Raw genomic sequence first — 60,948 nt, 5'->3', positions numbered from 1 at the left:
ATAACCAAAGTCCTAGCTTCCGGAAACCAGACATTTGTACACAACGCTGGCAATCTGATCGCTTGGTTTGTCTGTACCCTGACACATGGATTCTTATAATCGAAAAGTTATATGGATAGTAAAAATCCACATTTATTACCTGGCCTTTGGATGGTCCTGACGATAGCTCTAAGACTTCTTCATCTGTCTCCTCTTCCGATTTTCTGCTTCATGTAAGATCCTGAGCACAAAACAGTGTGTTCTTTCCCCTTTTGATCTTCACCCATAGATAGTGTACAAGCCTCTTTCCTATCTTCTCCTGTTCTTTATTTGATTCTAGTTTGTTGTATTACAAAGATTGTACCAAGTTTTCTTTTATTGAAAAACAGGAAAATTCAAGCAAAAGGGTTTTTTATTTTTTACTTTTGCCTCAAAAACTCTTCTACTTCTAGCCTTCCTCAAAGCTTTATATGATGTACATAAAAAACCTCATCCTCTTTCTGCAAGAGAAGAGAAAATGAGCTATCATACACTCCCTGCCTGGCAAGACAGAAACCCCCTCCTCCCTTCAATTTTTTTCATATAGTTTAAATTCTAGACAGACAGAAACAACAGAGAAACTGAGGCTAAAAGGGCCTTCTATAAGTCCTCTAGTCCAACCTTTTGCTCAAAGCAGAGCAAAGTTCAGGTCAGATCGCTCAGGATCTTTTCCAATCAAGTTTTGAATATCTCCACAGATGGAGATGACAATGAAGAATTTTTCACTCTTTTCAATATCATTATCTTGCATATGATTTCACACAATGTCACAATTGGTTTTGAATATATATTCTATGTATGTTATATGTTTTGACTTCCTACTGAAGTCGACAGTGACTGAGAGAGCACCTGAAGTTTTTAGTTTTCTAGCTGTCTAAAAACTGCTCTAATTATATAAACTTGTTATGAGGAAGGGCAGGGAGAGAAAGTCCTGACAGGGCTGACATCTAGCCTTGGTTTATGATGAACACTTATCTTATCAACCTACTGTTAATAAACTCACTAAAACAATAAAGATCAAGATTTAATTTTAACTTGCTTTACTGGCCTGCTTTAGCAATGGCTAAAGGTGATAGCTTGGAAAAATATTAATCAGAGTCAGCTATTTAAAGTCAGACCAGTTTTTTGGCAGTTTCTGCAGGAAAATTCATCTACCAACCATCAACCATGAAGATTCTTAGCTACCTCCTGGTTTACCGAAGGTTCCTGCTCATTGTCCTCACTCCACTACTTTTACTTCCACTCCCACTTATCATCAAAACCAAAGTAAGTGACCTGCTTTGAGATGTAATTATTTTGCACCTGTATGTAAAGACTGAGATTCCCAGATCTTTTCAGATTCATAGAATTATAGATAGTTTCTGTTGGAAGGGATCTTGAATAAATTCATTATGTTTTCATTTTGATTTTTTTTTTTGGTCAAAGCATTTTGGCATAGAATTGTAGAGAAGACAGATTCAATGTAAAATTCTGTACTGGATGCATGAAGCTCTGAGTCACATATTTGTTTTCTTGTTCAGAAATGTTTTTCCCATTTAACATCATCTAGATTACAATGAAAATCCTGTCCTTGCTATTACCTTTTGGACACTTTTAAACAGCTCTGTATGATTGACAATGAAGATGAACTGTCAGGAAGAGAGCTGCATTTACTTTTTTGTTTCATGAAGGATTTTAAGTTTCATAGGAAATGACTGAAGTCAATGACCTGATAAATTTCCTCTGGTTCCTAAATAGAGAAAAGTCTATGGCAGGATATCTTAGTTTTATTTTCCTTGGAATAAATTCTTCAGGCATTCACTAATTCTTGTGACAACTCCAAGCTGATGAAACAGCTATCTGAAGATGTTGTTAATGATTCTATTTGGTATAGCTCTGATGTCAGTAGAATGAAATGGAATTCTCCTGTGATGCATTATCACGTGCATTATACATATCACGTGTGACAATACATGAAAGTTAATTTCAGAAATGCTTGCATCACAGGTAGTGTTTACAGAGCAACATGCTTCACACTCACATCACAGTTTCAATATTTCAGTTTCCTTTTCAAGAGGAAACTCACAGGAAATTCTTAATGTGGTAGGACTTAAATGAGATGAACATTTGCTAGGTGAATTTTGACACTTTCAAATTGTTTAATACATAGCAAAAACTTCTTTCCAAAAATAAATGATAGCTATAGCTGACTGACCTAGATTTAACATTGTTGTTCTAACAGCCAAAGGTTCCAAGAGCCACATCATTCAGCTTTCCCTTTCCCAGTACAAATCATCTGTGCTGCTGTTGGGCAGTTTCATACCCTAACCAGTGGCACCAAAAGTTCCAAGCCATTTTCCTTAAAAGCATAAATATAAATCAAAAACACAAAAAAGAAGTTCCTAGAATTTTAGAAGAAACTAGACTCACTTCACCTCATTATATTTGGCTGTAGCTGCATTTTACAGGCAACATTGAAAAAGATTCTCCTGGCAAAAAAAAAACAAGAAAGAAAAAGAAAAAACTCTTGTTTTTCAGGAGTTTAAATAAAAGACAGTCATTAAAATTACAAGTCTTAAAAACAACAGCTGTGTTTCTTGTCAATCTTGCACAAAGCTTTTTTACATTAGATCATATTCTTGCCTTATTGATACTGATGACAAAACTTCATTGATTACAGGAGAGACAAAATTTGACTATGAGTTCTCCTAGAGGCTTAAAGGCTTGCTTGCATATAGAGAATGTTTGTGATTTATGGTAATTCATGGCCTGAGAATGCTCCAGAATGACCTATGTGATTAATTGTCCTTGAAGGATTAGGCAGCTGACTTTTTTCCTACCTTTCCTAAGTCGTAGAATTTAAATAATTTTACTATCTCTTAGAAAAAAAATTATTCAGAACTGTTTTATAGCCTATGTTTTATATCTTACCAGGATTGTCAATGGCACACAATAAGTACCCTAAATTCAGGTCCCTTGACTTACACTTTTTCCGGGTGTGGGGAATCTCTCTATTGACATAGCTGTGATTTTTTCCACTGGATGATCAACTCATACTTTTTGTTGGTGCCTTTTGTATTCTAGGAAGCAGAATGTGCATACACGTTGTTTGTAGTTGCCATCTTTTGGCTCACGGAAGCTTTGCCACTGGCTGTTTCAGCTTTGATCCCTGCCTTTATGTTCCCATTGTTTGGTATAATGGGATCCAAGCAGGTAAATATTTTTTTCTCTCTTTTATGTTGTGGATATCAAGGATCAAAACTTCAAATAAAGAAATGCATAATGTTGAAACCTGTCAGGCTAATCCATGGAGTGCCAATCACAGTAGTTCTGCCTCAAGATTTGCTTACATGCTTTGTCCTCAGGACTTGTTTGTATTTCTTTAACACTTTTTTCTATATTATGATTCAGAGGTTAGATGCCAGTCAATAGGAAAATGCTAGTTAGATATAAAATATCTTAATGTTACAGATGTGAGGTGTCACACTAATGACCCCATGCAAAATGCTGAGTGCAACCCCATGTGCAAAATACATCTTCATGTCAAAGTGATGACACCATACTCTATGTTTAAAGTTGTTACTGTATTTGTTGAACAGATGACAAAAGTAATAAAAGCAACATTTCATTGGTGATTTAGTCCATATGTGAGATGTGACTGATAATTTTAGGTTGTTCTATCGTAAGCCCTATTTTTTATTTTGTTTTAACAATATGCGCTTTCGTGCATTTACTCTTGCAACGTTTGGTTAAATGAAATTAACAGTTCCAATGAACTTAACAGTTTACTTTTAAGCCAAAATTTTTTCTCGATATTTATTTCAGTATATAATCATACTGTATTTTTTTTCCATTAAATTGATAATACCAAGTACTAACAGAAATTAATAATTTAGTTTAAAAAAAAAGGTTGGGTTTTATTTTTTTGGTTGGTTGGCTTTTTTGTTTTTTTTTTTTTTTATTTCAGGTGGCATCTTCTTATTTTAAAGACTTTCATCTGCTGCTGATTGGAGTAATTTGTTTGGCAACGTCAATAGAAAAGTGGAATTTGCACAAAAGAGTGGCTTTAAGAATGGTGATGCTGGTGGGTGTCAAGCCTGCATGGTATGTGCTAAACAATTGTCTTGAAGGACAAAAATACTTGTGGAAATCTACGTATTCCAGAAATAAATGCCTAGTGCTTTTTCAATAGTAGAAATCCAGCCTTTCTTTTCTACTCAAAGTAGATATTTGACTTGATATGACTGATTTGCAGGTGACACTTCATTATTTTGCTGAGCTCCTAATTGAAAGTTCCCCTACAGTGATTCTGTTCATAATAAGGATCCTTCTGGACAAAAAGAATGGTTAATTTGTGAATAATATAGGGGTCCTGTTTCTTGATGGTGTTTGGAACATTCATACCCAATGAATTCAACATAAAATCTGTTTTATGCTGATTATTAATTCTTATTTCAATAGTGTTTTCAAAATTCTGAACATTCCCAAAAATACAAGAAGACCTCAAATACACAGTGAGGAAAAAAAATCATAAAACTAAACATGTGGTGGGGAAGGAAAAACACATTAAGCACAATGTCTTTACTTATGTTTTTTTTCCTTTGTCTACATATGAAAAAAATATCAAAGGAGAAGAACTTCCCCAGCTGGATGAGGTGATGAGGGAAATGAAACCACACTCTCTGCTTACTCACTATCATCATATATCTTATGAAGTGAAAACTCTTTGCTTGCTTTACAAACTTGCAGAAAAGGTTTAGGCCCAGAAATGCACCTGTCAGCACATCAGTAAGGCTGCAGATAAGATTTGTAGAGCAAGTTTGGCTTCCCAGAATACATCATGCTCATGACTCCTTGCCAGGAAACAGACAATGACAGGAAGCAAGTAGCCAGAAAGTCAGAAAACCCAGGTCTAAAAAATGAGATGGTCTAACTAATAGCACCTCATGGAAATGCTGGATTATTTCTATTCCTCAGTGATTTGTCTGACCTAATTATAAATATCACACGTATTTTGTTTAGGTTCTGTATGTTTTGATAGCTGGTAGCTTTCTGTTTAGACAAAATGTTCCTTACAATCCTGTTCTACTGCCTTCCATTATCTTTGGCCGTATTCTTGAGCTATGTAGATTTAGTTGTTTCAACTTCTATTTGGTTGATCACTCCTAAATTCTCACCTTTTGGCCAAAATCTTGAAAGGGAAAACACAAGTGGATGGTGTGCCATGCTAAGCTGAACATTGCTGGGGAACTTGCTGTGGGCAATCCAACCTTCAGCCAGCTGCTGAGGAGACCTAGAGTAACTCCTGAGATTAGCTCAGTTGGTTAGAGCATGGTGCTAATAATGCCACGGCCATGGGTTTGATCCCTGTATGGGCCATTCATTGAGTTGGACTTGATGATCCTTGTGGGTCCCTTCCAACTCAGAATATGCTGTGAAACTCCACAGACAGTGTTGTAACCCTGAGGAAGCAGTATCCTTCCTAACTAGCTCATCACATTTCCTGATCATGACAAAGGGATGATAAGATTATGATGAGACGATTGGTGAAGGAGAGGATCTACCCATCTCTCAGCATCTGCTGCTCATTAGCAGTGCCCACGGCAGTGATGGTGCTGTTCTCTGCACCAGCTGTCCTCTGCTGCTCACAGCAGTCCCCAACCAGCCTGTGTACATTGGAGACTCATCCCAGAGATACCACTGGAGGAGGTTTCTGCATTAGAGGTCATGAGGGGGTGCAGCAGTGAAAGTAGAATAGCAGGAGACTTCTGGATTTTTCATTATGTATTCTTCTGAAGAAACAAACATATATCAGACATAGTGTGGCCAGCAGGACCAGGGCAGTGATTGTACCCCTGTACTCAGCACTGGTGAGGCCAAACCTCAAATCCTGTGTTCAGTTTTGGACCCCTCACTGCAAGACAGACATTGGGATGCCAGAGCATGTCCAGAGAAGGACAACAAAGCTGGTGAAGGAGTTGAAGCACAAGTCTTATGAGGAATGGCTGAGGGGGCTGGGGTTGTTTAGCCTGGAGAAACAGAGGCTCAGAGGGGACTCTCTACAAGTACCTGAAAGGAGGTTGTAACCAGGTGGGGGTCAATTTCTTCTCCCAGGTAAAAAGTGATAGGACGAGAAGACATGGCCTCAAGTTGGACCATGGGAGGTTTAGATTAGATAATAGGAAAAATTTCTTCTGTGAAAGGTTGGTCAGGCATTGGAACAGGATGCCCAGGGAAGTGGTTGAGTCACCATCCCTGGGGACAATTAAAAACTGTGTAGATGTGGCACTTAAGAACATAGTTTAGTGATGGACATGGCAGTGTTGGGTTTAGGGCTGGACTTTATGGTCTTAAGGGTCTATTACAACCTAAATGATTCTATGACTCTGTAAAGACCTCCTGTCATTTGACCACGCAGTCTGGTCTGCAACTAGCAGAGAAAGATGAATATGTCTATGCAGCCTGCGAGGACTGGAATGGGTAATAAAACATTGATTGTGTACTACATAGCCAAGAGTGACTTTATAGTTCAATGTAAATGAAATTATCATCCAAGGTTCCATGCAAAATATTTTTTTAACAATACCACAGGGGAAATAATGCAGAAAAACTGAATGCAGGGGCTGAACAGGATAGAATATATTTTATTATTTTGTCATCACTTTCAGAGTTCCTCATTAGAGCCCACTACATTGTACAAAATGGTCACATAATCATCAATCCATCAAATGCTGGAAATTTATGATGAACGGTTTTGAAACATGTTAGTGAATTCCTTAATTTGCTTTGATTTTTAACCCCCCTGCAAGTTCTACTAAAATGGCATTTCTCTACAGCTTGAAAATTCATATTCAGTGTGCTTATCCTGACCAGTAATTTCTGCGTAAGAATTTGTCCTAAAAACACAATTCTTCTACAGCCTCTGTCTGAGGACCTAACCGAAAACTGCCTAAATTAGTGGGGTTTATTGATGACAATTTCTGTTAAATCCGGTCCACATCTTGCAGGTCTACAGATCATTTTATCATTATGCAATTAAAAGTGTACAGAGGAAAGACAAGGTGTCCCTGCTGAAAAAAAGTCAAGTTTGAAATGTTGTTGCTAATGTCTGAAATGAAAGGCTGTGAGAGACATTTTGAATGGTATTTTTACATGATAAAATAATGTTTTCACAATTTTTATATAATTTTTATATTGGCTTCATGTGCTAAGTAGACCTTCCATTTTTTTGTGGAGCTCTTGATCAAGGCTGGGCAAAGAGCTTTACAAATCGCACAGATGACTCCTGAGAAAATGCTGCACCACCACCATCGCTCTACTCAGTTGGTCTCTCACTGTGGTGATGCATGGCAGGTGTTTAATGGCAATGACAGCACCTTGGAACAGGAAGTCAAGAGGACTGTTCGCATTCACAACTCCAAGAAATGCAGTAAAATGACATTGTGGCCTGTATTCTAAATTTACAGCCCAACTTCACCAGATACGACATGGAATGTTTGATTTTTCAGTCATTGATATACTTCAGTGTATTGCATCAGTGCAATCAGGAATTGCACAGATGCAATTCCTATTTGTAGTAAACTTAGAAAAAGTTGTGCCAAGACCAGACTAAGGCATTCTAATGACCTTCCCTTTCCCTTTTAATATCAAAGAAGATGTTTATTGAAGCCCCAATAATTCCTGTGCCTGGCTTGGTGTTCTGATTAAGAACTAAGTACCATTTACTGAATTGTTAATATTTCTTCCCATAACAACTGGACTGGTATCTAGAGGACTTACAGCCTAAGAGATAACTCCAGGGGTTTGACCTGGATTGTATAATACAAGATTAATAGCATTAGCAGTATAGCCATTTTAACTCTCATTTGAATTCATGATGTGTACAGTGTTCTTTCTTCAAAGATGGCTCAAATATAATTCTGTAAATAAACATTATTGCTTCTACTTCAATTGACAACATATTTGAACCTTTAACACTAAAATATGGCAATTTCAGTGTCTTTGATCAATTCTAATTCATAAACTTCCTCAAAAATCAATTACAGGCTTTAAATTTTTTGTGTTTCAAGCTTTCTGTTGAAAAAGTTTTCCATTTATATTAAATAGACTGGTGATAGGAGATGTTACGGTAGCAGTCACAGACTCGTCTCTCCTATTCCAGGCTTATGCTGGGTTTCATGGTTAGCTGTGCTTTCTTGTCGATGTGGCTCAGCAACACCTCTGCTGCTGCCATGGTGATGCCAATTGTAGAGGCTGTAGCTCAGCAGATCATCAGAGCCGAAGCAGAAGCTGATGCACTGGAGATGTCTTGCTCTAATGGCTCCGTCAACCCAGCCCTGGAGCTGGACGGTAGGCACACGCTGCAGCTTCAGTCCTTGCCCGCCCTCACTCAGCAGTAAAAAACACATGAAATACAATTAAATGGCTGGAGAAGTACTATCGTCATTACATGCTTCATTGTGACACTTCTCTTGGAATACCATGTGTGAGCTCTCTCATGTCCACAAAGATTGATTAAAACTGTACAGGTGCAGAAGATGGCAGTTTCATGAGAGGAGGAGAGAAGGGGAGAGGCTGGCTTATCAGTCTAGTAAAATGTCTGAAATATTACTGCAGGCTATAGATACACTGAGCATTAAATGTTAGCGGAGAAAAGAGCTCTTTAAGGTCTAGGGTAATGTTAGGAGAACAAATGAATCTGAACTGGTTTCCTACACAGTTCGATTATAAGTTAGAAAGATTTCTCCTCATTAAAAGACTCAGATTCTGGGAATAGGGGTCATGAAGGAATAGCGAACAACGCAACTGTTTCTCAGACCAGCACTTACAAATGTATTCATGGAACAATGTGAAGTGATTGCATGGAATGGAACATGCTGATGGAGCCTTTCCAGTTTTGCTCCTTTAAATGCTTATTTGTCTTTGCATCACTGTCTTACAGAACACATAGGAGAATGTGAAAACACTGAGTGGAAAGAAAAGCAAATTAATGGGTAATTGTTATTAATTTACTAAATTCTGCTCTAAGAATTCTTCTAAATAGAATATTTGTTTATTACAATACATGCCTTTGTTTTCCAGATATAACAACAATGTCGCTAGTACTGTGTGCACAGTTGAAAAGGAAAACGAAAGAGGAAACGAACAGGTACTTAAAGTGTCTTTTTATTACACAGTGTAACTTAGTTTTAACCTAAATCTCACTTCTATGCAACACCTAACATGGCACAGGTAGCAATGAATCTAGTTTCAAGTGAATAAGATATGTGTGTAGTCACACATATACACACAGTTTGCTTATCATCATCATCATTATCATCATCCAGCGTACTTGTAACAAATGTGAATAGAGCCTTCCTAAATCTTCATTTGCGAAGCCTAGCCATGACACACAGTTTGCTTATATAATCATGTCATTAGTGGTTTTGTGCTCCCAGTGTATTTTACACAAGTTAAACCAACCTCACCAGAGTACAAAGTTGATATCTATGCTGCGTATATATATCAGTATATATAAAGGAAGTTCTTGTCTCAGTAAAGACTGAGACAGATCAGGAAAAGGACTTCAGAATTTGACTCTTCCCCCTTTTCCTTTGCATGAATAATTGCAGTACCATTATAACAACAAACCAAACCACACTGCTTACAGCTATATTGCCAGCAAATTGTCTTGCTCTTCTAAGGCATCCTTGAATCCTATTTTTGTGCCTCATGATGAGCCCTTCATATATATTAATTGGTGTATATACTTTCTAAGCAGAACCTACCACCTGCTGAAGCAGAGAGAAAAGGCAGAAAGGACAAATACAGTGGGATTCTCAAAGTGATGTGCCTATGTATTGCGTATTCTGCTACCCTTGGAGGGCTGACCACAATCACAGGAACATCGACTAATCTGATCTTTACTGAGCACTTCAATTCGTAAGAGACTATATTATTTATATTCATTTTAATCCAGACTTCTAACATTATTCTTGAGCTCTCAAATGGTTCCCCTAAAATGCATTAGAAACTTTACCCTTTGATTTGATATTACTTGATTCTATTGCTTTTTTAAATTATTTGTTAAAGAGAGAAAATGAAATTGCATGGTTGTATTTGCTTTACACAGAGAAAAGCTATAAATGATCTGCCAACACATGCAAGGAGATGATCATTCTTTGCTTAAGTAGTACTTTACTATTTGAGTAGCTGCATGGAAAAAGATGGGCTTGCCTGAGGAGGAAGGCGCTACTTGGTATGAATAAGACAGGTACTATTAGGTTGTAAAGAGCTGTTCATTTCTAAGTGAAGCAGGGGTTAAGTCTGGGTCTGCTTAGCAAAGACCATCAGGAGACTTACAAGAGGCTAAGCATTGTTGAAATGAGAAATTTAGGTCCATTAATAAATGAAAAAGAAAATAATTTCAAGCCAGTCTGAAACCTGCATTCAGTGGAACACCTTGTTTTGAGGTTTTCCAAAGCATTTTTTAATATTCCTTCTCATATTTAAGTAGAACTGCTTTGGAAAGAAAATGGCAGATTTAATTCCAAAGCTCTTGAAAAACCAGTAGTTCTTGTTGAATTTTTTTTTCTGCAAACTATTTATTGCCAGAAGTATGTATACTCTATTTTTGAAATAGAGTAAAATAAAGTACTATCCTTTGGTTACCCTCTGCTCACCGTTTTGTGTTGCACATAGCAAAATGGTAAAGACCAGTTATTGATTGCATCTGTTGTGTTTTCATTTTCCAGAGGGAATAGGTCTAGAGAATAAATAGTTCAGTGTGTGCTGTCCATCCTTGCCTCAGGCAAGACCTGTAGTAGATAATCCAACAGCAGGTAATCCAACCAGTATAATGTAATGGATCATTTTGAAAAATCATTTGAACTGATTGTTCTGTTTACCTGAGGAATATTTGGTCTGGAGATGAAGAATACCTAACTGTAATATTCAGATTAGCAGAAATACACAAATATTCAGCCCTGTACAAACCTACTGTGGAACCTAAACACAATAAATTAACATATTATAATGGCATTGAATTTTTAGCATAAAGTTTTTAACAGCTGGTTTTATTTCTAAATACGAAATTATCCCACGTTTCAAGAAAGATCATAAACACTTTAGCAAATGATGAAATGCTAATTGTTACAGTTATGTCAGATTTTTCCTATCTTGCAATTTTTAAATTCAAAAATTGATATGGCTAATCATGTAATACAAGGTACATAGCCCTGTAATCAATAAATAATGTAACAGCATAATGCTTTTAATTGTTCTAGTTTAATTGTCTCATCATTATACAGTTGCAATTTAGAGCATCACCTCAAGAAGATGACAGGACTTTTGGCTTTGTCCCTGTTAGCACTTTATTTGCAATATGTGTAAGCATCATAGTAAGTACAGATCAAACCTAAAATGTGCACAGTGCTTGAGAGAGCATTTATGATAAGCATTTACAGCTTCAAAAACCTATGTAACCATCAGAATTATTTTCCTTCTAGCAAGACATGAAATACAAAAGATTGGCTAATAATCAGAAATAGTCATTAGAGACTCTCTGGACATTTTTATTTCCATTCTACCTGACTTTTTTGCATCAAGGAGGAAGGCTGTTTAAGGAGGCTAGAATTTTCTCACTTTAGCATTAAAAGCTCACTCAGTAAAGTTGAAGGAGCTAAAAAGAAGAGTAATTTCTATTCACAAAGTAAATTGTAAAACAGGCTTTCATTATGCTGCCCTTTTGACTCTCTGGCATCTTTCACATTCAAGAGCAAAATAATTTAAATTGTAAATCAGTCTTTCATTACGCTGCCCTTTTGACTCTCTAGTATCTTTCACACTCGAGCAAAATAATTTCTTTCAGAAAACCGGAGCCCCTTTCTCCTTTTTTTATAAAATCACAAGGCAGGGAGAGCTCTGGTTGAATGGCCCACATCTGTAACAGTAGGTTAAGACAGCCTCAAAGAGACAAGGTGACTGGAGAGACAATCCACCTAGCAAATGAACATTCCTGGAAATCAGTAATAATAATTTTGATTTTAATCAGTTTTGAATTGCTTACGGAAGTTTTAAAAATACAAATCTCCACTGTTGTCTTCTATGTTCATTGGAAGCTTTTTCATTTGAGTATATTTTCTTGTGCTAAAGTCTCATCTCATAGAACTGTTTTCTTTCAACTTCTGTTTCCTTGTAGTCCTAATGGTCCTTTAATGGTAATTAACGAGAGGCCCTCCCTTGCCTACTGAACTCAGGTTAGACACATCTCAGTCCATGTCAGATCGCCAGATCTGCTGCTGATCCAGTGATCGAATAACTGGCACAGCTACTTCCTGTAGTGGTCAGGAAGATAAGGAAAAGGATGGGAGGGTGAGGGAAGAGGATACCAGAGGACACCTCATGCTGCCAGCCAGAAGCACTGTCTTGCAGCAGTGCATTCTGGCACTTCTCACAAGTCTTCATTCCTTTGCAAAGCTCAACTGAACATGTTTTTTACTTTTATCCAGACGTTACCCAGGTTGCCAGTGCATCAATTTTGGATCCTGGTTTATCCTCTCCTTCCCCATCGGAGTTATTATTCTGCTGCTGTCCTGGGTCTGGCTCCAGTGGCTTTTCCTTGAGTTTGAGTAAGTAAATGGTATAATCAATAAAACTAAAGGTAACTGGTATAAAAGATAATTTGCACCAGGAGTAAATAGTGAATCTAAGTTTAACAGGTTCAATAGGAAGAAAATGGAGCAACAGTGATTTTGTGTCCTTGATCAGTATGACCTAATCTCTGGATGGAACAGGAATTTTCTAAAATAGGGGATCCTTGACTATTTAGCTCAGCGTAAAAAGTCTGTATAAAAAATGAGTCATCATTAAATAATGCATGCTTGCAAGACAGACAAATACTGAAATCTTATATATTTTGGTCTGACTGGAAGATTCACAGTCAGGAGTATGCCCTTTCATGGAGTCGGGGATTGTTTTTAATACTTTAACAATATCTGAGTTATGAACTGACTATATTTGTAAATCTGAAGTAAAAAACTTCTGCTTCTTCTAAGTTCATGTGTGGTGGTATGGTAAGGGTTTTGTCTTTCCACAGAGCTTGGGCTTTTATGGTTTTGGAGAGGACATACTTCTTTTGGGCTGATTCTTCAAAGTCTTGCTCTCCATAAGTTCACTAACATCTGGAGAGATAAGTGGCACACCAATCTTCCACAATTACATGGCTACTTATGGTGCAAGAGACGAAAAGCGAGACTATTTTTAAGCAAATAGAGTCATCGCACGCTTACCACTCTATATGTGAACATACATTGTTTTCTTTTTCTTGATGGTCATTTTTCTTGATTGTTTTGCAATGTTCTTTTTAACACTGTGTAAGACACTTAGCCAAGAATGAAAACCTAGCTTCTAGCAAATACTCTGCAGGCTACTCATGTGATACAAACTTTTTCATTCTAAAACAAAGTAAAACAAAGTCATAGATGACTTTCATTAAATAGCCAAGTTATATATTTGATTGTTTCAATTAGTTTCCATGATAAAAGTTTCATGCTTCCTGGGCAAATGAACTAGTCAAGAACAGGACGCATTTTGTTGCAGCCTCTGTCAATCTCCCACTGGACTTTTTCAGTTAATTCCAATATGCTCAGTTCGTGATAATTAAATGGGAGATACTGCATTGTAAAGTGATATTTTTCCCTTTGTAAAGTGCTACTGGTAACTGATATTAGAAAAGTTAGACTTTTTGTTTTTCTTCTGTATACACTAATATACACTCAGCAATACTGCTGCTTTACATTCCAGTTTTAAAAACATGTTCAAGTGCAGCAAGAAGAAAACAGCTAGAGAAGAGGCCTCATCACAGGTGATTCAGGAGGAGTATAAGAAACTTGGACCAATGAGGTATCTCAAAATATAAATCTGCAAACAAGAGCAATTAAATACAAGTGTGAATTTAAGAATATTGATAACTCATTCTCTTTCTGCTACAGCTACCCAGAAATTGTTACACTTGTCCTATTCATTCTAATGACCATTCTGTGGTTCACCAGAGATCCTGGCTTCTTCCCAGGGTGGTCTTCACTTTTCCCAAAGTAAGTTGTCTCTTTTGATACAGCAGCAAGAACTGTACTGTGTCTTAACTACATACCTTCTTTTCTTTTCAGTTTTCAAAAATGAAAATATTTTCAATATTTCAGAAATATTCCAGGCTGATGCTGTTGCAAATCTTTGTAGTGTCTACAGTATAGATAAACTCTAGAGATTTCACATATGCATGTGTGCAATAGCTGAAATGTGTTAAACCCATTACAGGATAAAATCAAGGGACTCGAGCACAAGTCCTATGAGGAGAGACTGAGGGAGCTGGGGTTGTTTAGCCCGGAGGGGAGGAAGATCAGGGGAGACCTCATCACTCTCTACAGCTACCTGAAAGGAGGTCGTAGCCAGGTGGGGGTTGGTCTCTTCTCCCAGGCAGCTATCAGTAAGGTAAGAGGGCATGGTCTTGAGCTCTGTCAGGGAAGGTTTCGGTTGGATATCAGGAGGAAATTCCTTACGGAGAGGGTGGTTAGGTGTTGGAGTGGGCTGCCCAGGGAAGTGGTGGATTCTCCATCCCTGGAGGTTTTTAAGACGAGACTGGATGTGGCACTTGGTGCCATGGTCTGGTAACAGTGTTTGAACAAGGGTTGGACTTGATGATCTCAGAGGTCCCTTCCAACCCGGCTGATTCTATGATTCTATGGTAAGCGCCTCCTAAGAAGGATTATGCCTAGGTTTTAGACTTGATCTGGTGAGGAAGAACGCATAATGATTAATGTCACAGTATCCCACTTCCTCATCAAACATGAAATTTCAATAATAAATCTTTGATTAGAATTTTTTGATCTCCTGCACTCAGTGACAGCCACACTAGTATGCATACAGGCCAACATCCCCTGTTTTGGCAGCTCAAATTAATGCTATAAATTACTTTCTGTTCATACATAACTCCCTCAACATCACAGTTTAACTAATGACCAAAAAGCGAAGAACTATTACATTGTTTTGCTTTTTGTTTCAGGTTCCCCAGGATCACCTGATTTTTTTTCCTAAGTAATCAGTCAGTCTTACAGGAACTTATAATACTGTGATATCTCCTTTTCTCTTGCTGTACTTCCGGTAATTTCAGTTCTCTTTTTCTGTGATAAAGGTCTGAGTTTTGCTCTGGAGTGGTGGGAAGTAGTTGCAGGATTGGGATGAACAGGACTTAGTGCTGTTTAGGTCCTTACGGATTTAACATTTATTATTGGATGGCCCAAAGGCCAGTGCTAGACTAGGATGTAATTTTCAATTTTGTTTTCCTGGGCATTTGTCATAAATGAAATTGAACCTGTTTCCATCATGCCTTCTCTCTTTAAACATATTTCCATCATTCATGCACTTACACACCTTCCCCAGTGCTCTTCCAGAAAGTCTGGGAGTGGATGTTACCGGGAATAATTGTCACACTTTGAAGATTTAAAGCATAAAGCAAAATTATTTTGTGCAAAAATTGTCATTATAAAGCATATTGAAAATTAAGATTGTTTTAAAATTATTTACTTTTAATTGTAAAAAAAATTGTAAAAAAGATCATTAACCCCCCCCATAACAACAGCAGAGCTGATGATCATTGTCTCGTATGAAACACTGTATTCTTGAAGGGGTTTTGGAGTGTTGACCTAATCAAGCAATCAATCAGCTAGCTAAGCAATCAGGCTGGCTTGGCTTCTCTTTCTGCTTCATATTAAAATTCAGTGCTTATTGAGCACTGTTTAAAGAGCTACATCTGATACTGAAAAACAGGCATTGATAACAACCTTTCAAATATGGGACTTATGGCTCAAATTATTTTTTTCAGTCCAGAGAGCCACATATTCACATTTGAAGCTAGTTACCATTGTCTGAGGAATTTTTTTCACTCACAGGGAAATACAGAACATTCTCAGAATAAGCATGGTTACAGGTTCTTCACAGGGACATTACTTTTGAATGCCCTCTAAAGTTTTCCTTGGAAGGGAATGCAAACACATGTCATGTCACATTAGGCTGAATCATGTTATAACTTGCATGAGGTAGCCTGAAGAGATATAAAGCTTCTGTTACACCCTTTAGGAGGAAAGAAAGCATTTCTAACTATTCAGAACTTGTCTATTTCCAGATAGCTCTCCTTTATCAATCAATTACATTAACAGGCATAAACCCAGGCAATAAGGTTTATACTTTCTGAGCAACAAAAACTCAGTCAAGATACATGAGTGGGGCAAGGGTCCAGCACAGGTATAACTGGGAGCAAGCCATCTTCTTAAAAAAAAAAAACAAAACAAAGAAACACAACAAAGAAACAAGAAAAAGAACTCAAACCCCAGGAACTGTGTTTCTGTCACTGTGATGCGACATCTGTGGGCTTCCAGCAGTGCAATGAACTGTAGCTCATATCTCTCACACTCTTGCTCCTGAAGGTACATGCACACAAAATTGTTCAGTGTTCTGGATTTAAGTGTACAGATAGGCATGTGCACAACTTCCTTAAGTTTATGGCACAGGAAACAAGTATAAGGAAATTGTCTCCACCCTTACAGAAATCTGCTAGTACTTGCTTTCCACAGGATGATATCCTGCAGTCTCGAGCAGGCCTCAGGGAGTTCTGTCACTTGAAAAAAGCTTTGACCTTGTGAAAAGCCACAATATCAGAGCTATAAGTATGAGACCATCCCACACCAGTGAGTGAGTCCTATCAGCTGGGAATCATACCACTCTCAGGCTTTTATACCAGAAAGGTCTGTCTGATCCTTTATTCTAATATGCTGAAGGTCAGGAGAGCTACATTGTTCTCTGTGTTAAGCCCAGTAGATATTTATTTTATTAGAACATGAATTTCCAGAAAGAAACCAGTCTTGATGTCAGGGTGGCAAAGCCCAGGTTCCTTGGATTTTGGAATTTACTCCTTTCCTTGATAGTCTATCCTGGTGGGTTGACCTATGTGGTTTGGCTGTTGTCAAACTCACATCTTGCTTTCCGTCTGAATATAACTTCCAGCTCCAAGTTCTTGTTGGATTAAAAACTTTTCTGTGATTGCTGCTTTAAAAATATATGTATAAGATAATCATATCTCTTTATAAGCTTGCTTTGACAAACTAAATTAAATACTCAAAGTTTTGGTTCAAAAAAGAAATTCCTATCACTCTCACCACGCATGTTCATGTTCTCAGCCCCTTGTGTGCATCCTCACAAGTTACTGAATATCTCTTTATTGTGCAAACACTGATATTTTTGAAATCCTAGCAGAATACTCATATTTAATCATGATACTTTCCCACTTTTTAAGCTAATTTTTTAATGTCAGCCAATTTTTAATCCATATTTGTGCTGTATCAGTGCTGAGTAGAGCTCATTTTAACAGCTTTATCAGATGTCTTTCAAAAATAAATTACATTTTTGAGAAAAATTTGTAAATCTATTAAAGACTAATCCATCCTTTGCTGTCCTGTCCTGTGTCCATTACCTCCCTCTGGGAGAAAACAGCAAGATGTTTTAATAAATATTGTATAACACTACTGAGAGCAGCACAGGCTAAAAACACCTGTTTCCTCCCCATCAGCATAGGATCACATATCATTTCTGCTACAGCAGTTTCCTTCTATGTCCTGGCCTGATTCCAGGCTGTAGAGTATTAGCTTCAATTAGAGGAGTTCCAGGGTGGCCTTTGGCCAGGACTATAGGAACCTTATAAGAAACAGTAAGTTCAACACTGGGCTGCAGCCAGTTACAGATGATCTCTGCAAGATGGGCTTCCCTCCCTCTTCCTTAGATTATTGCTTGAATGTACTCATGCCTTTTTTTGCATGGTTTATTGATTTCTTTCATTCTAATACAAGACCACTATGTATTTTTGCCGACAGCCCTGTTCTCTACAATGATTTCAATTGCAGTCATGTGAGATGTCCTGAATCAACAAGTTTTTTGCTTTCTTATACCACAGTCAGATTTGCAGTCTTATAAACAGGTAGATGCTGTATGTGCAGTTGTATTACTACTTGGATAAATGCACTTTGAACAAATATTATCTCATTCTGTTCAGAATGGCATCATGTGTGTATCTTTGTAACAGTATGACTAATGGTAGGTTGTTGTGTGTGTTCCAAGCAGGTTTTTTGAGAATGGTGTTTTGCATCAGGAATGCTAAGTTTTGTGAGCAAAAAATTGCACCTCCCTAGTTCAACAAGCATAAGTGCAAAGTGTAAATGCAAAATGGGGAGGAATGACCCCTGAAGGAAGGGGGCTGCAGGGTCATCTTGACAATGTTTAAATCTACATGGTATGGAGCAAAGAGGAAAGAGTCAGGGTCTTTTTAGTGGCACCCACTGACAGGATGAGAGACAATGGGCACACACTGAAACTTGCGGGAGTCCTGAACATCATGTAATGTTTTTTACTTGTGATGGCAACCTAGAGAGGTTGTGGGGTCACCATCCTAAAAAACTGTCTGGACAGAGTCCTGGGCAACTGGTTCTGGGTGACTCCACCTGAGCAGGGAGGGGTTGGACCAGATGACCTCCCAAGGCCCCTTAACAAAATCAAACGTATGAAAATGCAGCTGCCTAGAAGAAAGGGGCAGCATGAATTGTTTCTGTATCCAGACCTTGCCTTCCTTCAAAAGTCCTAGCAAGTCTTAAGAGAATGCAGGATAGGATCCTAGAGGAGGAGATTTTGGATCTTTAGACCCAGCGCATCTGGTCCTACGATAAGGGTGATTTATAGGCAGAACTCTCTAACTATATAACCATAACAACATATATTTTTTAACCATAGCAAATACATTTTTTCAAAATGTATTTTCTATGCAGGCAGACACTAGGAAGCAGGAGACACAAATTAAAGAATCACTTCAATTTCTAGGGCAGCTTCATTTTGTGACAATGTTAGCTAAAACTATGCTGGTTTTGGTGTCAGTGCGCTATGCATATTAAGCTTTTTTGAATTTCACCTAACCAAGCAAAGGGATTATGTGTTTGTAGCATAAAACCAGGAGAAAAAATTTTCCTTTCAGTGAAAAGCCCTTATTTAGTACAAAACAGTAAGCTGCTGGGAAGATCTGCTGGGAAGTTATTATTGGACCTACTGTAGCTGTATATTCAGAAAAGCATATGGTCTGAGGCTAAGAGAACAAATATATTGGTATATTGGTTCAGAAAATCTTACAGAAAAACTTGCAGAAAATTGAAAAAATAAGAAAAGTTAAGAAAATGTTTGCTTTAACTTTCTTCAGTAAAATTTTTATTCATTTTTAATGACCATCTTGACTGAAATAAGAGAGACTGGAATACGTCACCTTCTAACAGTCTGTAACAGACTCAGATGGATGCGTTAAAATGGCCTTAGAGCTCAGCTTTGCACCTTGCCTGATCTTAGGGCTACTCTGTACAAGTTAGAAGGATATTGAATTAGTTTAAGAAGCAGTAGTGCAAACAGTTCTCAGGCACTGGAAGTGACCAAAACAAATATGACCCTTGTGACTATGACCCTAGTAATGACAGCCATAGGAGGATGAAAATTAAGCTACGCTGCCTTATCTTAGCTACAAAAACATCACCCTTTCTGTGTGGCAAAACAACACATACTTACTCAAGATGTTTATTTATGAATTTAGAGGAACTGCATGAAACATTTCTACAGATGTGATGAGTTGACTGTGATTGTCTGCCAGGTGCCCACCCAGTTGCCCTCTCACTGCTCCTTGTCATCAGGACAGGGAAGAAAACGAGGTCAAAAAGCTTGTGGGTGAAGATAGGGATACTGCTTATCAGTTTCAATCATGGGCAAAACAGAGTTGATATGGGAAAAATTAATTTAATTACCAATTAAAAATAGAGTTGGAAGGTGAGAAACAAAATCAAAAACTAAAACACCTTTCACCCACCCTCTTTTTTTCCAGGCTCAGCTTGACTCCATTCCTTACTCCTCTGCCTCTTTCCACCACACCAAGTGGTGCAAAGGATGGGGAATAGAGGGTTCTGGCCAAGTCTACAGCAGCTCTTCTCTGCTACTCTATCCTCCTCCTCAACCTTTTTCCCCTTCTCCTCCTGAATATGTATATTTATGTGGGTTTTTTCTTTTTAACTTCTCCTTAGGTATAAAAGCTATATTATGGATTCAACAGCTGCCTTAGTGATAGGCCTCCTGTTCTTTATTATTCCAGCAAAAACATTGTCTAGGACTTCAAATGGAGAAAACAGTTGAGTATACTTTGATATAGATTTTACTACAATAAGGTACCTAAGATGCTACTATAAATAGAACTTATTACACTGGTTAGAGGAACGTTGTTAAGTAATAATGCTAAAATCTTAATACAGGATAAAATCTTACTGGGATATAAAGCATCCCTGGCCTGGAAGTCAGTGGCAACAATTATGCAATGTTAACAGCAGGAGTTAGTGCTGTGCAGGAACCTGCTGCCTGCAGCCTATCACCACAGGTGGAAACCTTTCCATTGACTGCAATGGGCTTTGAAATGGGACTGAATGGGGCAGGGCTGGGCTTATTTTTGGAAAATTTTACTGCTTAATTAAGGTATCCTATAAAATTCAAAATAATACATGAGTTCGTTATCATGTAACTTTTCCTCTTCAAAATGAAATATTCCCTAAAGTATACTTCTAGCTTATCCTCTTTATGCATTCAATTGTGCTGCTGAAATCAATGAGATCTGGGGGTTCATAGAGAACGCAAGACCAGAATCTAAATGAGCCTAAGTGAAACAGCCTTTGCACAGCAATCTGTGAATAGTGCAGTCTTATTGAGTAAATTAAACTCATTGATATCCCACAGCTATCTTCCACATAGGGAAGGAGGGGAAATGGGCCAATGTTCCACTGGTGGAAACTGTTACAGCTCTTATGTCTCCAAGCTGTGACAGTTTTCCCCAGTAAAGATCTGTCCCCAGAAGTGAAGGTTGATTCCATCAGAGACTTTCTTCCTGTTATTGCCTTTGAATTTTTCCAAGTACTTCCTCAGAGAGATTATTTCAAGAGCTTGTCAATATGTTTTTAAATGTTGTTTGGGGATTTGGTGTTTGTCTTTTTTTTTTTCTCTAGCCGTTTTTGGTTACACTCCACTCATTACTTGGAAGGAATTTCAGTCATGCATGCCCTGGGAAATAGCTATTCTCGTTGGTGGCGGGTTTGCACTGGCAGATGGCTGTGAGGTAATGCAATTTATAGAAGATACTGAACAAATAGCATGACCCACAACAGGAGCAACTCAGACATGCAGTGAATTCAGTTATTCTCTTGTTTTAGCAAGTTATTCTGTAGCAATATTGAACATGATAAATGTGATGAATATTCAAGACATTCACAAAGCAGGTTTACAAAAAAAGAAGCTTCCTTTGTCTTCCAAGACAACTGATGACTACTGTTTCTTATGTAATTTAAACCTGATGGTGGTAGGAGTTGTGAAGACACACTGTTTCCAAAGCCTTAGGGTTAATGTCACATGTCACTGAAGTACCTCTAATGTGAACAATGGTGGTTACTCAAGTAAATCAAGCAGGTTTGGACCTAGACTGTGGTTATGGAGCCTGATATATGCATATTACCATTTTCTGATAAGACTCCACTAACCATCTCAGAGGTACAAATATAAATAAATGGAATATAGTTTGCATGGGCTCCTATAGGGCACAACTGAATTAGAAAAATGGTCTTAAAAATATGTGGTAGGAATATGGAAAATATTTCCAGTGTTTTTCTCTTTTACATAAATATTTTGCAAGTAGCGGATGAGTAAAGTCTCTTCTTCACCATTTTTTAAATTTTTCTTACAATGACTTGCTAAACATAATCATGTTGCCATATTCCTTATGCAGGTTTCAAAACTTTCTGAGTGGGTAGCAAGTAAATTGACCCCTATAGGATCATTACCATTGTGGCTGGTTATCCTGATATCCTGTCTTATTGTCACTTCAGTAACAGAAGTAGCCAGCAATGCAGCTACCATTACGATATTTTTGCCCATACTATCTCCTTTGGTGAGTATAACAAATATTATTTTTAATCAGAATATGCTCTATCATCCATATAATAATACAGCTGCATAAGGAAGCAGTTTTTAAAAGTCTCCATAAAACACTTCATGCAGTTTTTTTTTCCTGTTCTGTATTGTGCATTGGATACTTGGTTGTTTAAAGTATTTCTTAAAAGGGATGAGGAAAATTTAGTAAAATTAGATAAAAGTTCATGGTGTGGTCTAAATCCAGTCAGCAACCAAGTACCACACAGCTGCTTGCTCACTCCCTGACCAGCATGACTGGGGAGAGAATTGAAAGAGTGAAAGCTAGAAAAGTTATGCCTTGAGATAAAGACAGTTTAACTCAGAAAGCAAAAACTGAACAGGCAAGCAAAGCAAAACAAGGAATTAATTCACTGCTTCCCATGGGCAGGTGGGTGTTCAGCCATCTCCAGGAGAGCAGAGCCCCATCGCACATAGCAGTTACTTGGGAAAACAAATGCCAACCCTCCAAACATCCTCCTGCTTCCTCCTTCTTCCCCTCACTCTATATACTGAGCATGTGGCCATATAGTAAGGAATATCCCTTGAGTCAGTTTGGGTCACCTGTCCCAGCTGTGTCTCCTAGCAATTTCCCATTCACCCCCAACTTCCCTGCCAGTGTGGCATAAGAAAAGTAGAAAAGGCCTTTGCTCTGCATAAGCACTGCTCAGCAGGAGAAAACATCTCTATATTATCAACACTGTGTTCAGCACAAATCTAAAACATACTAGCCACTGTGAAGAAAATTAACTCTACCCCAGCAAAATCCAGCACAGTTCAACACATGAAAATTAATGCTGTTATTACTATCTGTGAATATTTGGAGCTCTTAAAAAGGACAGCTCTCTTACAGTTTCTTTAGGACCGCATCTTCAGCAAAAATGGTTAACACTGCAGGTTGTCAGCAAAGAGAGGGCTAATAGATGTGCTTTACACATAATTCTCATTTCTTCTGTCCTTAGCTCAATTCTGTCCTTTCTTCTCATTATTTTTATCAAAACATCTGATTTTTTCTTCTTCAAAACTTACTGATTGTCTTCTAGTCTGTCGATTTTCCTCTTGGCCAGCCTAGACACATATTTATGCCTTTTCCCTCTCTTTAAAAGAAATGTTAGTCCTCTTTTCACAGAATCACAGAATCATTTATGTTGGAAAAGACCTGAGATCATCGTGTCCAACCTTTGACTGATCACCACCTTGTCAACTAGATCACAGCACTAAGTACCCCGTCCAGTCATTTCTTGAACATCTCCAGAGATGGTCACTCACCACCTCCCCGGGCAGCCCATTACAATGTTTAACAACCCTTTCAGTGAAAAAATTCTTCCTGACGTCCAAACTGAACTTCCTCTGGTGCAGCTTGAGGCCATTTCCTCTTGTCTTATTGGTAGTTGCCTGGGAGAAGAGGTCAACCCCTATCTGGCTAAAACCTCCTTTTAGGGGGTTGTAAAGAGCAGTAAGGTCACACCTGAGCCTCCTTCTCTTCAGACTAAACAACCCCAGCTCCCTCAGCCTCTCTTCATGGGACTTACCTGTTAGACCTTTCACCAGCTTGGTTGCCCTTCTCTGGACTCACTCCAGCACCTCAATGTCTTTCTTGTTGTGACAGACCCAGAACTGGACACAGTACTCGAGGTGTGACCTCATCAGTGCTGAGTGCAGGCAGATGACCACTGCCCTGGTCCTGCTGGCCACACTATTTCTGATACAGCCCAGGATCCCTTTGGTCTTTTTGGCCACCTGGGCACACTGCTGGCTCATGTTCAGCCGTCTGTCAACCCCAAGGTCCTTTTCTGCTGGGCCACTTTCCAACTACTCTGCTTCAAGCCTGTAGTGCTGCATGGGGTTGTTGTGACCCAAGTAGAGGACTCATCACTTTGCCTTGTTGAACCTCCTACAACTGGCCTCGACCCATTGATCCAGCCTGTCCAGATCCCTCTGAGATCCTTCCTACCCTCCAGCAGATCAACACTCCCACCCAACTTAGTGTCGTCTGCAACTTCACTGAGGGTACACTTGATCCCCTTATTCAGATCACCGATAAAGATACCAAACAGAACTGAACCCCTCATTGAATTCCTCTTATGAATTGCATACAAATGCAACTTTATCATCTTTCTTGCAGTGTTTTTGCTTCTCGTGTCTGTGAAATGTGAGCAGCCTTTGCAATAGTGTTATTTTATGGACTCAACTACAATCAGAAAACATCAGGCATGAATTTAAAGAACTCTCAGATATAATCTCAAAAAATGAGTTATCATTTCTCACTATTTAGACTAGCATTTCTATCTACAGTTCACTTGTGGTAATATAAGAAGTTTGTATTTATGTATTTAATTTGACAATGTATCCCTTGACAGCTGTACTCTCTTATTTTTCAATAGGCTGAAGCCATTCATGTGAATCCACTTTTCATTTTGATACCTGCTACCTTGTGTACTTCTTTCGCATTCCTGCTTCCTGTATCAAACCCATCCAATGCCATTGTATTTTCATATGGTCATTTAACTGTTATGGACATGGTGAGTTTTAAACAAAAGTCCCTAAAGGGGATTTTTAACATTTTAAAAATTTTCTTCAGTATCTTGATGTAAGTTTCTGCTTCCTTTTTCCTCTTTTTCAGGTGAAAGCTGGTTTGGGCATTAACATCATCGCAGTTGCTGTAGTTATGCTTGCAATTATGACATGGATAGTGCCTATATTCGATCTCTATACTTACCCAAGTTGGATACCAAACATTCCATCTACAAATGACACTTGGCTGTAAAAAAAAAAAAAAAAGTCTTGTTTCTTTTCTCACATGTGGTGAGTCACTTAAAATGCTTTTTGTCACCACAATGATAAGGACTTACACTACTATAAATGCCATATTTCACAGTCCCAGAGACTGATGATCCAGTCTGAGAGTCTAATCAGGAAGAGTGCTAGACTTTCTAAATATCACAGTTAGATCAGGTTTCTAATCTAGTTCAGCTAGTCTGAATTTTAATATCTTCATGTTGTGAAGGAAAAAAAAAAATTGCATAGCCATTATCACTGGCAGTTTGCCCCCATTCTCAGGGTAGCAGAATAATGAAATGTACATTTTATTACTTCAAATATGTGTTCTTGCTATTTTTTATTTGGGGGTTGTCAGAGAACATATTAGTTTTCTGTTTTCTAGATTCAAACTCTGTTTGAAACAATGTTGATCATAAACAAAAGATCAGGCAGGGGACTCTCTTGAACACATAGTTTACAGACCTGTCAAAAATGCACAGAAAAATGGAGAATAGCAGCATGACCACCTAAACCGCACTTTATCTATTAAACACCTTGTAACCTGGAAGAATACATACTTCAGCATATGTTTAGTCTAACTGCTCCCAAGACCTCACCGAAACATATCATTACTGCTGTGAAAAAACAAGAGTAAGAAAAATTAATATTTCTCTGGATCGACATGTATTGATAGATCTGAGTTGATCTATATAAATGGAGACTAAATTATCATCATATCTCTCTGCCAAAAGTAGAGATAAATCCCCTTGATGAATGAATCCATAAGACAGAGTGCTGAAGATCTGACACAAACTGTCAATCAAGTGCATCTTTGCCTGCAGGCTCATGATCTCTACAGGACAGGTGGTAGTTTAAGGTTACTAAACGGTGTTAATGTTGTAATGTTCTAAACACAAAACAGTGCAATGTAGTCAGAATGGAAGTTGGAGTTCAAAGATATCTTCAAATAATGATGTTCTATTTGGTTGCTACATGTTTTTCACCAAAAGGACTATCACCTTACCTGTTGGGAAGACCGGTGATAATTTGTAAAGAGCATGTAGCTAGTAGTCTGAATGAAAGCTTGGATCATGCCTTGGGACACCTGCATGATAATTGTAAACCTGTCTTTATAGATAGTGTAAATTATCCATTTTTCCTAGAAACAACAACCAAAAATGCTCGTTTTTTGATTAGATAGTTTACATTTATTTTTGATAGTGCATATTTAGAGATGTCAGTCATGACTTCTATAATGCCAGAATACAGCGTATAGTATTGTTGTATATGTAGTATGCTTCCTTTAGTTACTAGTTGCAGGTTCAGCTGCAGTGAATTATTAAAGAAGCACTTTTTCTTAATGATGGTGGTTTTGTGTAAGTAGTTGCTGTCTGTGCATGCCACCACTCTTTTAAGCCTGACTGAGGCTGCTATCTCTTTAGGATGTCAACCCCACGTTTTTTAATGCAGTGGCAAAATAAGGCTATGGCCATCACTAGCCCAATCAGGAGCTGCCACTATACGAATAATGATAACTGATCCCCTGCAGCAATGATTATGATTACAGATATGCAACATTTGGCTAAATGAAGTCACGTACCAGTGGGAAATGATTATGCAAGGAACTAATCCAAGATACAAACCTTGGATTATACTATATGGTGTTCTCCCAGAAGAATGTGCAGGGCAGGAGCTCCTGGCTTGTGCAGGCCTGCAGGCACAGAGAGGAGAAACAGCTAAGAGAATGCTCTTATTTTAAGGTTCCCAGGTATGACCTTCTAATTCTGTCAGTAATTTCCAGATTATTCAAGAGCAGCAGAAACAGTGAATCACAGAGTATTTCAAGTGGAAGGGATCTCAGGAGACTATCTTATCCAATCTCTTGCTCAAAGAAGGTTAACACTGAATTCAGACCAGGTTGTTTGAGGATTTTTCTAGTCACACCTCAAAACTCTCCAAGATGTAAACTGCACAACTTCCCTGGCTAATGTTCTCCAGTGCTTTACTGTCCTTGTAGTGAAATATTTTGTTTTTAAACAATCATATTCATTTTAGGCTAATAGATTCATTATTGTCCCTTTTATTTGTGATGGATTCTTTTCTGTTTGTAAAACTGTCTTTTTCCTTTTTAATTAAACATGAAAAAGGGAAGACAGTCCTCTTTGTGGCCTTATGTTCACCAGTCCCAATGGATGTGATATTTTCGGTCTCCACAGGTCTGCTCTGCAGTATTATAATCATGTGGCAATTCTTTTTCAGCCAAAGGAAATTTATTAACTGTTCCTGAACTGTTGCCGAGTTTTATTAATGTTCGCAATACAAAATTGGCTGTTGTAATCTTAGTCTTCTTGAATATGGCAAGGTCTACAAAGGTCCATGAGTACACTACGCCATGAAATCAGGCTTTGACACTGGTATTTCTTCTTTAAGTTACACATCTTCATGGAAGAAAATAAACATTTTGCACCATTTAAGAGAACTCCTCAGAAGTTGTCAACTGTACTAAGCGATACAGTTTTCAGTATGGGCTAAAGCTCAGTTTGTGCCAGATGATTTTCAGCTGTTCATTTTATTTACGTTTTGGTTTATTCATAGAATCATAAATAATATGACAAAAAAGCTCATCATGTCTGAACCCTCACATAATTCAGACCATAGAATTTCCCTAAATTACTTTTTTTCAGGACAGAAAGTATGGTTAAGTATCTTAGTAAACAAGAAGAGAGTCAATTTTTTTATTGAAGGATGCACTTTTAACAACTGTTTTCACTACCATTGGTGTATGCAGTGAAAAATATGCAAAGAGAGAAGGGAGAGCCTTGTAAAGAAAGTCAGTCATCTGTTGGGCCACGTGTTTATAATTTGTCTAAATGAAATGCAGAATTATACATAAACTGACTTTCAGTGACCAGCATTTCATTGTGTCATAATGTACCAAATTAGTGACAAAAATTAAATGATCAAGCATGAGGTTTTTGGAGATTGCATCCTGTAAGTAAGCCACTTGTGAATAAACAAGTTTGTAGTAGTGGGAGTGTAGGGTTTCACCAGGATTTTTAACTTGTTTAGCCAGAAGTTTAAGGAACGGGTCAGACACAATCTTTGAAATTATTTGTTATTTTTGCTAACTGATTTTTAAAACTCTGGGGAACCTTTTAAGTAAAAATTAACAATGCTGCAGTGTATGGATTAATATTGCTAAAACTTTCTCACCCGAGAACATTGAAATGGAGGAAAAAGAGAATTTCAGAGTGTGGCTCTCTGGGTATGTAACAGGTAGATTTGGCTCTGGCTGCAGGCACAGAGCACTATGCTGACTGCCAGCAGAAATACACTCTACGTATGTTGCTATTGTATTCCTTGCTCTGACCAGAATTTGTATTATGACAAATGGTGGAAATGCACCTATAATTATTTTAAGAGTTGATTAATATATAATGACATTAACAATTTGTAAATTGCTTTGTATGTAATTTCCATATAAAATGGTGTGTTTTTTCTTTGTCTCAGATGAGTCTAATTAGTCTACTGTATTAGTATATAAGTAATATTTATGACTTACTATTTATTTGTGGTCCATTCCTGATGAATTAAAAGGAGCCTTTGCCATGCACTTCATTAGAGAGATGTGCCAGGTCTTTGTTCTCCTTTTCTATGGCCATGCTATATTTAATATATTTTCACTTTGCTTTTGGAAGATGTACATTTAGCTTTCCAGAAACCACAAACCATGTGAACCCTGGAAAAAGCTTCTTGAATTTCCTATTGTTGCAATCAGATAGTCAGATCAGTCCTGCAGTGTAAATCCCCCTATGAACATTTAAAATGAAACGACTGTGTTTGTTTACTGCAAGGGTCTTGCTTGTTTAAAATCAACCAGCCTATAGCTAGAGGGCTGGCTGAGGAGCAACATAGCATAGCAGCTGAGGAAGAGTGAAGCAAAAAAACCCCACTTTATACCCTGGATCTTACACCTTTTAAGTTATGTCTAGATACCAAGCCACTTTGCATATGAATAGCAACAATGAAAAGAAGTTGCATGCTACGTGCAGCTGCTCGCAGGACTGGAAGGCTTCTGGTGATCCCTTAGATGTCCAGAAGTCTAATCATGCCGCCTTTCCTGCCCTGCCCTTGACAGCCTACAGCAGGATGTTGCTTGCCCTGATGGGGCAAGAGCACCTGGGGCTGAGGATATCTCCCAGTGGTCAGGTCTGCACATATATCAGATTGCTTTGCAGCTATTAGTCATAAATAATAATTTTGGTTATCAGCTTACCTCTTTGTCTCTGCAAAGTTGATTTGATGATTTGTGGTTTTAACAATCACTGAACTTTTGTCAGTGTCATTCCTTAATACTTTTGCCTTTTGGTTTTGGAATCTGATATATGTTATTTTACTTGCACAATGTTCAATTTCTGTCCAACTTTCCTTTACAATACCAATCTACTAATTTTAAAACAAATATTTTCCAGATGCTGTACAGTCCAACATATATTAGTGGTAAATTAAAAAGAGCTAGAATTGTGGTCTGCAAAGCAAACTTATCTGTCAATAAAAGTGCCAGAGATTTCTTAAACCTTGTTTATTGTTATATCTCAACACCTGATGTACATGGCAGTGAAGAGTATCTGCTGAGGATATTTTAAACAGTCTGGATATCAAAAAAGTCCACTTTTAAAATAATTTAAAAAGGAGAAGATCTTTTAGCTTTAAAAAGGCAGTTATAGTAAAAATTCTGCTGCCTGGCAGGTTCCTCTACAAACACAGAATAAATACATTGCAGTCTCAAACTGTTTGGTGCTTCATTAGAAATTACAAAATCAGAAAGCAATGTATACACCTATGCAAAATAGTTCCTCAGTTCCTGGTTTCTTATTCAGAAATAATCATTTTAGGTCAAGGATACTGGAACAGACCCATATGGATGGCTGGAAGAGTCACTTCCAAGCATTTAATTTAGCCTTTTGGTGGAAGGCCTCAGATTCTGCCATCTTCAATTGTGGAAAATGTGGAAACTTGGGTGCAAATTTCAGATTGCAGTCCTAAATTCTAAAAATTCCCAGAGTGGGATAAAACTAGGTACCACGAGAGGGCTGAAGAACCAGCAAGCTGATACACCCAAACCATCCTTCCTCAAATGCTGAATAATTTGAACCTGCAGTTTTTACATCATAAAAGAGAGACCAATGGTATCAGGCTGTAAGATGCCTTCTCTTCCTGACAGACTGTATAGTCAACAGAGAAAAATCCCTGAGCCCCAAAAAGACAGTTTTAAGCTCATAGAATGGGCAGTCAGCTGTGAGGGGAAGCTCTGGGTCTGGCAGCTAGGACCACAGTCACACATTTGCCCTCTCACAGTGGGACCCCCTCCAAGGTATGGGGAGAGACTGTCACCCTGGGAATCTGAGGGTGAGAATCTCTTGCTGTAGCTGGATTGTGGTCTCATACCACATAGAGACATATAAACACAGTGACATTCAGAGATCCCTAAATTGGGAATCAATCTGAACAACCTAGGAGAGTAATTTAATATTTCCAGAACTAAGCAGGCAGTCAGATTCACAGATTTTTCTTTGAATATAGCTCTTTAGGTAAATAATCATGAAAAAAAGTTCAAAAGCCTATGTTAAAATTCAGATGCTGGACCTTCAGGCCAGGTGTTTTTCTTTAAAAATAAAAGAAAATCCTTCTATTAAAAGCGGGATTTAAAACAATGTTTACTGTGATTCAACAGGCTAAGAAGTTTAACCTTTACAGTACACAGAGTGTCACTAAGTTGTTCTTCACCTTGGACATTGTAATTCATGCTATATGATGTCCATCTTCACGTGTGCGTACCAGGAGCATAGATAGCAAAGCAAGCATATGTACTAAAGCTACACAACATAAGCATTCCGTGTTAAGTAAGCCTGGAATAACTAAGCCACAAGCATTTGATAGTTTTTACTATTTGGCTCAGCAGAAGTAAACAGTGTCAAAGTCTCTTGTTTCTTGTAGCACTTGCTTAAATGCATAACAAATGGGAAAAGCATTTTCTGCTCTCCTAGATGATTTCTCTGAATAATTGTCCCTTTATGTTGTCTTGAAAAGTTCTGCCTCTTATTGCAAAGAAATAAAAGGAATAAGAAAATAAATGATAAGGGCAAGGGAGCAGGGAAGAAGGAAAGGAGAAGAGGAAGGGAGAGAGAGAGAGAAAGAAGCTAACCTGCAATCTGCAGTTCCAAGTCTCACCTTTCAAAACTGGTAAAGATCCACGTACAAGACTGACAACTTCTAATGACATTCTTCAAGGATTTGAAAAGTTCAGTTTGCATAATATAGAAAACCATGTGGTGGCTAGTTCTTTCTTTAGATGCTATTATAATGCATCAGAGGAGAAGGAAATGGATGGCATAGATAGTACCATAATTTTCCCTGTTCACAGTGTGAAAGCAGATGGAGTTTTGCACCCATTAAGAACAATTCTTCAATTTGAATGAGCCTTTAACCCTTTCCTGATTACACTGCACATTTTCAGTGTAGCAATTATTGAATACATGTCTTAGTCAAAGCTCACGGGTGATATATTTGAACACCACTTTTGAAATTCTTAGGTATGGAGGAGCCTTAATGTAATACTGGAATATGACTAAGGCTTTATAATTAAAGCTGAACTTCCAGTGCCCTCTTGCAGCCACTTATCCCTTTACTCCTAAGTTGTATTGCACTTCCAGGATGATTTTACAGACTACATGGAAAAAACTTTTCTGCTTCTGCTAGGCATATGTGATTGGATTAAATCACAGGAAATCTAAATCCCTTCCTAGCTAATCAAAGATGGAAACTTCCATCTGCTCTGATTCTCCTTCAAAGGCAGTAAAACACAGCAGTGAACACCTGATCTTGGTCCAGCCAAACAGGTCTTTTGTCTATAATGCTCCTGTGTCACAACCAAAGTTAGTTAAATGTTAGCAGGACCCCAGCCCAGCCTCTTCCCATGGACTTTACCTTGCACCATCACGTGGGAGCACAGCTCTTGGGATTGCTCTGGAGGTTGTCTTCTGACAGTAGATACCAGTACAAGCAGCTTGCAGTCCAAGGAGACATCCTCAACTTAGTTCAGCTTCTACTACAACCTCCAGAATGAGTATCCTCTTAGCATATCTTGGGTCTTCTCCTTTGTCCACATGTGGGAGACATCAAGCTACCTCTGACTCAAAACCACTGGGGTGTCTTCCTGACAAGTAAATAGTGTTAATAGAAAAGCAAAAAATGCCAAAAGAAAGCAATAGTACTAATTACTGCTAGCTACTGTACTGTGTAGTAAAATTGTGAGTCTCTTTCAGGTTAGCAAAGCAAGTGAAAGTAAAAATCCTTTTCAGAAACTGGTGACAGGCAACAATAATGGAAGTTTTGAGCTATTTAGCAGTGGATGAGTGCCATAGAAAATCCCAATCATTTTACTCATAAGAATAATTGTAAGCCCTCGCAGCGTGATTATCCAAGGTTGTGAGCCACATCCTGCTGAAATCCATTTGTAAATAAAATTCATACATAAATAAAATCACATCACTTGATGTTGGTTGCAGATTAAATAGAACTGTTTCCCAAGACATGTGCTCCCCCAGGATAAAATGATGCCTCCCAGCAAGACCAAGCAATAAATTGCCAACATTATATTGGCTTCTATCTTAATTATGAAAATAGCTAAAGATTGATTGCAATGAGGAACTCGTTTGGGCTTTTTTCATATTTTCTTGTGGCTACCAATACCTCTAAGAATAGCAATAGCAAAATATTTCTGTATTACTTATTACTACAAATTCAAAGGGGAAATATTTTTTTGTAATTTTGATTATAGCCAAGAACGTAAGGAACTTGTATTAACCATACTTGTAAATGCAAAAAGCATGGTAAAATATTTCAATGGTTTGAATTTGGTTAACATATTGAAGCCGGACAAGGCCCAGAAAGCAAATATTACTATATGAAAAGTAGAGAGTTAAATTCAGAACATAGGTATAAGCAAGAGCAGAAAAGCTTAGTCTTAGAAATAGTAAGAGGCAACAATTCATTAAGGTATGCAGAACATACTAGTACAGGAGAACAAGAACTCATGTACTCAGAGGAACACCCTGATAAAGAAGGAAGATGAGCCAAAATCTAGGTATCCTTGCAAAATCATCAGAAACCTCTGCCAGATGCACCAAGATGTCAGCCAAAGTAAGAAAGTTCACAAAGTTCATGATGATGATGGGAGGCGGGCAGGGGGCTGTCCGAGACTGAAGGCTGGAACGACCCTCCCAAATTCTCCCCAAATTGAAGACCACACCTCTAACTCCGCCTAAACTCCACCTGTTATGAATATTGATAATGTATGTTGCAATTCTATGAATATGTATGTAAAAAATGTTGTAACACTTGTAAAAGTCATATATAAACCTGTTCCTTTACTGACAAGGCAGAGCAGTTCTGATCCGGGGCGACCCGGCTGCTCTCCGACGTCGCAATAAAGTACCTCCTGCTTAAAGGCTACAAACTTTGTCTCTAAGCAGTTTCTTTTCGTTCGTGCCTTTTTGGGGCAAAATCTTGGCATCAATATTAGCATTTGCAGGTGATAATGCTTTTATTAACTTCAGGAGGTACTACTGCAGCTAGAAAGAAATAGCTAGTTAGAAAAGAGAACTTCATTCAGATGAGGTACTTACATTCAATTCACCTGTGAAAAAAGAAACTAATCCCTGAATTTATTAATGTTTACTATTTTACATTAAGTTCTATGGTTTTGTTTTTGCTTCACATATGACAACCATGTGGTATAGGCTATGGCTTTTCTTTATCTGCTTTCTTTCTTATTGGGCCACCTATGATAAAGGAATCTTGCTAAAATGAAAATAAAATAAATATTCTCAGTGTGAAGAGACACCTAAATGGGCTTTTTGTCATTTCATGTTTTTCTACTTCAGGATGCACAAGATTATCGAACTAAATATTCAGGAGCATGTTGGAAGTTCTTTAAACAACTGAGCAGAAACTTAAAGGTATCTACCTAGGGTGTAATGGAGCAGCAATTTTGTTTATTTTATTTCTGATAAGTGTCTGTACTTTGCTGACTTCACAGAACCTTGATGAAGTGCTTCTAAGAAACAAGCAATGGCATCTAAATTATTTAAGGAAACATTCACAGCACTATGATGAATACTAATCCATTTCAAGAATAAAGGTCAGTAAATCTGTTAGGGTCCGTAAACTTTGCCTTGCTGTTATTTTCAATTCCTCTAGCTCATTTCCTTTTTATTTTTAAGAAAGGTAATATAATTTGACCTTGAATTTATTAATGGCTTATGCCACTATTTAGACTATAGCAGTTAGATGAACACAAAGAAGATAATACTAAATAATCATACACACACTTTTGTTAGTTTTAATTGCCTCAGCTAATTACAATGAAGTGAAGCTAATATGCAACATTACATATTCAGCTATAAATATATTTGCATCAGAAGCTGTTCAATGGATCTATGACAAAATAATAGATTATATTCATGTAAGCAATATAAAAATCACCACTCAGCTCTCACTAGGAAAGAGTTTGTGTACAGATTTTCAGCGTAATGCTAAGGTAGGAGACATGGGCTCAACCTTCATGTGCTTTTTTTTTATTTTTTCTGGCAGTACCACCACTATTGAAGATTATGGAATAAAAAACCTCTCACATTCTTCTAGGAGATTGCTGACATTCAAAAGAAGTTGCTCAGTATTATGTAATATTCAAGTTAGAATTAATATTTTCATTGCATCAAGGCGAAAATCCAGAGAAAATGCATGGTGTGTTGAAATTTTCACCATATTCTTTTGTTAAATCTATGCATACTTATGTTGAGGATGATGTCATAATACCATGTATTACCCAGTGTACCAATATCAAAGTCAGCCAAGGTTAACTGTTCCCCAGACTGAGAACTACCCACAGGTGAGAGAGCCTCTTTCTGAGACAGTAGAGGCCAGTGAAACCAGACATGATCCCTAGACCTCACAGTTTAAAGAAAGAAAACCTCAAATCCCTTTCAGCATCTAAACCAAGGAATTTTGTAAGTTTCCCTAGTAGCTGGCTGTCTTTCCTAGGAGTTCAGTTTTCAGCTACTTTTTATAAAAACTATCTTTTCCTTTGTTTTGTCACTCTCCTTTTATCCAGAAAGAAATGTTCAAGCACATGCACAAAGAGGAGGCAATTGTCTAGAGAGCCCTCAAGAGACTGGATTAGGTTTCGGCTGATCTTGTACAGATGCCCACAAAACAATAGGAATGTTTTGTTGAATAAAAGTGCTACATAGTGAATAAATCCCAAATTTCTAGGAGTCCTAATAACTGTTTATTCAGTCACCATTACTTCTCTTTTGCCAGGTGGCATCAGGGCAAATCCCTCACACAGACAGGAGTGCTAGCATGTGGAGATCAAAAGAGAGAGCTATGACTATTTAAGATGTTGTCTTCTTGAAACATCCCTCGAAGATACAGCACCAAGAGAACCAGGCCATTGTAACGAAAAACATCTGAAAGGGTCTCATGCATGGTCAACTGACAGATTTTTGTGAAAAAGTACAGTTTATTCAAAGAACATAGTTTAATGTAATAGTCCCATTTTGTGACAAATCAGTCTCTTTTTACCATATTAAGAATCACTGCTCTCTGGGAGTTTAAGACTGTGCTATTTTTCAGCCACTGAATGGAAGTACTATTGATGTGGCTTACAGAACTTAAAGCCTAAAGGTGACTTCTGATCAAACAGTCTGTCTTGTCTGCCCTTAAAGATTCTAGACATATGGGTTTGCCCTTTAATACACTTAACATCAACAACCCTTATCATCCATGGGTTAGATGGTGGGTGGAAAGAACATGGCTCTTTCATTGTTCTCTGTTCACCTAAGGAAAGATACTCTAAATTGTGAGTTTTGCTGGGAATAAATGAAAATCCTCTGGTAGGGTGTATTCTTGTTGTTATTCTAGTCATTTGGGTTGAAGATGAATGAGAAAAGTATCCTTTTACTTTAAAAATAATTGGGGGGGAGGGAAGCAACTACTGGCATTTATGATAAGCAAATGACAGATGTGAAAATCTATTAACATGTCCCTAACAAGGTGAAAGAACTAAACATATATTCATAGACAGCATCTCCAGAAATCCTATTCTGGCAAACCATGGCTACATTTCAGCAACGGTAGCAATGACAAAATTAACATAACAGGAATGCACGTTAGCATTCCCTTCTGTTCTGTTCTCTTTATCAAATACATATTCAGAAGTGAATTATTATCTATCTGGATGTTAGACTACAGGGAGAGCAACAATTTTGCTGTCTTTTTCTAGCACTGAAAAAAACGGAGAGAAAAGTATAATCTACGTGTATCTTCAATACATATTGGTAAAACAATACGTTTGAATCAACTACATACAGGCATCTTTAAGAAGCAGCAGGATAGTATTTGTTGCAAGGCTTGTCAAACTGCTTCCCCTATCTTGTTCCAATATGCTGCTGGGTATTCTGTCTTCAAACCAGGGCACCATGTCCTTAAAATTAGCAATGTGTAAGTGCTTTACTGGATAGTGGCCAATGATACCAGACAAGATAGAGTCCATTGAGCTTTTTATGTTGCATTTGTACAGATAAAATTTACAGATAATACAAATTGGATATACCCAAGAGTATCTTAAATTGTTCATTATATTTGGGAACTTGCTTAAGTGTTTTTCTTTCTATCTATTATGAATAGATTTACTCTGAAGACCGGAATATTTATTTCTTCAAATTCCACATGTCCTGTAGGGGATCCAGCTGCCTGACAGGATGAGTGTTTTAAAAATAACAAGCCTAAATACCTGTAAAAAAAGATATTCTCTTTTAGTAGTAATGTTGACATTTTTAAGCTCCAAGACCATCTAACTCAAGGGGGTTTTTTTGTTGGTTTTTTTTTTTAATTTCCTCACAGTCACAGAGAGTACAGTTACATAAGCGACAGGGAAAATGAGGCAATTTTTTTTTCAAAACTTATCTAAAAACTGTAAAATTATGCTAAAGACAATTATTCTCCTGTTTTCCCTTTTCTTTGACTCTACGTCCCTCATGTGTCTTTTGATTTTTTAGGTTCTTGGCCAGCCTCTGGACTGCTTACACACTTCATGTAGACAATACACGGAACCAAAAATAACCTGAATTAATATTTAAATATTTAATGACCTGGGTCTAGAGGCACATATGAGTTCCTGCTATATGCCCCCCAAAATAATACATTTCATGGTAGTGAGTTTGAGAGAGAAATTTGAAATAAGAAGGGGAGTTTTTGTAATATCATGGAATATCCTCGAAAAGGATGTTCTAGCAGAGTCAAATTGTAGATAAGGGTAATACTAGAACTGGAATAGAAACAAATAGCTCTTGCACATTTAATTTAAATTTTATAAATTTAAAAGTCCAAATCGTTTTCCATTAGAAAAGTTCAAAAGACCACTAACGTTTACCAAGGAATACAAGTTCATTATTACTACTGATTTGCCTTAAAGAAAAAAACCAATGTACACAGACTATTGGTAAGTCATCTCCAAGCCCTGCTGGATGTCTATCAGCAGTGATGCATTTAATGGGACAGACCTCCTGCTCCCAGGCTCCCCCAGTCTCCTAATGTGGCCTTGGAGAGAGCACTCAGCTTTTGCATTGGCAGGAGGAAGCATTGTCTCTGATCTGCTACCAATCAAATATAATAAATGAACAGGTATGTGAGTACATGTTTAGACCATCGCAGTGTAATCACTCTCTGATGTTACAGAGGCCTACCTGAGCTTTCTATCACAAATAAATTAATCAAGAACAGCTCATCCATATAAAAATATTATCCCTACCATGCAGCCAGGAACCATGCTGTCGGCAATATAGTGATTAGTTGAATCAGTTCTGTTGCAAATTAAAACTGCCTGAAGGCAGCTTTATTTCATCTAAAGAACTATTTAGTGTCTTCATATAAAATGATAGAGAGGGATTACAGGCATGCTATTGGTTTTAACTGAGTTTATTAAAAGCAGTTTTGTAGCATCACTTGGACATTCGCCCCTTCTTTACATGTACAAGGTAAGTAATTCACCTTTAAAGTTACTGCTCAAAGGAAATTAAAATCTGATTCACCAAGCCAATGTACTAACTGAAATAGGAGCAGAGCCATTAAAAGTCTGGTATTGAAATGGAGTGATATTTTCTCTGCATCAAATTCTTAGCCCTACATTTTAGCCATCTACAGTAGAGGTTTTTAAATTAATCCTCTTGCATGGAGTTCCCTTCCAGTTGTGAGGGAGAGAGAGAGATGCCTCTAGAAGATTCATTTTACTTAGCAGATATCTTACAGAGCACAGCTTCTGCTCTCTGAAATGACTGCTTCTAGAGGCAAGGGAGAGAGACCCTCCAGAGAATGCTTCAGACAAGATGTTTAACAGCAAAATAACTGAAAGTTTAACCTCATTCAAAGTGCCTCAAGCTATTTATCACAAGCATCCAAAAAACATCAATTGGTTAAACCTGGCAGGTTTAACCAGGCTGATGTCATCAACCCAAAGTTCCCCACAGGTGCTGGCAGGTGCAGAGGATTGCTGGGCTGTGCAGACCCCAACCCCTCAATACTTACAGATACTGCTGTGTTTTTGGAGCAAAACTGAGTAACTCTAGACCTACGGGTTCTTGTCTTCTCAATTTTTTGGCTCTAAGTACTGTCCTGGGAATGTCACAGTGATACAAAACTTATTACTGGGTCTTTATTCATCCCTTTCTGCAATTCCTCTAGGGCATTTTGTACCTTAAGACAGGTAGGAGAAGCAACTGACAGTCAGTAAACTCTGGCAATTTTCAGGGAGTCTGCGACTCCTGAAGTGATCATTGTCAGTTGATTTAAATTACAGAAATCTTCAGGCTATTCTGTCAGTGTCTGGATTTCTCAGGGTTATGAGAAAAAAAAAAGAGGATATTTTCTCCTCTACTCAGCAAAAGCAAAGGAAAATTTCTCCCTGTAGGTTAGCTTAAGACAAAAAAGAAAAGGAATGAAGCCAAAACAACTTCGCTACTAATTTTGTTCATATGAGCAAAACATCAAAACTTTAAGTAATGATGTTAGAATCTTTTGTTTCTGGGCCTATTAAGAAACAGAACAGACAGAGATGTATACAGCCTTGAACAACTCACACTCAGCTTGCTCCAAACACAATCCCATCAATCCTGATTCACAAAGGCAGTCCAACAGAAGAAGGCTGAAAGTCATTACTGATTCTTCAGTGTTTCATCTCAAAATGCATTCTCTCAGAAGTAATTTTTTAACCCACAGCAGGGCTATAACATTATTGGCACCATGGAGATGTGGTGCGATGACTCCTATGACTGTAGTATTGAATGGAAGGATAGAGACTCTTTAGGAAGGACAGGCAGGGGAAATGAGTGGGTGGTGTTGCCCTCTATGTCAGTGAGCAGCTGGAGTGCCTGGGGCTATGGGGATAGAAGAGATGATTGATAGTTTTTGGGTGAGGATTAAAAGGGCAGCAGGGACAGGTGACATTATAGTGGGAGTCTGCTGCAGGCTACAGGCTGCCCAATCGGGAAGACCGAGTGGATGAGGCCCTCTATAGACAGACAGGAGTGGCCCCACAGCCATAAGTCCTGGTCCTCATGGGGGACTTCAGTCACCCAATATCTGTTGGAGAGACCACAAAGCAGGACATAAGGAATCCAGGAGCTTCCTGCAATGCATTAATGATAACTTCCTCTTCCAAGTGATACAGGACCCTATGAGGAGAGGTGCTATGCTGGACCTTGTTCTCACCAACAAGGAGGGGCTGATGGGGAATGTGAAGCTTAAGGGCAGCCTGGGCTGCAGTGGCCACGAAATGGTGGAGATCCATCCTAAGATCCTTAGGGCAGCTGGGAGTGTGCACAGCAAGCTCACTTCAGGAGAGCAGACTTTCACCTCTTCAGGGATCTCCTTGGTAGAATAGCATGTGATAAAGCCCTGAAGGGATGAAGAGCCCAGGAAAACTGGCTGATATTCAAGGATCACCTCAGCAAAGAGGAAGTTGGGTAAAAACACCAAGAGGCCTGTATAGATGAACAATGAGTTCCTGGTCAAACACAAACACAAAAAGGGAGCCCACAGGGGGTTGAAGCAATGTCAGCTAGCCTGGGAGGACTACAAAGGGATTGTCTGAGCAGCCAGGGATCAGGTTCGAAAAGCTAAAGCTCTGACAGAATTAAAACTGACCATGGATGATGCGGGCAACAAGAAAAGCTTCTATGTGCACATTGGTGATAAAAAGGGAAGACTTTTGCCTCTCTCTTCACTGGCAAATGCTCCAGCCACACCGCCCACATCACAGAAGGTAAAGGCAGGGATTGGGAAAACAAAGAACCTTCCACTGTAGGACAAGATCAGATTTGAGACCACCTAAGGAACCTGAAGGTACCCAAGTCCATGGGACCTGATGAGATGCATCCATGAGTCCTGAGGGAACTGGAGGAGGAAGTGGCTAAGCAACTATCCATCATATTTGAGAAACCGTGGCATTTCAATATGTAAAGGAGGCTTCTAAGAAAGATGGAGAGAAAGTATTTGTCGAGGTCTGCAGTTGACAGGACAACAGGGGCAACAGTTATCGTGAAGGAGGGTAAATTTAGATTGAACATAAGGAAGAAATACTTCACTGTGAGGGTGATGACACACTGGACCAGGCTGCCCAAAGAAGTTGAGGATGTCCCATTCCTGGAAGCATTCTAATCCAGGTTAGATGCAGCCCTGGGCACTCTGATCTAGTGGGTGGCATCCCGCCCCACGGCAGGCGGACTGGAACTACATGATCTTTAATAACCTTTCCAACTCCAACCATCCTCTGACTCTATGATAATGAGCCCATTAAATGGCATTTATAAAAATTAAAAAAAAGTTTGAAAGCTTCTTTGATTCTGTTATCTGACCTAATTGTATTCTGTAACACTCATACAGCAATTTATTTAGCCATATGTACCTGCCTACCGAGGAGCTCTTAATAAGTGAATGTGACAGAATGATAGAAAGACTGAGACAAGCTGACCAGTTTTTTTCTCCACAGAACCTGTAATTCTAATTTTAAGTCATGCCATATTAATTTGCTTTTCCTTCTGAATTTATTTTTAGTCCCAGACCATTCAGATTGATCTGTAGATATATAAAACAAGGCAGATGCATGAGCTTTTTATTCCTTAGCATTCCATTTGAATATTTACCAGTGGAGAAAGTAAGAGCCAACAACAAAATTTCAGTGCAGGATTTCACAGTACTTCTTTGGAAAGATGATTAATAATGATTGTTGAAAGCACAGGATATGAATCACCCTCTATGTCCTAATGATGGGGTCTGTGAGAAAAAGAAAAAATGATCATACCAGGAGATAAAAATATATTTATGATAAATTATTGGAAGTGATTTAAAGCAATCTACTTGCTGGCTGACATAGCTAGGTAATCGCTACAGCTATGGTCTAGGGAATGAAGGATTTCTGGCCCAGTTTAAAAATATGAATTGATCTCTCAGAACATTACTTCGGAGAAGAAAAAAAAAGATGCTGTCTTTGATTTATCTTAGATCAATACTGAATCTCTGACATTGCAAAACATTGCAAAATAGGTACTTCTGTGCATACTGTGATACAGCAATTTGTGGTTGCTTTTCCTTTAGTAATAGGTCCTATCTAGAGAAAAGTAAGGATGTACATATTCAATTAGCTTCCTGAAATACGGTGTCATTATTTAATTCTCCTACCTTTTTATCCATGGACATTTTCCTAGTCATTTTTAGTTACTGCCTCCTGTGGGCTTGTGTAGCAGACATGCTGACTTCTTAATTAAAATTGCATGCCAGGAAGTAAGTAACTGCCAGCTGAATGCTTCCCTCCTACTGTTGCATTCTGTCAGTTCAGGGATGGTTTTCTTTCTCCTCCCCCCTAATTATTTTTTTTAAGAAAATATCAATTGCTGTTTCTGAAAGTAAATTTGGGAAACTCTGGAAAATGCACTTAATCTGGTGTTTAAATCTAAAAAATGTCATTATTTTTTGTGTAGAAGAAAAACATGAGCACATTAAAAGTATGAAGTCAGTCTTCTGGGTCTGAATAACCCAAAGACTATGCAATTAATACTGGGATAAAAACACTGATGGACAAATCAGGGTGGCTTATGCTGCAGGTTTATTCCCACCCGGGAACATAGTGGAACGCTCCTGGAATTAAGAAAGAACCTCTCTCAGACATTTCTCTGTTTTCCTAGAGGTGAAGTCCTATTTATGGAAGAATGAGAAGAGTGGACACCTGCCTGAAGCTTCCCAGGTTTTGAGAAGAGATGCCAGGCAGCAGCTGGTCTTCAAGAGCACACAGTGAGGAGTACGCATCTCTGTGAAGCAGAAAGGCTTCCATGCTTGCCATGACACTGCCAGCTACTGCCCTGGAGGCTGATGCTGCTGCTTGTCTGTACACTGCTATGCACTGAGTTTCACCTAGAATCTTTCCCTTTGAAGAGCAATCACACAACCTTCGCCCTCAACCAAGTCGGAGTGGAGAGTTCAAAGCCATTTCTAGGGTGGGAAGATTGAAGACGCAATCATTGGGCCCAAATTAGGCTCTTCAAAGCCTTAGGTAAAGGCTCAGACATCCACTCCTTTCTGCCCACATCAATATTTGTTGACTTCCACCATTGCTTTCAACAACATCAGCCTCAGGCAGTTGCCCTTTTTGCTTATAGGAGATTGACGAAGAACAGAAACCTTCTCCCAGAGAGAGAGAAATAGAAGGTGTTTGGAAACAGTTCCTCTTATCCTTCTAGTTCTACCCTTTTTACATTCCTTATCCTGTGAATATAACAAACTCACTATTCCAAAGCTTTCCACATATGTGCAGGCTGTTTGCCATGATAAGTGGAATCCACCTCTATGTTGGCTGCCTGAGACATCCAGGTAACTTCTGCCCTACCTGCTCTCAAGAATGGACCTCCTGAGTAGCTGGAGAGTTTGGCAGTGTGCAGTTCACATGCCTGCTTTGCTCCACAGCTCCTATGGAGAAACAAGAGCTTAGCAGCTGTGATAGCTGGCTACTTCAGCATTTCATATCCTCAGGGTATGATTTTTTCTTTTACAATTGTCCTTAGTTTTTCACTTACAGAGTGAAATTTTGACCCCGGGAAACTCAATAGGAAAGTTCGCATTGATTTTAGCTAAGCTAGGAGGTCAACTTAATATTACAAAATGCGGAAGCAAAGCAAACATTTTAGAGACAAGTAACATCTTTTGTTGCAGTAACTGACATACTCGGAAAAAAACTGGTAAGCCTTTGGGCTCATAAGCTTTCTAATGATATTGCACGAGGTTAAATATTCTTCTGAAGTTAAAATATACATGAAAAGAATCTAATCATAGTAGGGCTAATATTTTAACTAATCCCCAAATTATTAACACTTTTCAGAATTAATTTTAGGCTACCATTTTTAGGTTGAAGCTGATAAACCAAAAAGTTCCACCACAACAAAAACACTGAAAAGGAAAATAAACAAGACAAAGACCAAAAACACCCCTGTCATTTGCTCTAAGTTATTCTATTTGCCTAAGCCATCACAGAGCAAACTGAAAACCAGCTAAGAATAGATCCTCACGTAGAATGGATAGCAATGGCTCTCTTGCTCCAGTTTGTTTTTTAGTTCTCGTTTTGCATGTTTATTGCAAGCAGGTAGGAGCAAAGATCATGAGTCCAGATGTGTGGCTGTATTCAAATTTTATTGAGTTTGAATTACAATGAGGAGAAAAGGAGCAGATAAAAACATGGATAAATACAAGATAAATTTTGAAATAAAACTTTTAAAAACCAATCATGGTTGCTAAGTAACAAAAACATACTTAACCTTTGCTAATGATCAACAAATCACAAAAATTACACAAGCCAGGAAACAAGTAGCAAAGGAGATTTGTAGACGTTGTTTTGTTTTGGGAGTTTTCGGGTTTTTTACAGTTTTTGCTCTTCTAAAATTTTATAAAGAGATAAAAGTGAAGAATTACCCAGATCACTGAACTAAAGAAGGTGCTGTTCCCCTGTGAAATACTAGCAAGTGATGCTTGTGTTCTGAATATTTTTTTTTTCCCCTGAATGATACTCACCCTGAAATGAGACCTGAACCTGAATGTACCAAGCTAGCTTTAGGGTAGGGGCCCATGTCACCTACTCATCACTGTAAAGACACTGAGCATACCTTTCGCTTTGACTGTTGAGTGAATTATGATGTGTCTTCACAGACTATATTCTCTGTCAGGTCTTGATACTTTTTCTCTCAGCATAGGTGATCACAGATATTGCTTAAAAATATTATTTTGGCCCTTGAAAATCTCTTATGGCATCAGTTACAGTTAAACCCAGTCCATCTCATCTACATATCTCTAACTTCATTTATAAGGCCTTTATCACTATGTTTTGCTAAATTTCTTGCAAACTTCCCACAGAGTGGGATATAAGGGATATAAGGGATCAAATTCATTTCTCTCTGAGGGTCAGGCTATTAGATAACCTAAGGTTGTACGGTGAGGTACAAGTGTCAGGCCATAAAAATGCATTCCAGATACCCATGAGACCACAGTTCAGTCCACAGCTACCAATGCCATGAGTGCATGTTACTGCCTGAATAGTTTTTGCCTATAAAAACCTCAGGAAGTCAGAGACTATAAAATAATCTGTCTCCTTGCTTATCTAATGAAGCCCAGCTAGATTTGTTTAGATTTATCCTTTATCTATGGCTCCTCTAAGTCTCTTTTGCATATCTATCTGATAATGGGAGAAGCAATAATCAGCAGTTATGAAAGTAAGATTTTCTATCCGATTGTAAGATCCTTGATCTCTGCACATATCTGCTGTGTGATTCCATTTCTGCACCCAGTGAGAACTTTTATGGTTGTTTTCTTGTCTACTTTTCCTTTCTGCCCTTCATTAGCAGGCAGTACATCCTCCAATGTACCACAGGGTACATTGACGTCATATAAAGAGATGGTGTCTGTTCCTGTCACACAGCCATTGTTTGGACCGTCAAAGACAGGGCAGTAGGACAGAGCTTTCTTATTATCTGTGGCTCAGAAGAGGATGTCACACACCTGCATGCTGGAAAACAGGATATTCAGTGAAACTGGTTGGGTATTTTGGGAATGATGTGCTTTGTTCTCAGAAAAATAACAATTTATTGAAATTGAAACATAGAAAATGAGCAGTATTGACACTTTTTGATCCAATTTCTTTTACAAAAATACAAATTCCAGTTTCCCAGTTTGAAATTACATTTAGCTTCATAATTTAAGACAGATAACAAGACAGATATTAAAAATGAACTAATATGTAAAACCATTCAAAGTCAATTGGAACAGTGTATCTTGATTGACGCAAACAAACAAACACAAATACGATCATTATCGTGCCAGAAACAGTCAAGATGTCAAAAGTCTACCCTGAACTTGGAAAAGAAATTCTTTTAATAGCATAACAACTTTCTTGGCATGAAAAAGCTTACTTCCTGGAAAAGTTGAAAGAAAAGCCTGGCCATATTTTTTTCTCAAAAATAAGACAAAGGACAAACAGAATAAGAATAGGAATGCCAGACAGACCACTAATACCTTTACAATTTAGGACTTTATCAGTTCTAAATTTAGACATTTATATTCTGATAGACGGTGATTTAAACCACTCATAGACTAAGACACTAAAGATGAATTCCCTCGCTGATCTTCAGAAGATCCTTTAAAGATCTAGATTTGAAGGATGCACTGTATATCAGAGACCTAGAAGTAAAAAGCAGTTTTCATAAATCTGTTCACTAGGGGTAAAGTTTATTTCATTTATTTGTGACATCTCTATGTTAGATGTCTCAGCCTTTACTGATGTTGTGCTCTGTTTCTAATTGAGGGATAAAAAGATGTACCTCCTGTTGATGATTTATGAGGTTGATACTAAAGATGTATCTCAGAATAAGCTGAATTGCTCTGGCTTCATGTTTGCTGTGCAGATTGTTAAGGCAGCATAGGATAACTAGCTTACGCTTGGAAGTCTAAGGTTTTGTCACCTAAGTAAAAACAGATGATTTCTCAAGTGTGTTTGTTTTATTCTGAGAACAGATATGACCAAGACGATGATGTCTTTCTCAGATTGTTATGATGGTTCAAAGTGTCCCTGTCTTATGTACATGCTTTACCCATGGTGCTGGTTAAACACAGCTGTGTATGCTACTTACTCATCTCTGCAGAAATTATTAGATCTTTATGTGGGTCTAGATATGATTAATAACAAATGCAAGAGTTTTATTAGAATTTCCAATGTACTAAAATGCTTCCAACACAAGCAAACTGAAATTGCCCCTGGATTATGGATGCTGTCATAATAGCTTTGAAGCCATTGCCTTGCTTCATAATACTGTTCTTTTTGAAAACACTGATGCTCTTTTTAAAAGCATTACACATCAAATTGATTCTAAATGCCAAGATCTGAAATCAAAAGTAGAGTTAGAACATATCAACTTTACATAAATATTTTTCGAGTTTAAGAATTTCAGAGCAAAACTGAACTAACTAAATACACTCTCCTTACTGATATTTACAGCTAAGGGAGAAAACAGAAAACAGGATAAAAAAATGGCCACATCCTGATTGGGTCAATAAGGTGGATAAAATTATCAAGGCTGATGAAACCAAGTGACAAAGTCTGCTACAAACAATAAAAACATTTTTAATGGGTTTTCCTTTTACTGGGAAAAGTTACGTGAAACTAGCCAATGCACTGGAAAATGAAAGTACTGATGGGCTGGAGGAAATACTATGCATCAGTTGGTGAATAGTCCAGACATAACACTTTGTATGTTCACAAGCTGTAAGAAGACACAACTGAACAGAAATTTCAAGCATCTAAAAATTCACGAAAAATAAGTCAGCAGGCCAAAAGACTTCCTGCAAAAATTTTCCATAGAAAATTATCAGTGCCACGGCCAAGATTAATCCTATAAACTTATAAATAAAACATGGCTTTTCGTAGATGTTAATTTGCCGGATGTTAATCTGCAGGATGTTAGTCTACAGGAAATGTACAGAAATGCTTACTGGTTTATACTTTAAAGCAGAATTTAAAAAACAAAAAACAAAATCAAACATATTTAAACTATAGTTACTTGTATTTCTGACAGATATATGCCAAGTAAACAGAGATGATGGGAAGCTACGCCACGACACTGGAAACTTACTTGAGCTCCCCTGCACTCTTTCCCTGGCACAGTTAACATTTTTCAGGTTTTTTATCTTTTATACCAGAAGTCTTAAATCTATTATAGAGCTTGAGAATTTTTTGCATGCTTGCACTGAGTAAGATGAGGTAAAGATGGGTGAGAGTCAGACTCATCAGCCTAATAGGCCCCCTCCAGACCTACATTTCTGAGTATGAATTACACCTTGTTGCCCTCTTTCTGCCTGCCTCCTACATATATGCACTGACACACACATCTTGTTGCTGATCATTTCTAAACTCATAGCAACTACCTTAAATTAATTTACATTTTCAAGGGGCGTTACTCTTATTACTGAGACAGTTTTTCAAACAAGCTCATTTTTTACCCTTACAGCATCTTCAGAGCAGAGGGAATTTCCTGCTCTGCACAATTCAAGGTCCAGTTCTGCAGTTATACTCAGAATTTAAATGGTCTCATGTGGCACTCCATAGGTGAAACAGTTATTAAAACAGTTTATTTTTCAATACTCTGTTTGAAATTTGGCATCAGCTAACTATGTTCCTCATTAACAGATGAATTTGTTTTCAAGAACTGCTGCCAAAACTCTGGGCATTATACAAAAGCAATGAAAGTCTCTTAGAAAACAGTAGAAAAGGTTCACTATCCTGAGGAAATATAACCTTTGAGTCAAAATGCTGGGTCAGAGTGGACATCTGATGTGCACTGGGAAATGCACGTTCATAGACCTGATAAAGAAAAGACAGAGTGATATTTTCATGCCTGACAGAAAATAAACGACATTTTATTTACAGAATTTTAACTCTTTGATCACAAAAGACCTTATCAGCCTCTTAGCTTGCTACATGCAGTATCCCAGAGCCAATTCTCTTTGCTATATAATGATTCACATGTGCGTCTGCACAAAGGGAAGCTCCCCCATGATCTGTTGTCTCCTCTAAAATCATATTTCATTGCCAGAGCATCATAGCTACTGGACAGCTCAAACAGAGGCTGAAAAGGGATAGACAGGCTGATTTAATCATTTGCCTGTTAGAACAGAAAATGAGTTCTCAATTCTATTGCCATTAGCATTTCAAAGAGAGTGTGACAGGCACATGTAGTTTTTAAAAAATAATAAATCTATTTCTTCCCAGATGCAGCATCCAGTTGTTTGAAACTAAGACCCAAAAGAAAAGCAGCGTACTGCATATAATCCAAATGGGCTGATACCCCTGATCTCTACCGTAAGTCTGGATATGACAAAAATACTTGAAATTCTATTTGATTATTTCACTATTAATTATTTTAGCAACCATAACACTTCAAGAGAATCTGATAAGGTAATAACAAAACCACAGAGGTTCATCATCATGGCTAGGCTTCGCGAACGAAGATTTGGGAAGGGCTCTACCCACTATTCTTGCAAGCGCGTTGGTGGCTAAAAAGGCCAATACGAGAAAGGCAAGTCCGGTTGCAAAAGACACAGCAGAAAGACTCCTTAGATGGTATATTCTGCAAGGCTCGATTCTTTCTGCGTTGTCTTTTCTCCTCAAGAGTGATCCTGCGTGCTTTCTCAAAAGCATCAGCGGCGTTATAAATGGACTGTCTCCAGGCCTCCCGGTTAGAGGCCAGAGTAGACCAGTTATGGTGATCAATATGCCCAAGGCTGAGTTGTTGCTTCAGGGAGTCCTTGTATCTTTTCTTCGGAGCTCCTCTCTTGCGGCAGCCGGAGGCAAGTTCACCATAAAGCAGGATCTTAGGGAGGCGGTGGTCCTTCATCCTGGAGACGTGCCCTGCCCAGCGCAGTTGCGATCTCAGTAGCATGGCTTCAATACTTGTGATTGCTGCCTGTTCAAGAACAGATGTATTGGTCACATAATCTGACCAGTGGATGTTCAGGATTGTACGGAGGCAGCGTTGATGGAAGCGTTCTAGGAGACGCAGGTGGTGGCGGTAGATGACCCATGTTTCGGAACCATATAAAAGAGTAGACAGCACTATGGCTCTGTAGACACTGATCTTGGTACCTTTCTTCAAGTGTTTATTACGCCATACTCTTTTATGGAGTTTTCCAAAAGCACTATATGCCTTCGCTAACCTATTGTCTATCTCCCCGTCAATCTTACCATCTGAGGAGATGAGGCTGCCTAAGCAATTAAACTGTTGGACTGATTTGAGTTCTGATTGGCCGATGGTGATGTGGGGATGATGGAGGACTTCCTGAGGTGCAGGTTGATGGAGAACTTCAGTCTTCTTTAAGCTGACTTCCAGCCCAAAGAGCTCAGCAGCATCTGCAAAGCAGGATGTTAAACGCTGCAGGGCTGCTTCTGTGTGAGCGACAAGGGCGGCGTCATCAGCATAAAGCAGCTCCCGGACAAGATGGTTCAGGGTCTTAGTGTGGGCCTTCAGTCGCCTTAGGTTGAATAGGCTTCCATCAGTACGATATCGAATGTAGATACCGTCCTGATCATCGAGGTCTGCCGTGGCCCTTTGGAGCATCATACTGAAAAAGATTGTGAATAAGGTAGGAGCGAGAACGCAGCCTTGTTTCACGCCGTTCTTTATTAGAAAGGGCTCAGAAAGTGTGTTGCCATATCTGACTTGGCCATGCTGATCTTCATGAAGTGAGGTGATCATTTTAAGGAACTTGGGGGGACAACCTAAACGTTCCAAAATCTGCCAAAGACCTTTTCTGCTCACAGTATCGAAAGCCTTGGTGAGGTCGACAAAGGTTACAAAGAGACCTTTGTTCTGTTCCCTACACTTCTCTAGCAGTTGTCTGAGAACAAATATCATGTCTGTGGTGCTCCTGTTGGCTCTGAAGCCACACTGAGATTCAGGTAGAATTTCTTCTGCTATAGCGGGAATTAGTCTGTTCAGGAGTATTCTTGCCAAGATTTTGCCAGCAATGGAGAGCAGAGTAATACCACGGTAATTTGAGCAGTCTGATTTAGTACCTTTCTTCTTATACAAGGTGATGATGACTGCATCACGAAGGTCTGAAGGTAGTTCACCTAGTTCCCAGCAGCGCACCACAAGCTCATGAAATTTAGCATAGAGTGCAAGGCCCCCATGTTTCCAGACTTCAGGTGGAATTCCATCAACCCCAGCTGCCTTGCCAATTTTCACCTGCTGTATGGCCTTGAGGGTTTCTCCTAAAGTGGGGGCAGTATCCAATTCGTATTTCACCGGTCGTTGTGTGATGGACTGAATTGCTGAGTCTTGGACTACACGGTTGGTACTAAAAAGAGTCTGAAAGTGTTCAGACCATCTATTCAGTATGGAGGTTTTATCTGTCAGAAAACCACAGAGATTAAGTATGAGATAAAAAACTCCACACTCTTCTAGGACAGTGTTTAAAGTGGCCATAAGGCCCAATCCAGTACTTAAGATCAAATGATCCAAAGTGAGCTGCTGCTGAATCTAAAACTCATCAGGTGCTTCTATTTTGGCTCTGAAAGTCTTGCCTTTGTCACCTGACTCTTATCTTATTGTGGAGTGCTTGTATTGGGTGACCTTCTACTAAGGTATATTGAGGCACCCATCTGCCAGGCAGCCAGGAAAGGTACACTGCCTTGCAAGAACTAACATCCGAGAGAGTGCTAAGAGGGTGCCACAACTTGTCAAGAACACAAATTACCATCCACTGCTACTCTTTAAAGTAGGCACGATTCCAAAGAAAAACGTCTCCTTTTTAACCCGAAGGCATGAAAAATTATTTCCTTCACTGACTGAAAGGCTACTTACTCTAGGATCTAAGCTTGTTGTTTACTTCTGTAATTGCTGTATCCTTAATTGTTATCATATGTCATATCTGTGGATGCTTGGTGAGTACCCTTAATATTTATGCATATGTACATATTCTTTCATCTCAGGAAGAGGGGCTGTTTACAGTCTTACATTGATCAACATTTTCTTTCACAGAAGGAATTTCTTACAACAATTAAGTGGAATTTTCATGGTTTTAGAAACCAAATGCTTTTGCATTGCTGGTATTTTCAGAAACTGGATACAGATCAAATTCCTGGCAAATAATTCCAAGCAACACAGTGTTCCATTTATTTTCTGCAACTACAGTATTTGATCTCCAGTGCTCACTAAGACTGACATCTATTTTTTTATGTTGACGAGAATACTGCTTCCCATCAACTAAGACAACTGACAGTTAGCAAAACTGGCCAGCTTTCTACAAATCTCCTTGCTCAGACTAGCTCACTGTGTTCCTGTTATCTTGTCAATTTTCTATTGACAAATTTTGTTCTCATTCACACACACACAAAAAGTAAATAGAGTTTATTATTTGTATGGAAGAGTGGAGTATTATCCTAAATCCTCAGTGAGTATTTAGGAGTTACTACCCCAAACACTATTGGAAAGCTGGATTATAGCCTGTCTTTTATTGTCATGGACAGAGTAAAAGTTTCAAGCTACATCTCCATGCTGTTAATGGTGTGACTGAAACAGGGTAGGGACATCAAATTAGCCCAGGTATATCTATATATGTAGGATATCAAAAGCAAAGAAGCCATAGAGGCAAAAAGTGAAGCCTATACATAGGCAAGAAATCAAAGCAGTTGCCCAGAGTTTGGCTGTATCAGAGGTGTATAACACATCTCCCATTGTATAGATGTAGCCAAAGAGCAAGGCTGAGTATACTGTCTTTCTTGCAGGAAATCATGTCATATCTCATGTAAATTTTACTGGATCCCTCAAAAAGCTGCTTGCAAGCATTTTAGTTATTACTGTTAATTCATCCTCAATTAACCTGAGAAGAGTTGGGCTTTATTCCTGTTTCTGCATTGTGACTTCAGGGAACTCAGTTTTGTTTCCCTGGGTCTCTCTTTCCTTTCCTGTAAAATGGAATAACAATAACTATATAAAGTATTCCAAAATCTAAGAGGGAAGGAAGTACAGAATGCAAAGCACTGTTATTAATTCACCCTATCTACACTATATCTCTTCCTCCAAACCGCGTTTTGTTCTAAACAAAAGAAATTCATCAGAAGTTCAACATCATCCTTGGCCCATCATGTTTCTATGGTTACAGAGCCACTGTTTTTCATCTGTAGAAACTAGCAAGAATTTTCCCATTTTAAAAGACTGTTGTGCCCTATCTCTCTGACCCTCCCTTATCAAGGACAGGTTATTCTCATTTTGCCAGTCTCATCAAGCCGTGCACTTGAAAGCATCTCTGAATCAGACTGCAGAACAAAGCATTTAAATACATAGTAAGCATTATTTGCAGTAATACACAGAAATGTCATCACAAAAAACAGAAATGTAAGAAGGGATGTTAAACTTCATCGCTGAAGGCTTAGCCACTCTGTTTTTTCAGCAGATTGGACAGGCTTTCGCATGATGGAAGGAACATGATCCTCTTCCTGCAAACACACTGTGCCTTGGCCTTTCTCTCAAGCCTGTTGCATAGCTCACATAGAGATCATCTCAGATCCAGTTCATCTTGGATATTTGCTCATGTTATTTGATTTTCTATATCAAGTGCAACACAGTGCATACACAAACATACATATATCTATATATATGCATATACAGTCACAGTAGATATGCAATAAATGTAAATACACAAACACACACACAAGCACCTCTACTGCATGAACACCATGAGGCAGTACAGAACTCTTTTCCGATCCCCAGCTATTCCTTTCTCTGGTACAAAGGCATGCTTATGGATTAAACTTAAGCTTCCCTTAAGCACAAGTTGCCCCTATGAAGAAAAGCAACCCTCCCTTCTCAGGAAGGGAGCAAAGCCCATCCCTTCTCAGGATAACATCAGAATTTGGCTGCTTCCGAGTCACCTTCCTCTTTATTCCCCTGTCCCCATAAGTGTATTCCTTATTTGCAATCCTCTCCTTGAGTCATCTGTGGGATTTTATCTCTTGTTGTAACATAAGTGTAAATTACCACATAAAACCTCAAAGTTAGTTTGGTGCAGTGATCTACCACGACTCCTTGTACAACGCCCTCTAAACAGAATACTATTTCCCTGATCATTCCCAGGCAAGAGTGCCTGAAAGCAAAAGTCTGGCAAAAAGTATATATTATCTTGCCAAATTTCATTAGAGGAAATGGAGATTTTCTGTAGATCACTAAAGGCAACTTCTCTCTGTCTAATAACTTTTACTGTACTTTTCCACCATGAACCAACATGGGCTCACCTTGAACACTTATCAAACTTCCAAAATATTCCAGAGCAAGGAGTTCTGGTCTAACTAGGCACAGGGTGAAGCACCTGTTCCTTTCATTTGACCTTGTATATATCTCTACCACACAATTTCAAAGTGTATTTTTTGGACTATATCTTCAGTGCTACTGTGTGTGAATTCACAGTGAAGCAAAGAGGAGTAATAAATCAATAGCCAGTATGTTGCCTCAAATGATTGGCACAAAGGTTCAACTGAGCAGAGGCTGCCACAACCAAGATGTCATTAATTTAAGAGCTAAATCAACTAAAATTCACAGAAGAATAAAGTGTTCTGCACTTTTTTCATCTAGACTACAGAGTTTAGAAATAGCATAAATATTTAACTGTGAAAGAAGGTGTTACACTCCAGATTTTAAGCCATAAGCTGCCCAGAGCAGTTACATTTTATTTAGGACTTTTTAAACGCCTTTTGGTTCGCCATAACCTCAAATTCACATCTGGAGATAAACTACACATTTTTCTCTAAGAGAAATTCTTTTAATTTGGTGAGAAAAATAAGACATTTTGGCAAAGGGTTTTACATATAACATACATCAAGTAACATATAACTGAAGAAAAGGATCTTACTAAAACACCCAGCACAGAGACCCATTCCACAGAAAACATGCAAAACATGCACCACAAACAACCAATATACAGGCTTTAGTAAAACACAATTCATTGGTTTTAAGTTACCCACAAGAGAAGGAAAAGAGTAAAAGAAGAAAATAGGTTAAAAGAGTAAAGAAAGAAAGAAAAAAGAAGGAGAGAGAAGAAAGAAAAACAGTGTAGCTGGTTGTATTGGTTTCCTACCAAACCCCACAGACTACAGCAGAAAACCTCCCAGAAGAAAGAAAAAAAAAATGGAATAGCAAAAGCTATATAATATATATACATTTTACATATATCACAGATATACAATTAAGGTACTATGTACATATGAACACAAGAACCCCGGATTGCTCCCAAAAGGGAAAGAGGGGAAGGGAAAAGGGAAAAAAGGGACAAAAAACAGGTATGCACCATCAAAAAACCTGGTAACCAGCAAAATAAAGAACTAGCAAAATCTCACCACTTCCCTTGAGAAAAGCAGGACAGTCAGACCCAGCCCAGCACTCTCCCCTCACACATGGCAGACAACAGCAGTCGCTGTAGGCCTCAGCTCCAGATAAGCAAGGCCGACATAGGGACCTACCATTCCCAAACCTCACCGGAAGAGAGCGAGGTCTCTCTGACCGGCTTATTTATACCTCAGTTTACGTAAAGGAATAGCATGGAATACTTCCTTGGTCACTTCCCTAGTTCCTTCCTGGTTACAAGTTGGTCTCTAGGAAGGCCTAGACTGAAACTATCACAAACAGTTACCACCAAGATGATTCACATGGTGCAGGCTGGAACAGCAGAAAAGAGAGAGCTCACATGGAGTCTCATGTATTTATAGAGTTCAGTTTTCCCTCCCAGGCAGGATATCCAGTCAGTGCCTTCCAGGCCAGAGTGAGTTGTGCTGTAGCCAGTCACAGGCTGCAGGGGTGTGGTGCGGGCGGGCTGCCAGGCAGCTCTGCCTTGAGTGACAGCCCGGCTGCAGGGCCTTCAGTGATGCCGTGTGCTCTGCGTGGGCTCAGCCGTGTTGGCCACAGGCCTTCCAGCTCTGCCGTGTGCACTCAGCAGGCCTTAAGTGATAAGGCAGCCTTACCGTGTACCTGCAGGTCTACGCCCAGTCCTTCCTCCCCCCCACACACAGGGAGTTGGTTCCAACCCATATCAGTATTTCAGTGAGATTGGGATCCAGGATCTTACAGAAGGTTTACTGGAGTGACATATCCAACAAAAGGGGTAAAAGGTTGAGAGCAGGGGTGCCTCAGAGAAACCTGTCATGGCTTGTATCTCAAAAGTTGCTGATTCAGCATAGTAACTAAACCTAGGTGTCCTATTACTTTACCTTGTGCCCCAAAGTCCTGAGAAATTCTGTCAGGGCCAGACAGCTGCTCAGCCTGACTCAGAAAGAAGCCAGGAGAGAATCTGCTGGATAGGGACTTTTGGGTGGAAGGAAAAGGACTCTTTCACTATAAACTGTCCAAGATGGGGAAGGATCTATGCCATGATGCCTCCAAGTGCTATTAGAATTTGCACTACGCCCTTCTTCACATTTGTGAAAGGGGGCAACCAACCACTTTATTTTTTTTCCACCAAAAATGCAGTCACACAAACTTTATAATACTAGACAAAACTTGATAAATTAGTATTTGTCAAAACTGTATCAATACTCAGCTTCATTGGTATAATAAAAATAATTATAATTAATAACTAATTATTTTGTTCTGCATTGTTCTCCTCTCTAAATGCATTTTTTAAATCAGTCTGCAGGTTAGACCTAAACTAAAGACATCTATCCATTTGAGATCATAAGAGACAAAATATAAATATTTCTATAGAATCTAAATAAACTGCAGGACCAAGGCCAAAGTGTATTTAAAGGCTCATTTTTTAAATCCTTTGGAGTCTTTGAGGAAGGATATAATTTTCCAGACATATTTGGAAAGATCAATGAATCCCATTTTCAGCTGATTGATGTAATCCAGCAGAGAAAAGCTACCTTCTGTTGGCATCTGTTTACATCAGCTGTAAATTGGAGGCCATAGCTTTAGGTCTGGTCATGGTTAAGTTTTATTTTTATGCCTCACTAAAAGCTTAAATGTAGTTTTAATTAAAAATTAAAAATTCTGACAATGAAGTGGCTGCCAATTCCTCCTTAATTATTACATTCACCAAATAGTAGAGCTAACTTGTCATCATTTTAAATTTTCTAAGTGGGAAGAAGTAGAGAAAATAGATAAGATGTCAAATACAGAGAATAGCAATTAAGATTATTGGCAGATGAAGACCCTCGGGGAACTAGAGTCCCACATAGCAGTACGCTTGAAAATCAGATGGTCCAACCTTGCACTAAAGAAAAGAATGAGTCATGTTATGCAATATAAATTATTTAAAAACAAAGTTTCAAAGAAAAATAGGATAGAGAAATACAAATTCCAAACCCTCTCAGTTTTTCTTGTCTTCTAATGGACAAACACACTTCTTATTTGATCACAGGCTTCTTGACTACATGCAGAGCAGGGAGCTCAGGAGCTCCTGGCACACACCAACCATGTTCCAGCTCGGTGGAGTGAAACCTTGCTATGCTCCTGCCTGAAAAATATCCAATAGGGAAGCCTGAGCCTGCAGTCCCTAAAGAGACTAAATGCTCCCCAGTTTAGCTGGAGAGGATGTGCTGAGCAGCCCTGTGGGGTTGGTGGGACATGCATGTCAAGAATCACCACACCACATCCCTGGCAGAAAAGAGATGCTGCTTTTTCCTTCTGTCATTAAACCACAGCAAAAGCAGCCAGCTGACCTGATAAGGAGATTGTCATAACAAAAGAGATATCTAAGGACTGATACTGGAAACAATATCAGAAAGTAGGGAGGCTTCCTGGATTACTACCTTCTATGGCAAATCAATTAAAAAGTGAGGGATGAGAAAGAACAAGAGAGAGAAAAATCCTGCCCTCTGATACTGGAGACAATAACCATCTTTTAAAGATGTTGCCAATCTTTGCACCAGCCAGCGACCTTGTGCTACAGCATTTGTGTCAAGTCAGAAGCATGAAAACAAGATTGCTTCTGTTCACATTTCCTCCCACCACATCTCTTTTAAACAATAATGAGGCTGAGGGGAAAGGAAGTCACGGTAGTCTTAATAGCTTTTTATTCACTAAAGTCTCTTTTAAATCTAAGTAATCCACTTCTCTCAGTATTCAGAGTCTCATCTGCTTACTCAGGGGACAGGAGAAAAACATTCCTTTAGTCAGCAATGAAACACCAGCATATTTTGGAGAACATTAGGGAGGTTTTATTGTGATTTCTGCCTTATCCTATGTTATAGTTCCCAAGAGTAAAAGAAATTCTGCCCTCTGTTTTTTTCTACTGACAGCACTGTGTGACCGGAAACATACAAGCAAATACCTTTTGATAGACTATACAGATAAACTAGAATAGATGTAAGTTCACATTGGCTTGTGCATCAGTAAAATTCATCACTGGATTCAGCTAGCAGAAAATATATTTCTAGTGAAACCTAAGCCGGAAAGAGTAGACCTCAAGATCCAGAACTAAGATGCACTATGCATAAAAAAGTGTTGTTTTTCTTCACAGAGACAAGACCTTGCCCCCATGTCATTGCTTCAGTGGTTATTTGAAAGAATAGAGAGCTTAGCAGCCTGTGCATAGAAAGAATGAGAAAGCTTGGTAATTGCACCTAATATTTGTCAAGCATGACAGCTGCTTTTGCATACCTGGCATTATTGTGACTTCCAGCATCAACTGCAGGTAATGGAATTGTGCAGGTGATATCCGCAGCCTAGTGGCTGGTCTTGGGCCACAGGCTTAGAGGGTAATCCAGAGCCATGGTTCCTTATCAGTAACTGGCACTTAGGCTATACTTTCATACTGTGCTGAAAAATACCAGCTCACCAGGTACAGGGGGCACACTTACCTTCCTCATCCCTACTGCAGTGGTAGGATGGTCTCTGGTGTTAGTGCAGGCTCCATGCTCATGCAGCTGCGGGCAACATCTACTACTTTGAAAGAGCTTTTAATTTTCAGAGAATTGTTATATGTCTATACAGCTTATTAATGTTGTCCCCAAACTCTTGAGTAACTTCTTTTTTTTTTTTCTAAGACTTATGACACTACTCTGTCTTGGGAACTGACATGTCTGCCAGGCTTGTACTGGTGATCTCTTACAATAATACAGCGTAGAAGTGACAGGTTCGCTTAAATAATATTATAGTTAAATAGAACAGCAATGGTTGGCAATTGGTTGGATTTATATACTGTATATGTGGGGCGTTTTAAGTAAAATTAACTTTGGAAATAAAGCATACACAGTCAACTGAAAATAAATCCAAGTTTTCCACAGTAATCATTAATGCATTGGGTGGCCATTCTCTAAGAAAATGTGGTTTAAATATAAAGAATGACTGTTTTCAGGAAATTTGAAAAAGCTTTGAGACATGTCTCTTTTTGTTCTTTTTCTTTCTATTGTTTTTCCTGTTTTCTACATATATATTATATTACTGAAAAGCAAGCAAGCAAGTAGAGCAAGGTAGCTCAATTAGCTAAAGTAAAAGTAGATTTGCAAAATAGTTTTGCACTGACATAGCAAAGGATCTCTCAAAGCAGTGAAAATGAACCCAATTCCCATTCAAATAGCTTGAATTAGACTACATATTTTCCTGTGGTAAAGTGAATTAGAATTATCAGTTATACTTTCTGACATTGACAGGAATTAAGTCCTTACAAATCCATTAAAAGTAGAGCTCATTGAGTACATTAATTTCCTAAGGGGCTAGTTTTTTGTCTTGGAGGTGTGACAAGCAACCTCTAACAGATTCAGAGTGCCACATGCAGATATGCAGGTGGACCTAATATCTGCCTTGTATACTATATAGGTAACATTGTAATAGCACTGTAGTAACTAAAAGTGACAGGGCAAGGGATCTCAGAGATACGTGTCTGCACAAGGAAACCACGTGTCGCACCTTATTAGTTCCAAAGTAACAGGAAAGCAGGTTCAGCATTGCCAGTGATAAATGTACTAACTACAGAGTGTTCACGTGTCTGCCAGCAGGTGTGAGCCCCACAAGCACAGCTTTGTAAGTGAAGGCTTCTGTCAATGGCTGTAGACCAGCATTCTGAGCCAAAATTGCAGCTTGAATCACCTATCTGTGGGTGGCTGGATCCAGAACCAGGTGCTGAAAGAGGTTGTGTGGTACACAAACTGATCTCTGCAGGAACCCTCTCATTGCCCAAGACAAACTGGTGAAGGTGTTTCCACTGCAGGGAGCAGTGCGGGTACTCCATGATATCCCCCAGACACCGCAGGAAATCCCTCCTACACCACATGATACGGTGTTCAGGAGGTGACAACAGTCTTCCAGGTATAGCTGGAAAAGCCTGTGCCCATCAGCGTGTGGGTGAAGAGCTGCAGGTGTTTGAGGTGCAAGCGTTCAGGTGTCACCTGCCTGGCGATGTGCCTGGAGACCTTCACCTCTGCTGCAGTGTAGCTCTCAGGCCACATTGTGCTGGGGTGAAATCAGCCTCTGTGGGTTGCTCACAAAGATGTCAGAGTCGCCTTGCTGCACCCCAAACATCATCTCAACCATGAGGCTTTTCTTTGCTTTTGGTCAGCTGGAATTTGCAGGAGCGGCTGGAGGGCTGAAACACTAAATGCCAATGGCATGACTCAGGCAAAAGCATCCAGGCTGACTTCACCAGTCGCTAGAACCAGTGGGCAGTTTTCTCCACATCTAGGTAGGAGCCTAGAGGGCGTGGAGGGGGCTGGGCTTCCGATTCCTCATCAGCTTTTCTTCAGAGTGGTGGAGGAAGCACGACATCTTCTTGTCCAGCTGTTCCCTCATGCAGGTGCACACCAGCTCCACATGGATGCAGAAGTTTCTTGGCAGCATCTGCCCTGCATGTCCAGCTCCAGGTGGAATGCGTGCCCCACAGGGGCTTCAGGAATATAATACAAGGTAGACCATATCCTCACCACAGGGACTGCAACCTTCAAAGGCACTGCCTACCCCAATGGCTTGTTGTGGGTAGAAACTATTTCATATGCTGTCTCCAAAGACACTCATGAAGCTGTGCTGTAGGTCACTTGTCATTGCTCAACCTTTGTCTAGGTCCTGAACAGGCCACTGCATGTGCTCCTCTAAAAGTATTTCTAGGTTATTTCCAACATCATGGTCTTCCTCTTCTTCATTTACATCATTGCTTTCTCCTTCATTTCCAATATAATGGTCTTGGTCCACCTTTGCATCTTCATTTTCTTCTGCATTTCCATCACCATTGTTTTCTTCTTCATTTGCATCTACAGTACCATGTTCTTCTTCATTTCCAACACCATTGTAGCCTCCCTTCACATTTGCATCACCATTTTCTTCTTCATTTGCATCACCTTCTTCTTCTTCATTTCCAAAATCATTGCCTTTCTTCACCTTCACGTCATTTCTTCTTCATTTGCTTCATCATTGCCTTCTCCACTTGCAGCAACATTGCCATGTTCTTCTTCATTTTCATCATCACCATGTTCTTTGTTGGCATCATTGTTTTCTTCTTCATTTCCAATATAATTGCTGTCTTCCTTCACATTCATACCATTTTCTTCTTCATTTGCATCAGTGCCTTCTTCCTTTCCAACATCACTGGCTTCCCCCACCTTCTCATCATTCTCTTAATTTGCCTCAGCACTATCCTCTTCATTTTCAGCAACATTACCACGTTCTTCATTTTCAGAGTCCTTGTTGTCTGCCTTCACAATTGCATCACCATGTTGTTCTTCTTCACTTGCATCATTGCCTTCTTCTTCGTTTCTAACACTACTGTCTTCCTCCACCTCCATATCATCATTTCCTTCATTTTCATCATCTCCTTCATTTGCATCAACAATGCTGAGTTCTTCATTTTCAATGTCATTGTCATCTTCCTCCCCATTTGCTTCATTGTTTTCTTCTTCCTTTGCAACATCACTATCTTCTTCTAGTTCTTTTTTTCTCCTCTCCCAAGTTCTTACTGGAGCTCTTCTCCTCACCACTGCTGTCTGCTTCACGGCTCCTTTTCCTGTGGTTAAACCACAGC

General features: G+C 38.8%; 1 protein-coding gene and 1 pseudogene across 2 annotated transcripts; one reads left to right on the top strand and one right to left on the bottom strand.

Moving 5' to 3' along the window:
• Positions 1 to 1,165: 1,165 nt before the first annotated feature.
• On the top strand, positions 1,166 to 28,651 carry SLC13A1 (solute carrier family 13 member 1). 2 transcript variants are annotated; one of them, XM_027679169.1, is made up of 15 exons: positions 1,166 to 1,284; positions 3,082 to 3,210; positions 3,965 to 4,101; positions 8,159 to 8,346; positions 8,939 to 8,990; positions 9,079 to 9,145; positions 9,758 to 9,918; positions 12,486 to 12,605; positions 13,780 to 13,878; positions 13,968 to 14,069; positions 20,124 to 20,227; positions 21,090 to 21,199; positions 21,863 to 22,024; positions 24,429 to 24,566; positions 24,668 to 28,651. In XM_027679169.1, the coding sequence occupies exons 1-15, from the start codon at positions 1,186 to 1,188 to the stop codon at positions 24,809 to 24,811; spliced, it is 1,812 nt and encodes a 603-aa protein (XP_027534970.1). In that variant the 5' UTR covers positions 1,166 to 1,185; the 3' UTR covers positions 24,812 to 28,651. The 2 variants fall into 2 exon arrangements, with proteins under 2 accessions (XP_027534970.1, XP_027534969.1); XM_027679168.1 differs by having other exon boundaries at positions 9,755 to 9,918.
• Positions 28,652 to 59,221: 30,570 nt separating this feature from the next.
• Positions 59,222 to 60,466, bottom strand: LOC113965741 (annotated as a pseudogene).
• Positions 60,467 to 60,948: the final 482 nt, after the last annotated feature.

The sequence above is a fragment of the Neopelma chrysocephalum genome, unplaced genomic scaffold (assembly GCF_003984885.1).
Source record: "Neopelma chrysocephalum unplaced genomic scaffold, ASM398488v2 Primary Assembly neopelma1_45, whole genome shotgun sequence".
NCBI classification, from domain to species: Eukaryota; Metazoa; Chordata; class Aves; order Passeriformes; family Pipridae; genus Neopelma; species Neopelma chrysocephalum.
Note: the sequence above shows the minus strand (reverse complement) of the source record. Positions and strands in the feature narration are given on the sequence as shown.

Bases quoted from the DNA above. Each gene is read 5' to 3' on its own strand.
- SLC13A1 (XM_027679168.1), top strand. From the start codon at position 1,186: ATGAAGATTCTTAGCTACCTCCTGGTTTACCGAAGGTTCCTGCTCATT. The intron at 4,102-8,158 runs GTATGTGCTAAA...CTCCTATTCCAG, and splicing joins GTGGGTGTCAAGCCTGCATG to GCTTATGCTGGGTTTCATGG. The intron at 20,228-21,089 runs GTTGAGTATACT...TTTTTTCTCTAG, and splicing joins GACTTCAAATGGAGAAAACA to CCGTTTTTGGTTACACTCCA.